General features: G+C 34.7%; 1 protein-coding gene across 1 annotated transcript; it reads right to left on the reverse strand.

Annotated features, from left to right (window-relative positions):
• Positions 1-5,128: 5,128 nt before the first annotated feature.
• Positions 5,129-49,321, reverse strand: Rsod (Related to Sod). The gene is made up of 18 exons (XM_069837285.1): positions 49,146-49,321; positions 44,512-44,731; positions 42,916-43,090; positions 39,061-39,280; positions 37,736-38,033; positions 34,498-34,745; positions 32,682-32,844; positions 27,162-27,513; positions 23,075-23,331; positions 21,335-21,506; positions 18,803-19,186; positions 16,934-17,020; positions 15,236-15,370; positions 14,155-14,287; positions 12,958-13,099; positions 10,130-10,254; positions 7,093-7,251; positions 5,129-5,258 (listed from the first exon to the last, which is right to left on the reverse strand). The coding sequence occupies exons 1-18, from the start codon at positions 49,201-49,203 to the stop codon at positions 5,158-5,160; spliced, it is 3,429 nt and encodes a 1,142-aa protein (XP_069693386.1). The 5' UTR covers positions 49,204-49,321; the 3' UTR covers positions 5,129-5,157.
• Between the last annotated feature and the right edge of the window lie 22,768 nt (positions 49,322-72,089).

Genomic DNA, 72,089 nt, shown 5'->3' on the forward strand with positions numbered 1-72,089 from the left:
TTGAATATATAAATTACAAATAAACTACTCTATTACTTTTTCATTATTCAAAGCATGAAGTACTGTGGAGTGGGGTAAGATTGATCATTTTAATTCCACTCTTGGCTATAACTTTCGCAAAAGTGGAAATGAGCAGATCAATAAAATACATTTATATTAATCTCAAATGATTGTATAAAATATGTTGTAATCAATTCTTTGACCTTACCACAAGTTAAAACAAATTGTGTGTGATCAATGTCACCCTGCAGTGTGGTGTGAGATTGAACACCATACATCAACAGCATAGAGGTATAGAGGAGGCGGTGGAAGATGATCATTCTAACCTCCATTAAGTTTTATCAGGCAGTTTTTTTTTAATTATAGCCGATTGAAGTTGGTGTGGTGAGATTGATCAAATAAGAAAGAATCTGTTTTATCAAAATTCATGTAAATTTTTATTTTATGAAACTCTTTTTACAGAAACATAAGACTTCACAACACATTTTTCAGCTAACGTAAATACACTTTGCTTCCTAAATTTCTTCATCTTGAATCCATGATATTTATTGTAGAGACTAGGCGTACCCATGCACTCCACTGCACCCATTAGAACTAAATATAAAGTAATTACATAATTAAAATAGGACGTTTGATCCAAGGAACATTCTTATTTGATAGAAGTATAAATCCTTCAGTATGTTACTTAATTTAAATTGCATTTATAAAAATTAAAATGCGATCATTTTGATCCAGAGACCACTCATTTGGTGCAATGACAATTCCTTTAACATGTTTCTTAATTGTTATTACATGCAACCATAGTTTAATGAAGATTGATTGTTGTTCAAGGCCCCTTATAGACGAAGTCCTTTGTTTCTGTTTCATTACAGGCCAATAGGTAGCATCATTATTTTAATTTTAAAACTCATTTATCTCATTAAATATCAGTTCTATCAAAATTTTGCTTAGAATAAAACTTTTCGGAAATCATTTTTATAAAGAAACGTTTGTTATGTAATATTTTTCATGAAAATCAATAATAAGGGAGATATTTCGATTTAATTCAAGCCCCCTTATAACCCTCCTTTTAAATAAAGTATTTTGAATGCCATATAGCCTAAAATCTAAGTTACAACGAACTTAATTTATATTCCAATTTTCATATAAATCGGTTCAGCTATTATCGCGTGAAAAGGTAATAAACATCCAGACAGACATTCAAACAGAAATTAAAAAAAAGCGATTTTCGGTTTCAGGATGGTTAATTATACATGTTAGGACCAATTATTTTTGGAAAAGCGAAAATTACCAGAAAAATTTCGGCTACAGATTTATTATTAGTATAGATTACTATAGGATGACCAGATTTTAAACTTAAAAAAACAGGACATTTTACAAAATTTGCTTTAAAAAACAGGGCACTTAAATAACAAGAGCGCAAATGTTCTTTCTAAGTCTTACAGTCCAGTTTAATATTAGACAACTTATTGCTATAATGAGACTTTGTTCTACCATCAAATAACACTATTTAATAGTGACTTATTCATTAAAAGCATGTCTTATTTTTGAAGTGGAACTGCACTATGTCAAAATCTTTTTATGAATGAAATATTAACATTTACAACTACTAACAATTATATTTATTAAATACAAACCAGCATATGAACCTTTTAATCTGTTAAATACGAAGTGGTTCCTTTAACATCAGCAACTTCGTTCTTAACCTTGTATTTTTCAGATGATTTTATCTCTTGCAAAAGTTTAGGATTATTCAATAACATATTGTAAAATTCTTTACAACCGAGATCCTGAAAATAAGTCTTAACAATGATAATAGCTTGTACAGTTTCAGTTGTAAAACGATTCTTTTCATTACTCCACAGACTGTTCATAATTGAAAAGATTCTTTCCACAACAGCATTTGTGCCTGGTACAGCCAATGCAAAGCATATAAACAATTTCTGTATTTTTGAACTGAACAAATGCATTTTTAAGTGCATAAAAAAGTCACACTATGTTTTATCTACTTCAGTATTACTACTTTTCCATTCTTCAAGTTTACAAGTTACAATATTGTTCACATGCACAATTTCATCAAATAGTTCATCTTCATCTATCTGAACTGATTAACCTGAATCTATTGCTTTTAGAACATTAAGAGATTTGGAAATTTCATCCTGATATAACATTTTTCAGTGTCATGTAATTAACTATTTTCATAGGTTCATATGGAGAAACTCACTTTTCAAAATAATCTATTAAGTACAGAGCGTTCGCCTACGGGTGAGGCCAGGAAAGCGGCATGTACTGATACGCCGCTTTGTGCGCGCAGTTGTTGAGACACGCTCGACAATCAAGGACATCAAGATCGACAAGTTATCAGTTTGAGCCAGATGTTGCAGTATTTAACACGTACAGTGCAGTTTCTTGACACAGTTGCTTAAATATTCAGTGTGTGTGTAAAATTTGTTAACAATGCAAAATGCAAAATTCACGCTTGAACAGAATTTTTATGTATGATGCATATGTGAAAACAGAGTCATGTAGAGAGGTGCGTAGGCAATTTGAAGTGAAATATTCGGGTGCTCCAATTCAGGGTAGAGAAACCGTTAGACGTCCTGTTAACAAATTAAGGACAACAGGGTCGATAAATGCTACAATTCCTAAGCGAAAACAAAGAGTATTGGAAGAAAAAATTGATGAAAGCCGTGCATAATTTACACGCTCTCCTAATAAATCTCTAAGACGTGTTTCACAGGAAGTTAGTGTTTCAAAAACATCAGTCTTTACTGCTGCTAAACTTTTAAAATTAAAATCCTACAGAGTATAGTATAGAAAGCGGAAGCTTACGGATAGACGAATCCCGCAAGCGACACCGCAGGCAGGCCGCTTTCCTGGCCCCACCCGTAGGCGAACGCTCTGTATAAAATAAATGTGCTATTTCTTCAAATTTTTATTTTATGAAATTGAAAATTTATCCTTTGAAGAGGTGGAAAAATTCAAATATCTTGGACGTGCATTTTACACTCACTGTTAGGTTCAGGAACTGCCTCAACTGCATAGGGAAGGGGGAAGCCATCTTCCAACAGGATGACTCACTAGGGTGTTATAAATTATCTGGACGGAACATTTCCACATTTCGTGCAACAGACAACAATCGCACTCTTGCACAGTGGCCACCAAGGAGCCCCGATCTCACACCATACGACTTTTTTTTTTTGGGAGGGGGGAATTGGTGAAACAATGTTTACTTCCCCTAGTGATTTAGATGAGTTGAAACAAAGCATCACAATTGCTGTGACTAGAGTCAATGCAGGTATGTTACACTGGATTTGGGATGAACTAGACAGTCTCTCTGATGTGTACCATGTGACACAAGGAGCACATATTGAACATTTGTGAGTTCCCAAAGTAAACTTGGAGAATTATTTTATAAAACATTGTAAATTGATTTGTCATAACTTTATAGTTTTGTATTTATAAAACATTGAAAGTGTCTATTTCTTTTGTACTAACCCTATATTGATTGTTGTTAATTTGATATCATATTAACAGTGTAGACAGCACAGACATGAAGCAGTGTACACTGTTGAAGTTGTGTCTTCTATTATTATACTGGTATGATTAAATATTTTAAATTGAAATTTTTTAAAATATGTGGTAAATTTAAAATATTCAAATCAAGACAACTATGGTTTCGTTGTCGAAATTGGGTGATGTATTCCTATCCCTATTACAGTTCCTTGAAAGTTGTTCGATAGAGAGCTGAAAAGGTGAATAGGCTATTATCCTTTCCGGATGAGAATGCGTGCGCTTCGAACATGGCTTGACGTCTTCGTTAACTCAAAACCTCGCGATTTCTACAGGCGCGGAATCGAAAAACTTCTCCAGCATTTGCAGACTGTTGTAAATAGTGAAGGAGAATATATTGTTGATGATTAAATTCTCTCTTACATAGATCTGATGTGTTTAATAAACTTATGAAAAATTGCTACGAAATTATGCACCAACCTAATACATACACTGGGCAGACAGACAGGAAGGTTAGTAGGTCAGTCAGTTCATTCTGCTAATTTGGCCTTCTTGATGTGGGCATATGTGTCTTGGTAATAGAATAATGACTAGAAGGGTTTACTTTCGAATAAATTTTTATTCAGCTTCTTCCAAGTGAAGGCTGCCTAGAAGACAAAGCTTACCATAAAATTATTGTTATAATGAAAAAAAAAAAAAGAAAACAATGGAGAAGAAAAAGAATAAGAAATAGCACAATTATAAATAATTGGAAAAGACTAAACAAAACATCACTAATTCCAGAAGAAACATAAAATTTCCTAGTATCTATTAGCTATTGGGTGATCCCAGTCATCTATTTAGCACTAGTTGCAAGACCCAACTTAAATGAGCAGATCGCCATAGCAAAGAGATCAGTTTATATAACTGTAGAGTTGGTTTCTTAGAATTTTTATAGATCCCTTCACTGCAGACATAGATACTTCAATGACAAGAGTTTGTCCTAGACCAAACTGCTTACAAAAATGCGCGAATCTTTTTGTGATGGTTCCTCTAGCCCCAATCAGTAATCCAATAACTCCGATCGACGTTAGATGATATTTTTCCTTATAATATGGTATAGTGGGGTCGTATATGTCGCATTTTTCCTGATGTACCTCAGCAGGTTGATTTTCGTATATTTCCATTCTTACAGTTGGATCAATTATGAATGTGATGAAGTAATATTCCTTAGATTTTGTCCAAGACTTCTTTCATTGAGAGACAGGGTTATTTTATGTGTCATAAATCTATGGCATGGGATCCGCTAAGCTTAAGATTTTTGTTACCAGTATCTTTAAAATTTCATCGATCACTGTAGGTTTTGAATATCAACTTTCAGTCAACTAACATTACTTAAAACAATTACAATGTCCTTGCAATAAAATACTACTGAAATTTTGTGTAGTCATTAATATTTTCCAACTTCAGTGTTTAAACTATAATATTGTATGTTCTCATATAGTTTTTACTATGATGTTATACGATTAGGGTGAGTATTTAATGCAACTTATTTTGTAGTCTTCGACATGTAATGTACCACGAGGAAAAATTATTAGAGAATAAGAAACTTATTTATTTAATAAATACAAAATGATAAGTTATCACATAAATATTTATACAGTATTAAAAATATTGTACAATAATTGTTCTTGCTGTTATAAGTATTATTGCAGAATAGATCTCTACATAAGGAAGCACTGAAGCAGCACTACTTGCATTGTTATCTGCAAAACAAAATTAAAAGCATATCAGTAACACATAAAATAGCAATAAAAATCAGTTAACACGAATTTCAGAACTACTGACAAGTTCTTATTAGTAATTTTTAATGTGGAATGTTTAAGGGAACTGGGAACCTCCTATCTTAACACATGTTAAATTAGTGGTATTTACAGCACCTTTTCACTAAAACAGTTAAGAGTAGAGCAATGAAATTTTTACAGCTTATTTCTGACACACTTATAAGTAATCTGATGGAAGGGGTTTCAAAAAAAAAAAAATTATAAATGTATTAATTTTTTTTCTGAATATGTAAATTTTTACCTCATTCTTTGCTATATTTTTCAATAAATCTGCTTTAAAAACCATTATTAAAAAAAAAAAAAAAACGTGCTTCAGTTAATGCTACAATACCAGCTAAATACAGAAAATTTGAAATGTAACCACTAGACGCTGAGATATAGTACACTTTATAGAGAAACATACAAACTTACGGAAAATTGCTACCAAAGTTATCAGAATACCTCAGCTGCGTAATCGTCATCTTAAAAACAAACGTTCTGACGGGGGCAGATAAAAAAAGTTAATTTTTTTTGCCATCATGTTAATAATGTCATAAGAAGTGCTTATACAAATTTTGGCCACTCGAACAGCAATTACGAGGGCCGTAAAAAATTGATTCGCCAGGGGCCGTTAACAGAAAGAAAAAAACACAATTTCATTGGACAAATTCATTAGAACGGACACAACTTGTTGAGCTATTTTCCAACATATTTTCCATCGGAATTGAGACATTTCTCATATCATAGGATCGACAGAGAGAGATGCAGACGCAGTCAAAATCTGGTTCCGGACTGAGGCGGCTGACTTCTACGACACAAAAATTGATCCCATGGTATGACAAATGTCTCAATTCCAGTGGGGGATATGTTGACAAATAGAGCAAAAATTGCTGTATCTGTTTCAATAAATATTTCCATGAAATTGTGATTTTTTCTATAAACGGCCCCAGGGAAAATCACTTTCTGGACGCCCTCGTAATTGCGGTCGAGTGGCCAAAATTTGTATAAGGACTTCTTTTGACATTATTAACATGGTGGAAGAAAAAAATTAACTTTTTTATCTGCCCCCCTCAGAACGTTTGCTTGTTAGATAAAAAATTTTAAAATATATTTTCATAATAATAATAATAGTAATAGTAATGTGCATAAATGATATACCATTGAAAAGAGGATTTCTCAGAGAATATAAATCAATAAAAAAAAACAAAAATGAAAATTTTGAGCATATTATAGGGTCCTAATCCTCGTAAGTGGGTACTTATTCGGGAAAAATGTCAGTTACGATTTTTGAAATACTCTATGCACATGCAACCCTTGGTGTATTAGAAAAAGAGATGATTTGAATGTCATGGAATATGTACTACATTAAAGATGTAACTAGCAGCTTGATCAGGGAATACAGCATTTACTTTCTTAAGCTCAATACGATATTAATTAAATATTCAAGTTGTTTGTTTTATGATTATGCTAAGATGATTCTCATCAAGTGATGACTTACGATTATATTTGAAATCACAGAACCACCAACCATTTAAACGTTCCACGCAATTATAGGAATTCTACGAATCCCCTGTCATCATTTTGAACTTTTTAATATCATCAAATTTACCTACACGATATCTTAAATGAATTTTTAAAATTCTGTTATCTTTGTTAATCTGTTTAAAATAAAAAAAATCCCATTTTACTTTTTACGTTATATGTTTCACAAAAATGATCCAAATTGTGCAACCTTCATTCATTAATTCAAATTGTCAATTTTTTTATGTAGACTAACTTTTTTCATTTGGATCTCTTGTTCCACATGGTCTGTACGACAGTTGCGTCTTTCTCTTGGTACTTGGCACATAGCCTGGATTGTACAAGCTAGGTGCTGCCAGACGACCATTAGCCAGTAACCGGCTGAAGTCCTGCTCTAGCTGATTGGCTAGGGGTCCTATAAAACAAAGAGAAGATACACTGTTTTGGGGAGCAGAATCTTCAATATACAGAAACTTAAATAAGAGCTATCATTTTATTGGAAGTGAGAAGGCGAATGAATAAGCCTGGGCAGTAGACACCACCACCGCCACCAATTCTAGTAGTCATAAGACTACTAGAATTGCTTTTTTGGGGATAAAATTTGGGATAATGATACAAATATATATTATTTAATATACCGAAGTACATATGATATTTCCGTGCAGATATTCTGCGTCATCATACGATGAAAGAGTAATGGAACGGAGAAAAATTCCCTCCAGCATCGGGATTTGAACCCGGGTTTTCAGCTCTACGTGCTGATGCTTTATCCACTAAACCACACCGGATACCACCCCGGCATTGGACAGAATCGTCTCAGTTTTAAGTTCCATTACTCTTTCATCGTATGATGACGCAGAATATCTGCGTGAAAAAATATCATATATACTTCGGTACATTAAATAATATATATGATATGCGTAAATCACTTGTGATTTAAGACGGCGCTTATTCCGTCGGATCCCTGCCAACCAGTCACTCATAATGAGTGCACCTCAGCACATGTGTGTGGACTTCAGTCCTTCGTTCATAGGCATCTATGACGTAGTGCAGAGGGCGGCCACTAGAGGGAACCCAAGAGTTGGAACTTAAAACTGAGACGATTCTGTCCGACATCGGGGTGGTATCCGGTGTGGCTTAGTGGATAAAGCATCAGAACATAGAGCTGAAAACCTGGGTTCAAATCCCGGCGCCGGAGGGAATTTTTCTCCGTTCCATTACTCTTTCATCATATAATGATACAAGCTCAATGAATAAATTTATTTATTTATGCCAATAACAAGGCAAAGCCCCAATTACAATAGACAGTACAGATATTCGTAAAAAAACATGAAAAAAGAGATGAAACAGATACAAGTGTAAATACAAATTAAAATGGAAAATGAGAAAAGGAAAAAAAATAAAATAACACACAAATAGATACTACCTAAATAAAAGACACAGATATAGATATAAATGAAAAATAGTTAAATATAGATATCATAGCCGAAAATGTAAAATGTAGCTATAATTGGCAAATTACAGAGTAACAAATAGCAATATTATATAAAATCAACAACCTTCAGTATATTAAGAAAATGTTTGTATTCCATGTAAGAAATGCAGAAATCTAGATCCCATGTTTTACATATTTCATTGAAATTTGAACACATTTTTAACACTGGCGAATTTTTATGTGATGAAGTGTTTGGTTTTTTATAATATAACAATTGACGATTTCTTAAATGTGATATTCTAGCGTTAAGCTTGATTTGTGATAATATTTCGCTGTTCTCCAGTAGACGTTGAATATTTTATATAATAAAAGTTGCTAAGCAAGTAATCTACGACTTCCAAGAGACATTAAATTAAATTCAGCAAGTAGATTGTTGTACGAAATACTAGGAACTGTTACGAAAGTTCAACTACTTGCAATCAATTTAAGGTTGGAATAAAGGATTTTAACCCTAATGACTTATTAATTATGACTTTTAGGTTCACAATAAGTATAACGGTATATTTAGAAAGCTATCGCTAAAACAGACCTTCCGACACTACATCATCGTGTTAAAATTAACTATTATGTGGACGTGTATCAAAGGAATTTAAAAGAACAACAGAGGAAAGAGAACTGACAAGACAAAGCCTTTAGAATTGATTGATTGTATTAAATTATTTAATTTTCTATTTTTCCGATTTTATTCACAACATTTTACAAGAATGGTATGAATGTTGCAATTGATCCGATTTATTTATAGTCAGTGAAACTGAAAGGATTTCTGACAGAATTCTCTGAGAGTTAATGCCAATAAACAAAACACTAACCCAAAGCGAGGTTCAGTGTTCATTATTTATATTATTTATTTATATACATTAAAAATTTAGGAAAGTTCAGGATAACACAGAGGGTTTGGAATTGAACAGGTTACATCAGCTTCTTGTCTATGCAGATGACGTGAACATGTTAGGAGAAAATCCACAAACGATTAGGGAAAACACAGAAATTCTACTTGAAGCAAGTAAAGAGATAGGGTTGGAAGTAAATCCCGAAAAGACTAAGTATATGATTATGTCTCGTGATCAGAATATTGTACGAAATGGAACTATAAAAGTTGGAGATTTATCCTTCGAAGAGGTGGAAAAATTCAAATATCTAGGAGCAACAGTAACAAATATAAATGACACTCGGGAGGAAATTAAATGCAGAATAAATATTGGAAATGCCTGTTATTATTCGGTTCAGAAGCTTTTGTCATCTAGTCTGCTGTCAAAAATTCAATTATATTACTGGTTGTTCTGTATGGTTGTGAAACTTGGACTCTCACTTTGAGAGAGGAACAGAGATTGAGAGTTTTTGAGAATAAGGTTCTTTGGAAAATATTTGGGGCTAAAAGGGATGAAGTTACAGGAGAATGGAGAAAGGTACACAATGCAGAGCTGCACGCATTGTATCCTTCACCTGACATAATTAGGAACATTAAATCCAGACATTTGAGATGGGCAGGGCATGTAGCACATATGGGCGAATCCAGAAATGCATATAGAGTGTTAGTTGGGAGGCCAGAGGGGAAAAGACCTTTGGGTAGGCCGAGACCTAGATGGGAAGATAATATTAAAATGTATTTAAGGGAGGTGGGATATGATGGTAGAGACTGGATTAATCTTGCTCAAGATAGGGACCAATGGCGGGCTTATGTGAGGGTGGCAATGAACCTCCGGGTTCCTTGAAAGCCAGTAAGTAAGTAAGTATACATTAAAAATACACAAAAAATATATACATAAAACAGAAATATAAATTAAAAAATTACTGATACCTTTGAAATGAAGAAGGAACTGAATACAAGTTGCACTATGCAAAGTTCTAGTTTTTCGACTGTCAACTGTCAACATCCACTCTGGAAGTCCCATTACTTCTCTAACATCTTCGATAAACTGTGCACTGAAAACAGAAAAAGAAGTACGCCAACAGCAGTTAAATATTAGTAAATTTCAAATTTATGCTAGTTTGACATTTGAACACCTTCAATTGATAGTCACGAAATAGAAAGCAGGAACATATCAGTACTGACTTAGAGTAACTGAAGTGATGCTTCTCAAGTGCATTGTATTATGCTATGAAATATTATTTTCTCTGTAAAAATCTCTCGCCCAAATTCTTAAAAATGAACAATCACAGAATGAGGTAATGATTGATATAGTAAGGAATTTCGCTTAACTAGAATCATTTACTAACACAAGCAACAATAATTTTCTTTTCGTACAAATGTTCCATACTAACACCACTATGAAATATGAGTGCTTACGAATAAAAGAAAGTCGTACTTATAAGAAACAGAAATACATTTTTTGAGATCTTAAGTAGGCGTTAAAATGCATCACAGAATAACATAACAAGAAATTCAGGAAACGACTAGGAACAGGGAATATAGCTTCACAAACTGAAGCAAGGGAGGGTGGTAGGAAGGAAGAAAAATAACATAAAAATAAAAGAAAAAGTAATAAATAAACAATCCCTGAAATGAGCTGACAGCTTGAGAAAAAGAAGACTTGAACATTGTTTTACATTTAAATAGCGTTTTATTATTTCTTAAATAATTTTAATCATTTTCACAAGTTTAAATTTGACAAATTATCATAACTTATTTTTAATATTCCAAATATTTAAGCAATTTTCGGGAATTTTGCATTCTTTCAACATGTTTCCATTTCTCTCTGTATTCTACTATTTCTGTTGTTATATTTTTAACTTTTAATTTTGCTTCAATATCTTTATTTCTCTGGTGGTCTAATCTTGTAAGTCCTAAAACCGATCTCAGAAATTTCATTTGATCTGCCTGTATTCTAGATTTCTCTCTTTGCGTTATGACCCATGTTCCACTGCCAAATTTTAGCATTTGTTTCGCTGTAATGTTGTCTAATGTGACTTGAGTTTCTTTTAATATTTGCTTCCTGAAATGTCTTCTTATAATTCCATTTACCGCATTATATTTATGTAGTTTCTGTTCTATGTCTTCATTTCCTGAATCTGATATAATATTCCCTAAATAGTGAAATGATGACACTTGCTCTATTATTTTATTATTCACCACAATTTTGACTCTTTCTTTCTTTTCCTTGAAAGGCCATTGATTTTGTTTTGGATGCGTTTATTCTATTCCATAATCTACTGCAATTTCATTCAATTTTTTAATTGATCTTTGTACATTATCATCACTGTCTGATATTAACAATTGGTCATCTACATACTGTAGAGTGGTAACTTCTAAATGTCTATTTAACTTAGTTTTATTCCATAATTTCGTACAAAGGAAGCCATTTTTCTATTATGTAATTGATATATATGTTAAACAGTATCAGTGCTAGAGGCATCCTTGTTAAAATAATAATAATAATAATAATAATAATAATAATAATAATAATCTGTTATTTCGCACCAGAACTCGTACTGACTCTTCTTTATATGTGGAAGAAGAAATGGAAAAGAGAGGGAAAAAGGAGAATGTTGAAAAAATAAACAGAAAGGAGAAAGAATAAAAAAAGAAAGTTGAAAAGTGAAATGGAGAAGGTACTGGTAAGAAAAAACAGGAAATGAAAATAAATGGGAAAGAAGAGAGAAGGGGAAAACGAAATGGGTAAAAAGAGGAAAAGAAGGAGAAAGGTAAAAGAAAAAGAAAAGGGTAAAAGTAGAATTACAGCTTAAATATTCGTAATTTAATGATTACGTGCGTGCTCGCTGTTTTGATCCACCAAATTTTTCCATTAAAATGCAACTATTAAAATTTACAGTGCATAGAGGAAGAATTTATATTTATTTATGTCCATAACAGGGCAAAGCCCCAATTACAATAGACAGTACAGATAAAAAAAAACATATTGCATACAACACGAAAAAAGAGGTAAAACAGATACAAGTGTAATTACAAATTAAAAAATGGAAAAGAGAAGGGAAAAGGAAGGAAAAAAAAAACAAATAGATACCACCTAAATAAAAAAGACAGATAAAGATATAAATGAAAAACACCAAATAAAAACAAATCAAAAAGAGCCTAGTACAGACATCACAGCCAAAAATGCAAAATGTAGGCGTAGCTATAATTGGCAAATTGCAGAGCAAATACAACACCGTGTTAATAAATTCAATATACAGCACTACACAGCAGGCCCAATAGGCTCAATTCATTTATTTAAAAAACTCACCAACACAGAACATGTGTTTCAAGTAATGCTTTACATAACTCTTTCTTGTACATATTGTACGATAACGAAAAATCTAAATTCTGTTTATTTGATAGATGATTGTAAGTTCGAAGCATTAATAAAAATGGAGACATTTTATGAGATAGTGTTTTTGTTGTCTGTAAATAAAAGAGAGATTGCTTCCTCAAATTTGATTTACCAATATTGAAACTAATTAGCTGTAGAAGATCAGGGTTGTCTATTAAGCCATTTATGGTTTTGAACAAATACATGTGTTGTGCTCTTATCCTGCGACTACTGAGAGATGGTACATTAAATTCAACCAGCATGGATTCATAAGATTGGAATATGTTGTAACATGAATGTTTTTTCATATATAGGAGTTTTATATCACTCTACTTTAGTTAGGCTGCCTTAATATTCAGATAAGTTTAAGAATACTTACACAACAAATCTTGGTGGCTTGCGTATATTTGCATATTTTATTATGTCTTTATCAGGCTCTATGTTTGCACATGCAAACCTCTGTCCTCCGCGTTCTTTATCAAATATAACTATGGATCTTCCCATTGCTGACACATCCCCTTCTGTAAAAGAGAAAAACATTCGTACTTTCACATATGTAATATAAAAATGGCTGAACTGTGTAAAAAATTGTAATGGAACATTAGAAGACAGCTCAAATAGACTAAGAGGCCGAAATGAAACTCTGTGACACTGAAGACAGACAAAGAACGTGGAAGAAAGAGAAGAATGTTTGATATGAGAAGAAGAGGAAAATGTCGTTTACATCAATAGGCACCAAAATTAAACCACCACCTGGAAATGGTTCATACTGTTTTCGAATACACCATTCAGATGCTAGATAACTGTAGCAGTTGATAAAGTGTCGTAAAATAACCTATTGAAAATAGATTAAGTGGAAAGTGTTAGTTGAATGAGAGGGAAATGGGAGTACCCCGAGAAAAAAACCCTGAAATGTCTGCTGCTTTGTTCACAAATTCCATTACGACCTGGCTGGTGATCGAACCTGGGCCACCTGGGTGAAAGACCAGCGTACTAGAACTTAAGCCACAGATGCTTCATATAAATTATACTATAAAAGGATTTGCAATAAGTAAATCAATAAAAGTTGATTTTGTTTGTTGAAACGTAACAAATATTACTTATTGTGAGATTAATAATAAATAAAAGTGTTTGGTTTATATTAGAATGGTTCTCTATTTCGCTTCACTCAACTAAAATAATTCACTTCCCCTAAACACAGAAGCCGCAACCAGAAGGGGTGGGACGTGAGACTTCACATCCAGGCAGCAAGTAAGCTGCAGACGCTCCATATTTCGTTTATTTTGTCTATAATGGGAAAACTTAAATACTGAGTGGAAAGAACACCCGAATAGGAGCATATGAAATCAAATGTCTTAGACGTATAAAAAAAGAAAAACACCCATCTGGTTCTCCCCTCATTATAAACTTTTATCAACCTTAGAAAATTAATAGTTTTCAGTCGAGTTTGAACCTGCAAAGCTCCATGGGTGCAGTGGACAAGCATGGTAACTACTATACTGCCAACAGAAAGGAAGGGAGAGCGGTAGAGATTAAGGGAGAGAGAGAGAACAATCTATATTTTATGTAAACTCACCCAAAGGGAAGTTGCTGTCAGTGAAAACTTGTCTCTTGTCACCAAGATTAATTGTCCCAAGACGTCCAGAAATATCTCCAACATAGCAACGAAGAGGATTATCTGGACCACACTCTTCACGATATAATTCATCCTGCAAACGTGTTGGTAAAAAAATTGATGATCAAATAATTTTTTAGATATTACTGAAAATATACAACATGAAACAGTGAAGTATCAATTAATCTATCGATTTTGCTTAATTATTTACTCAGCTCATTGTCAAAGACATCACAATAGAAATAAGTGCACTACAGAAACAGTCTTTCATAGCCAGCTAAGAGACTATAAAACAATGACTTTCTATTCTTAATGAAGGTGGCAGATTTAAGGGATACTGAAGCTTGAAGTGTGATTCTGGAATTAGTTAATATTGTATTGTATTGTATTTATTAACATTCCATGGTATTCATACATGCTTACAGCTAGAATATGAAACAAGTCAAAAAACTTAATACTATTATAAAATCTTAATTTATAGTCACAGTCTAGATGAAATATATACAGACGAGATTTACAATATAGTCTACTAGTACAACACAAAGTTTTAGTATCAATTTCATGAAGTGTTATTGAATGTCATGAATTCACCTACAGAATGAAAGGCGTGAGAAATTAGGTACTTCTTTAATTTGGCCCTAAATAATTTTATGTTTTGAGTTTCAATTTTTATATCGATAGGGAGGCTATTAAAAATTTTTACTGCCCTATAACGCACTCCTTTTTGATAGCACGATAGACTTGCCGATGGAGTATGAGAGTTAGAGTTTTTTTTTTTTTTTTTTTTTTTTTTTTTTTTTTTTTTTTTTTTAAGCTTTAAAACTCGTATGTTTATCTGAAAATACAAATTTATAACTATCTCTAGGTTTCAGAACACAAAAATGGAAACTATATCACATAGTATAAATATAACTGAAATGTAAACTGTCATTTTACGATATGGATGTGTCTGACATGGAGATTTACATTAATGAAACAGTTCTGGTGCTGCTTAATGTTTATTTGCTTAGTTATAAAACGGATAATATGCCACTTTACTTACATTGAGAGGAGCAGCCAGTTGGGTGTAGTAAGGATTCCAAAGGTAACCACCGGCCACACATCGAGTATCCTGAACTTTCACAGTAGCGTCTACACCCACAGGGTTAACATAAATTGCCCAGTTATGATTTCTTGTCTGCAAAAGAAAACATACGGTATATGCAACAACGACCAGTTTTGAGGATGACCCATAATTGGTCGAAACATGTAAACAAGGTACGTTAGAATTTAACACAAGAAAGTCTTATCATACATATTCCGAAATCAATATTTTTCTTCTTCCATTGTTGATATATTCTTTACAATAATTTCAAAATCATTTCATTGTTGATTAACTTCGTAAGCTACCAACAGTTTCCAACACTTATCGTTTCATACATTGTTGTGACAAATATCTTGGCAGTTGAAATAAATAAGTAGGTAAACAAGTTATGATGTGCTTAAACATGGGCAGTTTGATTACTATAGCCTATTATAAAGTCTTAAGTTATTAATTATTGAGTTAGAATGCGAAAAAAAATTTAATATAGAAACAGTCAAAAATTAAATTAAAAAAGGAACATATGTGATACATAAAATAGAGCATCTTTTCCAAGCTGTTAAAAATGTAGTTTGAGTATTATATTCAGTGTTGTGACACGACTTCTATTACAACTAATTACGATAGTAAAAAGTGAAATTAATGACAATATTGATCTGTGTCCACGTAATGAAAGTAATGACAGCGATGAGTATGGAAATGAAATAAGTAAAATAATTAGTGATGATCCAGTGTTCTGGTTAATAAACGAAGCAAGAGATTTTCTCACTAGTCAACAGGTGAAACAAAATTTGGAAGATTTCAGATCCATCAAAAACAGGACAGTGATTACTGGAGGTAGATCGATAAATCAGTTCTCTGTCTTAGTTTCGATTAAATTTTCGTCAATCAGCATTTATGTTGAAGGTGCAGGGGGAAACCACGAATGTGACACTGTGGGTCTAATTTTATAAAGTTACGAAACGCTGTTCTGGATAAAGAATTTCAGATAATAGTGTGATTTATATCAACTAAAAGCAACTATTGATATTGATATAATTAAAATAGTACATTATGCAACGAGCCTATAATGATAGTAATTAAGACGCGAGTATGTTTGTTTATGAAACGAGCGCAAGCGTCTTAATTACCATTATAGACAAGTTTCATACGACTTTTTATGCTCGACCATATTTCTAACTTGAAATTATTCAGAAGTATTCATTTTATTCTTATCTGACTGAAGATCGGAACTGACCTTGTGCATAGCTCGTAAATTGTGAGATGTGCGCAGACGCGAAAGTATTGATTTTTTTCCGAGGAACAATAATGTCATTGACCTTGATGTAATCTAGAGAATAACATGAACTAATTTTGATATAACCTGGAAATTGATTTAGAATTGAAAAACGAGATGACAAATTGAATTTATTTAAATATTATTTACAATTAACGCTAATTATTATAGTAACAGAACATAACCTTCTGCGACAGTATTGGATTTCCAGCCTCCGTGACTTTTCGCTAATTGTCTTTCTATTGCATATCCGAGAATAATCGAAAACCTGAACTTTAATGAATAGGTGTACTTTAATGACATGCATTAAAGGACTGCTACCAGGTGTATAATTACTACATTTCGACATGGTCGAGCATAAAGGTAATTTATTATATACATACCAAATTACGATCATGTTTTCCAGGATGTCGCAGTTTCACTTCTATCACAGTGTCACTCTTACTGTCGTCATTATAAACCAACTGTGTCTGAAAAAATAATTATTATACATATAGTGTGCTCGCATACATGAGGTTTCACTATACAAAGAAAAAAATATACAAAATATTTCGGTAGGCAGTCTCTCCCCCCTCCCCCTTCCCAGCCAAAGAGCCAACTGTTTTCTTCTTCCCACCCTACATAGAAAGATAATGTTTGATGTACAAGTGACTGGCCAAATTGCAAGTGAGCTGTTTTTGTCCAGAAAGATAATGTTTGATGTACAAGTGACTGGCCAAATTGCAAGTGAGCTGTTTTTGTCCAGTGATAATAACGCACGTATTTCATTGTGTAGTTGAAGGTCGGTCAGGATGGCTATATATACTGTTGCAAAGCAGGTGTTTATTGTGAAACGTTATCATATAACAAAGTCTATAAAAGTAACACAGTGTAAATTCCTGGAAGAAACACAGCAAATGTTACATTGCCAGTTCAGCGAATATTTGAATTAGGCTGCTGGCATCACTAAAAAAGTCACTACGACGTTTGTCACAAGGAATTCGTATTCTGTTTTCACCTACTTAAGAGCCATAATGAAAGCAAAGTTTCATCTATACCATGTGACAACAGTGCAAGAGTTGCAAGAACTGGATCTTGAAAAGCGTGTGTTTTATTAATATCAGAGGAGAAAAATTCGCTCTGGCACCGGGGATCGAACCCGGGTCCTTGGTTCTATGTACAAGCGCTCTAATTATTGAGCTACACCGAAGTTCAACCCACAGCACAAGATCGAATCCCCCCTTCTTCCAGTGTTTTTCCCTTTGTGGCCCGACTCCAAGTTCGACATGTATGTTAACATTTTTATATTAAGTCAACTGTAGGACCAAAAAATTAATCTTTACGTGTGTTTTATTGTCGATAGTTGAATCGTATGCATGAACAAATGTCTATGTTACATTTCCTGTATATTTAGAAAAATAGGAATGAAGTTGATTGTTGTCCGTAGAGGGAACTATGCATTATCAGGTAACATAGACTTTTGTTTCATAAAAGAGAATAAAGAAGAGAGTTAAAGACAGAAAATAAAGATAGGCGTGGAAAAGATGAAGATAAAGAGATAAAAAGACAGAGAGAATGAAAAAAAGAAGAAGCGAGAAAGACAAAGAAAAAAGAAAGAGAATAGAGAAATAAATTAAGAGAAAAACAAGAGAATGACGAAGAGAGAAGGAAAAAAGAAAAACAGAGGATGAATAAAATGAAAAAAAAAGGAAATATAGAAACAGAGAGAAAAGAAAGAGAAAGAAGAAAAACGATATGATGATAATAATAATAATAATAATAATAATAATAATAATAATAATAATTTATTTTAGCTGGCAGAGCTAAGGCCGTAAGGCCTTCTCTTCCACTCAACCAGCAAAAAGTATATATACATATGCATGAACTTACAAAGAATTCAACAATTTGATTTAGATGAGAGTTACATGTAGACAAGAGTTATTTACGAATTAAACAACAAAATACTATGAACTATTAATTAAACCCTGAAATAAACTGTGTAGCAGAATTAAGCTAAAATACATAGAATGTTAATATATTTCAAATAATATTAGATAATAGAAAGAGATTATTATGAGACAATTTTGAAAATACAGCACTATCAGGATGCATGTCTAAAGGAAGGAGTACAGTAACAATGTAGTCAGTGATAGTTTAAATCAGTATGATTGGAGTGAAATGCCATGATAAGGAAAGAGAGAAATAAAAAATGCAGTAAACATGCATATAAATAGGCTTACACAATAAAAAATACGCGGTAATATGTAACAAACCATTCTGATATAGCCATAGGCATATCCAAGTGGATGGTGAAATGATGCAATTGCACGTAGCTCCCGTGCTTCGCCTGGTGCATAACCTCTTTCAATAGAAGAACATGTCCAACGCATGTTCTTTTCTTTCTTGTGGATGACAATGGAGCGGCCCAGAATGGCATGTGTTCCAAATAGTGGGAGCTTGGTGTCATTGTAAACCGCGTCCAAACTGACCAACCCATTCAGCAAACCAAACTTTCCGCTGAGGTCCCCCATTTCGTACTGGTCTGTGGTTCCGTTGCCAGGTGGAGGAGAAAGAGAGGGGTTCACATTTAAAGGGTTCCAATGACCATATAAAGATGAGCCCTCACACGGAAATTCCAGGTCGCCTTCAACAGGTGCCTGAAATAAACAAATCATGCATAAACACTTATTTACTTACTGGCTTTTAAGGAACCAGGAGGTTCATTGCCGCCCTCACATAAGCCCGCCATTGGTCCCTATCCTGAGCTAGATTAATCCATTCTCTATCATCATATCCCACCTCCCTCAAATCCATTTTAATATTATCTTCCCACCTACGTCTCGGCCTCCCCAAAGGTCTTTTTCCCTCCGGCCTCCCAACTAACACTCTATATGCATTTCTGGATTCGCCCGTACATGCTACATGCCCTGCCCATCTCAAACGTCTGGATTTTAAGTTCCTGATTATGTCAGGTGAAGAATACAATGCATGCAGTTCTGTGTTGTGTAACTTTCTCCATTCTCCTGTAACTTCATCCCTCTTAGCCCTAAATATTTTCCTAAGCACCTTATTCTCAAACACCCTTAACCTATGTTCCTCTCTCAAAGTGAGAGTCCAAGTTTCACAACCATAAAGAACAACTGGTAATATAACTGTTTTATAATTTCTAACTTTCAGATTTTTTGACAGCAGACTGGATGATAAAAGCTTCTCAACCGAATAATAACAGGCATTTCCCATATTTATTCTGTGTTTAATTAAAAGTCTGGTCACCCTGCTTAACACGTATAATGGGAATGAATGAATTAATTATACCAAACTTACTCTCTCATTATACGAAATATAAAGGAAAGTATTGTGAGTATGCAAAAGATAGATTGAAAGTGTCTCGTGAAATACGGTTTTCAGCATCCCTATTATCTACCGAAAAAATGGTTCTGTGCATACTATAGTCCCATCGCTCTAATTTCTGGCAGCCAATCACGTTGCAGGTCGGCCACATTTAAACATGTGCGTCTTGTGATTCGCTTATGAAGACGTTATTGATTTCTTAAGGCTCGATAAATGCTTAGTATAATCGCCCGCCATTTTGGCTCTTTCGTTAGCATTCGCAGAAAGCACACGAAGACGTTATTTGCCGCTCAATTATTTACTGAATTACAGTGCGTTTGATTTATTATCATAGGAGCTATGACATGATAATGTTTAACAGTGTGGCAAATAGATTTCTTGTATGGTAGCTCGGCAACGAAAGAACAAAAATGGCGAACGATACTACCTGCCTAGACTTTATAGAGCCTTCACTTCCTAAGACGTAAGCAAAGAGGAGGAGTCACGCTGGAAATAACAGCGTCGCGACTATAGCTAACTGTATTGGGACGGATTTTTTCACATTCAATATGAACTAGTAAATCTACACGAGAATGATGCGCATGAATAAAATAAATTTTAGTAAAAAATTAATGAGATTATATTTGAAATCGAAAAAAACACATTGCCTATTACTATTACATAAACCAGTCTGTACACTTTGTAACTTTTTATATTACGTAATATAAACTGACAAATAAGAATATGAAGTTTTTATAAACCAAAGAAGGTTTTGTTATGAGAAATAAATGCTTAGGTCTAATAATATAGCATTAAGTTCTATTATCATTGCAAAATATTCAGTCCATCATACCAAATAGAATTGTTGACCTATCGCTGTTGTAAACACATTTGTTACATGTTTTTGAATCACTGACGCAAGGTGTAATATACTTTATATCACTTTTGAAAGTCAATTTTGGAATATATATATATATATATATATATATATATATATATATATATATAATTAGAAATTGCTCCAATATAACATATAGCTATTTCATTTAAATTTTGTGCAAACTTAGTTAAATACATCTACTGAAGCATATAATCTATAAATAAAATAAAAAATCTTACTTTTGGGTTTATATAAAATTCCTTTCTTGTACAATCCATAAAACAAAATTCATCCTCTTATTCGGGTGCATAGTAAATGATTATTTTCATTTATGTACGTCTTTCGAATAATGGTCAGAGAAAGTGAACTGTAAATAGAAGTATTATTCACAACACCATAAAGTACCTGTCATCTTCATTAAACTCATTTATTTATCTTGTTTCACTTATCTCTTTCACTAGATTCTGTAATTAACAGACAGTTAAAAAATGAACCCTGAGAAAAACTTCACTTCCTTTAAATTAAGGATGTTCTTAACAAAATCCCATTTAAAGTGAAAAATAGCCGAATATTATAGGAATTAGTTGTGACTTACAACATGAATATGGTATCCACTGTTATCGCTCAGTCCCTGAAGATCGACCTCGATGTCTGTGACATCATATTCTGTCTGTTGGAAAAACTCAATCTTCCCCTTTACAGATGTAATTTGTCCATTACCATACCAGTCTTTCACCACTGCTTTTCTTCTGTAGATGCCATATACTCTGTAAAAAAAAAAATGTGTAAAACTTTGCGCACACAGATATATACTGTAATGAACATAAAAAAATTGTTATATCAGAAAACTTCACCCATTCACCATGGTCTATTGTCATGGCAATATTATAGTAAACCTTGCACTCTATAACAGAATTTTATTTTTTTTTTTTTACATTTCTGAAAAAGCTCGTAAAAAATTCTCCCTTCTAAAAAGACTAGTAGGAAAGAAATGGGGATGCTCTAGGAATACTTTGAACACTACATACAAAATGTTCATACAGCCAGTGCTGACATACTGCGGAGAAATTTTAATTACTTCACCTTTCATAAACGAAATAGAATATGTTCAAAACCAAGCTCTCAGACTCATTACTGGTGGAATCAAAACAACTCCAATAGATTCTATGAGATTCCTCACTAATATTAACAGCATCAAAATGACAATAGAAGAAAAAGCACTGATTCAATATGAAAAACTTATCAGATTACCAGGAAACAATTGGCATTCATACAGTTCTCTCTGTAGATTGGAAACTCAAAAAAGTTTCATATCCATTGTTCAAGAATTAAAACAGAAAATCAATATCCCGAATTTAAAAGAAAACTTACAAATTAAATCAAACCCTTTAACTCTATTAAATATAGAATATAATCTAAATTTAACAGAAGAAATACTGAAATCAGAAGTAAACACTGAAATACTGAAACAATTGTCTTTAGAGACAATTAATATTAGGTACCCTCCACAAAATTGGCTTCATTTATACACTAACGGATCCTTGATCTCCAGAGAACAAGGTGCCGGTGCAGGTGTTACGTGCTGTCTCTTCTCACTTTATAGATCTCTTGGATATGGAACAACAAGTTTTGATGGTGAAATCATTGCAATAAGTGAAAGTCTCAGGAATCTTCTATGCCACATCAATAAATTTAAGAATGCAGTTATATTGTTAGACTCCAAAGCAGCTATTCTATCAATCGTCTCTAAACACACACCTTCATCTCAAACAGCAGAAATAACTAAAATGCTCTCTCAATTAATATCACTCAATAAAAGAATTGTATTCCAATGGATACCATCCCATTGTGGAATCCTGGGAAACGGGAATGCGGATGCCTTAACAAAGAAGGGCAGCACTGCTACTTACAGACCTGTTACTAAATCTACGTATTACTCTGTAAAAAGATTTATTAAATCTACATACTTAGACTTCAACAAACAAAATTTGATAACACAATCGCAAGGGAAAAAATGGAACTCTCTGCATCAAAATCCACAGTTAATTCCCGATTTACCACGAAAATCGTCTGTAGCTGCATTTAGATTGACAACAGGCCATGATTGTTTGGCCAAACACCTGCATAGAATTGGAATATATCAGTCCCCTAACTGCCCATTGTGCAACTCAAACCACGAAATGGATTTGGAACACCTCAAAATCTGTGCTTCAGTGGCTGACCACGATAGTATCTTTGAAAAATATTGGAGTGCAAGAGGTCAAATGACTTTATTGTCAAACACCTGGCATTAGAAAACAACAACAACTTTTAATCAGTTTTAGGCTGTACTTACGTGGAACATGCCAACCTTTCACCTCGAGCTTTTGGTCCATTATCATCATATAATACAAGTGATCGGCCCATTATGCTTGCAGCACCACTTAGAGGAAGCAGTGAATCTGTGAAAAGTCGCCGAGTCAACTTTTCTCCATTCACTCTCCTTCCAGCAATATTAAGTGTTCCATGCCGGGTTGACAAATCTCCAAGTTGACAGTATCCTGGGCGGTGCAAGCTGCACAAGGAGTCTGACTCTTTTGGGTCAACTGTAACCTGTAGCAAAGAGTTAAAAGGTTCCTTGCATGATATCAATCATATCTTTCTCGTTGAAACCAAATTATTCAAGGCTTGTTCAAGAAAAACCTGAACTAAATTTCTTCTTTATAGCAATTGTTACACTGGAAAAACAATGCAGTTCCAAAATACACCGATGTCTCATTTTGGCAACTGTGTGTGAGAATTTTACACTAATGAACATATATTTGCCACTGCCCATTAGCTTAATTTATCTTCGTAAAGATTAATTTTTGGTCCTACAGAATTATCTGTTATGCATTTTGAATCTTGCATACACTACTTTTAACACTTGAATATAATTAATTGGTTAATTAGCGGACTTACTCGTGTTAATTATGTAAGATTTGTGCGGCTTACAGCTGTTTCAGTGCTTCACGAACCATCCCCAGAGCCTACTAGATCATAGTGTCATCTCGAAATTCTCTGCCTGTTATGTGGGTGTGTTTGATTGTTGAAAGGTGTTGAAGATTGGAGTCAAATAGTGTGTGTATGTGTGCCCCGATCAAATTCTCAACACACAGATCAATTTCAGTACACACACACTATTTGACTCCACTCTTCAACACCTTTCAACAATCAAACACACCCACATAACAGGCAGAGAAGTTTGAGATGACCCGTGATTTAGTAGGCTCTGAGGATGGTGTGTGAAGCACTGAAACAGCTGTAAGCCGCACAAATCTTACATAATTAACACGAGTAAGTCCACTAGTTAATCAATTAATTATCTGTTATGATTACCGTTGGTTATTAATGGAGAAAATTTCGTTCCAACGCCAGCGATCGAAACTGGGAAATGAAGAGAAACGAATAGAAGCATTTGAAATGTGGATATGGAGAAGAATGGAGCGTGTGAAGTAGAGAGACAGAATAAGAAATGAAGCTGTGTTGGAAAGAGAGGATGAAGAAAGAATGATGTTGAAACTGATCGGGAAGAGGAAAAGGAATTGGTTGTGTCACTGGCTGAGAAGAAACTGCCTACTGAAGGATGCACTGGAAGGAATGGTGAACAGGAGAAGAGTTCGGGGCAGAAGAAGATATCAGATGATAGACTACATTAAGATATGTGGATCATTTGCAGAGACTAAGAGGAAGGCAGAAAAAAGGAAAGATTGAAGAATGCTGGATTTGCAGTGAAAGATCTGCCCATGGGCAGAACACTTATGTATGTATATGCTGAGAACGACGTATTTTTATGGGTTATTTTACGACGCTTTATCAATTGCTGTGGTTATCTAGCATTTGAATTATATGAGGGTGATAATGTTGGCAAAATGAGTCCAGGGTCCAGCGCCAAAAATTACCCAGCATTTGCTCGTAATGGGTTGAGGGAAAACACCGGAAAAACCTCAACCAGGTAACTTGTCCCAACCAGAATTTGAACCCATGCCTGCTCATTTCACGGTCATGCATGCTAACCATTACTCCACAGTGGTGGATGGAACAATGTAATGTATGCTAAGTTGTTATTCCCAGGAAACGCTTCAATTACACATTGTATGAATATTATAATAAAAATAAAATATAAGTGGATATTTTATGTTGCTTATCTTAATATTATTTTCCAAAGAGTCAGTAACTGCAGAACACGCTTCTGGAACTACTTTCCCAATTGTTTGCTTCCAATTTTGAAAAGATAGCTTAAGGGAAGACTCCACTGAAAATCATGAAAATTTTTCCAAATTTTTTTTTTAGTTATTCACTTATTCAGAATTTATATTTTCATACCCCAAATGGATTCAGCTCAATTCTGATTGCAAATACTCGTATGTTTACACTTTTTAAATCAAGGCTGGAAGGGGGTGTGGAATTTAAAGAGCTGTCAAAATTGTTTTTCATCGAAGAATTCTTTTTTTAAAATTTCTGATTACAAATCTAGTAACTTTTTGTTGGCTCCCTGAAGTTACTAGATGAATGTAGCGGAGGAGAATATTAATTTACATAAATATTCATTTTATTTTCAAATCTATTTTTCTGTGTTCATTTTTGTTGATTCAACACCAACTTTCTTATGCCAAATATTAATCAATCTGGATGAAATTTTTACTGCAAGTATTTATGAGGTAGCTGCATGTTTCTATGCAATTATTTTGTGAGAAATGCTGCTAGTTATTAATAAAATAAACTAGCAGCATTAAGAAAAATATTAATAAAATAAACTAGCAGCATTTCTCACAAAATAAATGCATAGAAACATGCAGCTACCTCATAAATACTTGCAGTAAAAATTTCATCCAGATTGATTAATATTTGGCATAAGAAAGTTGGTGTTGAATCAACAAAAATGAACACAGAAAAATAGATTTGAAAATAAAATTAATATTTATGTAAATTAATATTCTCCTCCGCTACATTCATCTAGTAACTTCAGGGAGCCAACAAAAAGTTACTAGATTTGTAATCAGAAATTTTAAAAAAGAATTCTTCGATGAAAAACAATTTTGACAGCTCTTTAAATTCCACGCCCCCGTCCAGCCTTGATTTAAAAAGTGTAAACATACGAGTATTTGTAATCAGAATTGAGCTGAATCCATTTGGGGTATGAAAATATAAATTCTGAATAAGTGAATAACTAAAAAAAAAAATTTGGAAAAATTTTCATGATTTTCAGTGGAGTCTTCCCTTAAAGTTGCATAATACTAGTGCCTCAAATGAACACAGCAAGTTACAAGGATAAATGATTTGTCAATTGCAACCTGGAATGTAAGGACTATGTTAAGGCCAGGGAAAATGAACTCAGCATGATGTAGCACACATTAGCATATCTCATGCAGCCAATGATATTTTCTGTCTCCTCCACCAAGGGCAACGAACCCTGGACAATCTACGAGACTAGTTTGAAGGATGTTAAGCAGCCTATACGAATCATGTTAACAGGTTGTAAGAAAATAAAATTATTTCAAAAAGTCATGTAGCCATAACCCATGTGGTGTTAACTTAAAAAAGTACATATGCACTCTCAAATGTATACAGTCTGATCCGTTTGGTATGGATAATATTAATTTATTATTATAAAGCTATTATGATAGTAGGAAAAATTTCTTGCTGGTTATATTATGATTAAAAGATGGGAGTTTCCATATATGACAATCAACACTGCATAATCTGAAAGGACAAATGAAAATCGTAGATGTTTAAAATGGCTACTACAAATCAACAGCGGGCACAATGTATTCTTTGGTATGCTAAATTTGAAAGTGTTAAAAGAGTTCAAAGAGAATTTCGATGTGAGTATGGTGTGCTTAATGTACCTAAATACGATTCCATAATGTTGTGGTATCGAACATTTGTAGAAGCAGGTTCTGTGTTAAAAAAACATGCAGAAAGTCGCAGGCGAAACCCAGTACGAGAAGCAGCTATCTCTTGGCTTGGCCCCCAAACTCCCCAGATCTAACCCCTCCTGACTTCTTCGTGTGGGGTTTTGTTAAAGACATTGTCTATTCACAGAAACCCAGGAACATTGATGATGATCTGAGAGTAAAAATTACTCAAGCTTTCCAACAAATCACCCCTCTTATGTTACAACGGACATGGGCTGAATTGCATCATCGTTATGAGTTGTGCAATGGGGGTCATGTCGAGCTCTGAGGATTCTCCCATCTTTCAGTGTTGTATGCACAAAGTTTCAATAAATAAAGTTCAGTAGTAAAGTTTTACGTTGTTTTTATTTTATCCATACTCAAACGGATCACCCTGTATATTAAATTTTCTGCATTGGAGCATTTTCGACAGAAAAAATAAATGCCCTGACTTATTAATCAATCCTAGTATATGTTTTTTTATTTTAAAAGAATTCTAAGTCTAACCTTATATGGATTGTAGATTGGCCCAGCACTAAGACAACGTCCTGTCCAATTGTAGTAATCCATGCCTCGTGGTTCTACATGCACAGCCCATCGATGATCAGCAGTGTTATTCAGGGAAGTTCCGTCGCCATGGACTAATGTTTCCACAATCACTGTTGTGTCAGTCCATGGTTGGTCCCGAGCCTGACGGAAGATTATACGTCCAACTGTTGGATATCGAAACACAATACTTGCAGTGAAGATAGGAATCTTCCATCCACGCTCCACAGCAGTATATCGGGAGAGAGTGCTACAGATCCATGGAGTGTCAGATACATTTACACTGACTGCAGTGTCGGCAGAATTATTTCTCCTGGAAAATAATGTTTTAAAATTTAATTTTACCACGTCATATATTTCTCAGTATTATACTGGATGTGCAGTAATCTACAATCCATATATGCAAACAGAACCAACAGTGTCTCTTTTCTTTTTTTTACATTGGAGAATTTCATTGAAGTGAATTTATTTATGGCTGGCAGAGTAACTATCTCATGCCACCATGTTTTAAATTGCTTCCAGTGCACTTCATTAGAACCAGGTATCCAGCTTCGAAGCCGTTAGCCCTGTGAACTTACAGTATATTTATTTTCCCCTATTATCATATCATAGGATTATTTAAGAAATTAGCAAGTTCTTTGTGATAGTAGAAGAGAAAGAGTGGGGGAAGGGAAGTGGTCCGTGGCCCATTTCTTTTAGGGCTCATCCCGATATTTGTCTTATTACTCGAGGGAAACCACGGAAAAACCTTGAGCAAGATGATATGTCGTACTGACGACAAGCTAATTGGCTTCTGTAGGGACTGTAGATGTTGAGGTGGAAGGTTGTCGTTTAATCATGATTTATAATACAAGTACAATAAAAAATACATAAAAATTATATACAAGAAAATATGTAAAATGCATCTATGCAGCCAATAACGTGATGACCCTGAAACAGAGAAATAACATTATTAGTGCAGTAATAGATTTATGTCTGTCTGTAGAGTCAAGTGGTTGTTAATTTTCAATTTGATTTTCGTCTTGTACGTTGTCATTCCAAGCTAGAGGGTGGAGTGTGCTCTTAGGTCTTTTATGTTTATCTAAAGCAGGGTTGTAGTTACCCAGGGATGAAATTAGTGGGTTTGTGCTGCTGTACGACTTTGTGTACGTGCAGAAGGCTTGATTTCAGATATATTCTTGAATTGTCCAAATTTCTAGATCTTTATGTATTAATCTAACAGGTGTTACTGTAGGCAGACCTGTAACGAATCTTAAAAGTTTGTTTTGGAAAACCTGTAATTTTTTAAGAAATGTAATAGGTGCATGTCCCCAAGCAGGACAAGCATATAATATTACCGACCTAATTAATGCTTTATACAAAATCAATGCTGTATATATGTTTAAATGTCTGCTTTTATTTAATATTGGGTAGAGCTCCACCATTCTAGAATTGGCAAGTCTGAGCTTTTGTAGTATACTCATATGTTCACAAAAAGTGAGCCGTCTGTCTAGTGTTACTCCGAGATATTTAACTGAAGTTTTCCACTCGATTTGTGATCCATTTATAGCTAATTTTGTGTGATTTATGCCCGGTGTATTGAATTTATTTTTCCTGCTAAATAAAATGGCTTGTTTTTTAGATACATTTAATTTGATTCTCCATCTGAGGAGCCATGGTTCAATGTCACGTAGGTGACCTTGTAGCCTATTAATGGCCACAGTTGGCTTCCACGATGCCGTGAGAAATGCTGAATCATCAGCGTATAGCGCTAAAATACTATTGTTGAAATTTTGATTAAAAGGTAGGTCATTAAAGAAACAAACATAAGTCGATTTTCCACAAGGATCTGTCACAAGTACATCCCTCTTTAATACCTATCCAAGCTACTTCAAATATACACTTACGAAAATAAATTAAACAAGATTTGCACTATACATAGATGACATAATAATATGTAATATGGCATATTGCAAGAACATTGGGAAACTAGAACAGTGCCTTACACAAGAACCAAGTGAAGCAGTACCAGAAGTCGAAGAATAAGTAAAATATAAGAATATGATAATAAATACAAAAAAAAAAACATACTACCAGTACTTTTTGTTGAAACATTATTTATGAAAATATCGTATCAAAATCAATAATACAAAATCACTATCACTTTTCAAAATAATACTGAAAATTCTCTGTCTTGTGTATTCCTTATATACTCGTATAAAATTCATTTACACGTTTTTTATGGGTGTCGAAGGAAAAAAAAAACGCATAAGTGAGAAAAACGTATAACTGAAATGGCATTTAATAACATCTGAAATAGCATTTTAAAACTATATGGGAAGAAGTTAAGTCAATTTAGTAAAATCTGTACGAGAGAAATTTAATTTCATAGTTATGCCATCTTTAAATCTATAATATGGTACTCAAAATAATAACACATATTCCTGAAGAACATAAGATTATTTGTAGGGAATCTTAGCTGCTCAGAGCCAAAGCTGGCCGATATATTATATTTCAAACTCCAATACAGAAAATTTTACAACATTGATTTACCTTGTTCTTCTAGTGTGATCATTTAATAACATGTGATTATTTTAGGAAAATAAAGTAGTTCTTTCGGACTCCTTGCTCCTAAGGAATAAATCATGCCCTGATATTGTGAAAATTGTTCCATAATTTGTTCAGTTAGATCAGGCGTCTCAAGGCCAGTGCATGAAAGTTGTTACAGAGAGCAGCGTAGTCAGCTGAAGAGATAAGCGCAATACCCGAAGATAGCCGATCACTGATTCATGTCACACGCATGAGTGAGCTAAGTTATAACTGTCGCGGGAGAAATTTCACGAAGCGGCACTTTTGAGTTGTACTGTCACAATAGACGGTTATTTTCGGAAGGAATAAAATTTCTTAAGTAGTTTGCAATAGTAATAATAATAATAATAATAAATTTATTTTCTAATGATATATCAATGAGTAAAAATAAGACATCCGAAGCATGAAGAACCATACATGTTACGTAATTAATTAAGCACAAGGAACTGGCCACCTTACCCCATTATCTCCTGGCCTAGTAATCTTTAAGTGGTGCCTTGTTGGTATCACTTGTGAATTTCAGACCTGTCTTCGGACAGTTGACTAAACAACAACAACAATTCATTTCTAGTAAATGGTTTTTGGGATCTCTCTTTTTTTTAAGTTTACACTATATTTAATGAAATAAAATTCAATTAAATAATAACAAAATTACAATTAAACTTGTTGGTTGTTAAACTACGTATTTTTATGATATGTCAATATTAATATACAGTAGCATGCAAATTAATCCGAACAACGTAATTACTTATGCAAAAACACTCAAACGGGATAAAAAAAAAGGATCTAAGACATACCTCAGTAATCTATGTGGCCTCCGTTGTTCCTAATAACAGCTCTGAGACGATTTGGCATGGATTCCACTAATTTCCCACAAATATTCTTCATTTCTTCATCGCGAAACCATACACCAATGAGGGTAGAAATCATCTTCTCCTTTGTAGAACAATCCATTTTTTGCATTCTTCTTTTGCAAATTGACCACAAGTTCTCAATGGGGTTGATGTCGGGTGAGTTGCCTGGCCAGGGGAGTACCTGAATATTCTTCTTGTTGAAGAATTCTGTAGTTTTTCGAGACGTATGGCATGGTGCCAGGTCTTGTTGGAACACACCTCTGCCATCCGGAAATGATTTTTGCAGCTGGGGTACGATTCTGGTTTCCAATAAGTGAATATATTGTCAGAATTCATCATTCCCTTGATAGGTATTAATGCTCCAGGCCCTTCATGTGTAAGACAACCCCAAAACATTACTTTAGGGGGGTATTTGTGTGCTTGTTGGAGATGAGCTGCTGTTACTTTTTCGGATCCTTTCCATATGTAAGAAACATGGTGGCCATGGACCTCGAAATGAGACTCATCGGAAAAAAGTACATTCTTCCATTCATTCACTGTCCAGTGTTGATGTAATTTTGTCCACATTAAGCGTTTTTTGCACATAACAGGGGTTAGCAGTTGCTTCTTAATAGGCTTACGAGCCCTTCGTCCAGCTTCCAAAAGCCTACGCCGCACTGTTGTGGCGTGAATATTCGCCCCAGTGGTAGCCATTAACTCGCGGGTTAAGTCGACAGCAGTTAGTCTAGGATTTAATTTACTTTTCCTGACAATTAAACGATCATCTGCAGGTGAAGTCTTCCTTTTTCGGCCACAGTTTCCTTTTTTCTATGGTGTGATGGATCCAGTCTCCCTGTATCGTTTTATGATCGAATTAACAGTAGCCAAACCGATGTGACATTCTGCAGCAATTTGCCTCTGTGTCATAGAAGAATGCTCTGCTAATGTTATAATTTTAGACCGTTTTCGTGGAGTTGTATCCATTTGTGAAGACGACAGAATGTACACAGGATTGCAGTATTAAGTCTTCAACAAAACTCTAATGCTTATAAGTACAAAACGACAGGCAAAATGTCGCATATTATAAAAAAATAGTGACAGACCTTCAACAATGGAATTACACGTACTACAGATGTCAATTAAAGCAGTATGAGCAGCTGTGAGGCCAACAATGACAGAAAATGTAAAAATATGTCGTGTTCGGATTAATTTGCACGCTACTATATTAATTACAATAATAGTTAAATAATATAGTTCGTGATGTTTTCAATAATTAAAAATAACCCAAACATCTTAGAAATCCACAAACAATCTTAAATCTGATCTCAAATTCTTTTCTCAAGTCCTTCAGTACATCATTATATTTGTTACACTGGTCTCGATTCAAATTAGGTAACAATTTTAGATTAATAAAGTGGTAACAGTTACCCACTGAAACTTGCGACTCCCACAATTTCACTTTTCCTATAAAAGCTTTTATTTCTTCATACATTTGCGGTAATAAGGACATTCTTTCCTCGGAGATGGACACAATATCGTAGCGGTTGCAGATGTTTATTCAAACGTCGCGGTCAATGACGTCATCCGGAGATACACGAACTGCTCACGCATCTTGTTCCACTTTTACATAAAAAAATAGAGAGAGGAGGAAGTGCTCCGAGGAGGCCCTATTGAGACGTCTGAGTTAGATCATGGTGTGTTACAAAATGTTTCACTGTTTCTAAAGCAGTAACAGCATCATTAAGGGACACAGATTAGTGGATGAAAGCATGGGCAGCTTTGAAAAAATGGCTCTGCTGGTCTTTGTTTTATGGAGAGAGCAATATAAATTCTATGTTGTTGTTTAATCAACTATCCGAAGATAGGTCTGGACCCCACAAGTGACACCAACACGGCATCACTCATGAGGCAACTAGGCCAGAAGATAATGGGGTAGGGTGGCCAGTTCCTTTCCCCCTCCATTGCATATATCACTGACTAGCTACATATTACACTAATCAGACTTCAGATGCATACAAACAAAAATTCTGTGTAAGAATCTTTGACTTCTATGAAACTTTGTAACCTACTAAAATATTACCTGTAAAATACAAATGATCTATGTGCCACACTATGATGACTGTATAAAGGTAAATATATGTCCCATCGCTGACCATTCAACTCTGCCAAACTTTGCTCTCTTCTCCACTTATTGTGTTTGCCACTGAGATCTCCAATAGCATAAGTATCCTGACTTCCGGATGCTGCAAACAAGACAGACTTTATTGAAATTCTACTAAAAACACACACCAGTATACAGATTATAAAAAAGTATGGGATATTACTTATAACTTTACAACGTTTTACCATAAAATAACCTATATTATATAAAAAATGTTACTGAAAATCAAATAATATCAGTGATATAGAAAAAAGAATTATTCGGGTATATACAGTGTGACAAAACATTTTTTAAATGACACCCTGTATTAATTTTTATATATCTGAAATAGTCTTCAATGTGCTTGGCTATTAAGGTACAGCCATTAAAATTAATTGTGAATACAGATTTGAAAAATTATATATAGGTACATGTATAAATGTAATATATTTTTTTATCGGCCTCTACCATCCGCATTTGGCACTTCAGAGGTAAATTGTATCTTATTCGCCATCTTCATCTATCATTAAGACCTGTATGCTATCTTGTGTCACTTTTTTTGTAGACATAAAATAAGAAATAAAGAATGGAAGTTTGGTGAAATGGAGAGTAAATGGAATGAAATTAGTGTCAGCCATGTCTAAAGAAAAACTAAAGGAAATAGAAATACTCCGGAAAAAAAAAATCCCTCTGTCACAAGCATCACTTCACTCCTGCCAGGCATCCAAATTTGCAGAATGATAAGTCTTTGCTTTAGCATTGCGTTACTATTATTATTACCGGTATTATTGAATTTCCAAGTTTATAGAACCCTATTTTACCCGAAGGTATATTAGGGCTGTAGTTAAATCATACATATCATAGCCCTGTACAAATATTTACATAAAATATATACATATTTATGACATAAAATACACATATTACATTAAATGTGTATGACATAATAAAGATCATAGTTATATTATATACAAATACGTAGATATGAGATAAAATAGATATAATATATAGAAATAGAAGCACAATATATGAAACACAGACATATTACATACCATACTTTCCCAGGACATATCACTCACAGACTTGTTACATAAAAAAAAATAGGTAAGCATTTCGTAGAAACATACATATTACTTTTAAGGACATATATGACATGAAGTCCACACCTGTGGAGTAACTGTCAGCGCATCTGGCCGCGAAACCAGGCGGCCCAGGTTCGAATCCCGGTCAGGACAATTTACCTGGTTGAGGTTTTTTCCGGGGTTTTCCCTCAACCCAATATGAACAAATGCTGGGTAACTTTCAGTGCTGGACCCCGGACTCATTTTACCGGCATTATCACCTTCATTTCATTCAGACGCTAAATAACCTAGATGTTGATACAGCATCGTAAAATAACCCAACAAAATAAAAAATATGACATGAAAATGATATGAAATAGACACATGACATACAGATGCATGTAGAACACATAGACATATTATATAAAATACACACACAAGACAGAAAAAAAAACGATAATTACATAAAACTTATATATGATATAAAACAGTGATATTGTAGCTATTATTATTGTGATTATTAGTATTATTGTTAACAGTAGTAGTATCTCCTTTTATTGCAGCCTGTTTTGTCCTGTGGCATGTTAGATTAATGATAAAAAAAACCTGAAAATATATACACACACAAAATTAAAACAAATTGAGTTACTAATGGAGCACTAAAATAGTATATGAATTAAATATTTTCTACAACAGACCTTGATCTTCTTGTATGTTGTTTGGATTGAAGACAGATCCTGTTTTATAACAATGATTTTCTTTTACATCTGTAGATGGCAGTGGTGTTGGTGGAAGTTCATGAATTTTGTATGACGATATCCTTGCTAAATTTCCAGTGGGTGTATTAAGTGTTGAAGTTAAATTAATTTTAATCCAAGTTGGATCAAAAGGCGATCTTTGGCTTAATGTCAGTTCTCCTTTCACGCCTTCTGACTGTATCAAGGCCCTGTAAAACAATAAAATGTACATTTGAACATGATTTATAACAAACATTCCCAACTGCACTTACTCCTACAAGTATTAAGAATTTGTCATGGCTTAGAAAATTGTGTCCAGCTTTTGGAAATAAACAGCCACGGCTGATATCTCTCAACATAATCTCACAGGTAATCACATGCTGGTCAATTTATAACGTGAGCTGAAAAAATACTTCTTAAAGAATAGCTTGAAAGTTTGGTTGCAAATTTTAAACATCTATATATAAACAGCTGTCTCAGTGAAACGTACAGCAGAGTTCGTATAGGTCAGTTTCTGTCAGATGCGTTTCCAATTCACTGTGGTCTAAAGCAAGGAGATGCACTATCGCCTTTACCTTTTAACTTCGCTCTAGAGTATGCCATTAGGAAAGTCCAGGATAACAGAAAGGGTTTGGAATTGAACGGGTTACATCAGCTGCTTGTCTATGCGGATAACGTGAATATGTTAGGAGAAAATCCACAAGCGATTAAGGAAAACACGGGAATTTTACTGGAGGCAAGTAAAGAGATAGATTTGGAAGTAAATTCCGAAAAGACAAAGTATATGATTATGTCTCGTGACGAGAATATTGTACGCAATGGAAATATAAAAATTATAAATTTATCTTTTCAAGAAGTGGAGAAGTTCAAATACCTTGGAGCAACAGTAACAAATATAAATGATACTCGGGAGGAAATTAAACACAGAATAAATATGGGAAATGCCTGTTATTATTCAGTTGAGAAGCTTTTATCATCCAGTCTGCTGTCAAAAAATCTGAAAGTTAGAATTTATAAAACAGTTATATTACCGGTTGTTCTGTATGGTTGTGAAACTTGGACTCTCATTTTGAGAGAGGAATATAGATTAAGGGTGTTTGAGAATAAGGTGCTTAGGAAAATATTTGGCTCTAAGAGGGATGAAGTTACAGGAGAATGGAGAAAGTTACACAACACAGAACTGCACGCATTGTATTCTTCACCTGACATAATTAGGAACATTAAATCCAGACGTTTGAGATGAGCAGGGCATGTAGCAGGTATGGGCGAATCCAGAAATGCATATAGAGTGTTAGTTGGGAGGCCGGAGGGAAAAAGACCTTTAGGGAGGCCGAGACTTAGATGGGAAGGTAATATTAAAATGGATTTGAGGGAGGTGGGATATGATGATAGAGAATGGATTAATCTTGCTCAGGATAGGGACCAATGGCGGGCTTATGTGAGGGCGGCAATGAACCTCCAGGTTCCTTAAAAGCCAGTAAGTAAGTAAAGTATATATAAACAGCAGACTTAAATTCTCAGCTCATAAACACAAAAATAAAGAACAACTATGACGATGATTGTACACGTAGTTTATATTATAACCATATAAAATTAACAACATAGAGTTTTTATAGCATTAAAAACAATAATTGATATTTCTACTGTAAGTTCTAAGAAAATCCGACATAGTGAAAAGCTTTATCACTGGTGAGGTGTACGTATGACTACTGCAAGCACTGAAGTATTGCTTACACTTTCAAATAACAAGAAAATGTGTTCTCATTTTTTAGAATTAAAAATTTGAGTCATTCATTCATTTATTGTTCTGCCCAAGGGTAGGTCTTTCACTGCAAACCCAGCTTTCTCCAGTCTCCTATTTTCTGCCTTGCTCTTTGTTTTCTCATACGATCCATATATCTTAATGTTGCCTATCATCTGACATCTTCTTCTGCCCCGAAGTACAGAATCTTTATTCACTCGCAGTCTCTGACATAGTTCGTGAGACTGAAGCCGGATGGTCTATGGGGAGTCCTTAGCATCAACCCCTTTGATTTGATTACCCCCCCCCTTTGATTTTATTACCTGGTTGGGTTTTTCCGAGGTTTTCCCCAACCAAAAGGCAAATGCCAGGTACTATTTTGGCGAATCCTCGGATCTTACCTCATCTCACTACATCTCGCCAGAATATTGTAAAAAATTGCACAAAATTGTAAAAATTGTAGAAAATTACTAAACTGTAAAACTATAAAAATTTGTAAAAATTGTGATTGTAATATTGTAAAATATTTGACTTGATCCAAATCTTAAAGCTTCATTGCTCATGTAAGATCTATGGAATAAAATAAATGAATGAATACTTACTTATTTACTGGCTTTTAAGGAACCCGGAGGTTCATTGCCGCCCTCACATAAGCCCGCCATCGGTCCCTATCCTGAGCAAGATTAATCCAGTTTCTACCATCATATCCCACCTCCCTAAAATCCATTTTAATATTATCTTCCCATCTATTTCTCGGCCTCCCCAAAGGTCCTTTTCCCTCCGGCCTCCCAACTAACACTCTATATGCATTTCTGGATTTGTCCATACGTGCTACATGTCCTGCCCATCTCAAATGTCTGGATTTTGTGTTCCTAATTATTTCAGGAGAAGTATAGAATACGTGCAGTTCTGTGTTGTGTAACTTTCTCCATTCTCCTGTAACTTCATCCCTCTTAGCCCCAAATATTTTCCTAGGCACCTTATTCTCAAACACCCTTAACCTATGTTCCTCTCTCAAAGTGAGAGTCCAAGTTTCACAACCATAAAGAACAACCGGTAATATAACTGTTTTATAAATTCTAACTTTCAGATTTTTTGACAGCAGACTGGATGATAAAAGCTTCTCAACCGAATAATAACAGGCATTTCCCATATTTATTGTGTGTTTAATTTCCTCCCGAGTATCATTTATATTTGTTACTGTTGCTTCAAGATATTTGAATTTTTCCACCTCTTCGAAGGATAAATCTCCAATTTTATGAATGAATGAATAGTCCTGAAAAATCTATAGTGACACTTATGGTGGACAAGGTCGCAGTTGGGTTTTTTCTCGGGGTTCTCCCGTTTGCCCATATTAGGCATCTACATCATTCTGTCAACATTTTGTAGCATTCCCCGTGAATATTCAATGGCAAACATGGTAAGCACTAGACAATCGAGAATGACTATAAAACTTACTTGAGCACGGCAGGATGGATTTCTCTTATTTTTGCACATGCCAGGAAACTGTCATCATGTCTCGCATCGAATATCACAAGGTAGAGGCTTCGTTGTCCACTCAGCAGATCAACTGACAGTGATGTAAGCCCTGAGTCATGGTATACGCCAGCAACTGAAGAGTATGGTGATCTTGGGTCACCAGCAACTTTCACTTTGCCTATACGTGAATCAAGATCTCCAACGGCTTGGCCCGGGGTTGTCGAGAATACAGGATCGAATACCAGTTGAAGAAAGTTGCAATTCTCTCGAGATTTGTCTGCATAAGAAAAGAATAGTAATTTCTGATTAATTGAAACATGTATAACTTCTTCATTACTGTACAGAAGGCTGTGAGGCCGCATACACTAGCACTTTCCATTGTACACAGTTATTATTACTGTATTTGTCCTTAATCTTATTCTCAGCTACACATCATAAACTGCATCACCAGAATAGACAGAGTGCTACAAAAATGTGTCTTCAAGCTGGATGTTACCATATAGCAAAATAAAAAAAATATTTGAGAAGTAATTTGATGTGTAGGTCCCTACATTTTCCTTTCACATGACCTTGGGCCTTGTAAAAAATTATTTAGTGATGATTTTCGATACAACCTTCGTATGTTTGTTTGAATTCTTAATTAACATTAGAAATTCACAAATAGAGAGCATTCTTGGTCATGGTTAACAGGCGCAAATAAATCTCTATATCTCTTGACAACACAGAATAAATACGAGAAAATACACATAACCATTCTCTATGAAAGGGAAAGGAGATATATATTTCTATCAGAAATCGAATCTAGGCTACTGTGTTTGTAGTAATAAGCACTTGAAATATTTCATACAGTAGTCAAGAACATTTCATAATTCCTAAAACTGGATCAGATTTGGTACAATAGTTATACATCTTATAGTGAAAAGCATGTAATATCTCTCTGACTTATGTACAGATTGTTTGCTAAGTTCTGAGCTCTGCCTTTTGGTTGCGCAGTGGCACACAGCACATAGTGAAGGGAGGGGGAGAAACCCGTCAGTTATGTCTTAGTAGCGAAGTAGTTAGGATCATACTGTATTCACAATTTAAAAGCATCCATCAAATTAATCACAGTTTCAGAATGGATGAGCAAAATCATTGCTCAAGTTTTGCTGAACAATCTGTATACCATTCTGACACCAGAATTTAAAAAAAATATATAATATAATCTATTTCTTATATTTGCATATTAAATTATTTAGTTTTGCTCCAGTTCCAAAGGAATTTTTATCAGTCTAGTCTATTACTGATCATCATTTATAACATACCAGCCTCAGAATCCAGGATGTCTGTTGTGTAGATTTTCCAGTTATGTTCAGTGTTTGAATATTTATTTCCATTGATATTCACAACGTGGTAAAGGTTAGTATGCAGAAGAGTGTCAGTTGAATCTGAGTGATGGCTGCCTACCCAACGAAAAAATACAGAACCAGCTATAGGGGAAAAGAATCTTGCTTCTGCAACCTTCTCATCAGCATTTCCAGACACCTGAAACAACATAAATCAGAAAATCATTTTTAAAACATACCAAATATTAATAACATGTTTCTAAATGTTTCCATCGTTCTGTGTTGTATTCCATTTTCTTACTTTCAATATAGAATTTCTGTTTCCTCAGAAAATGTTTGTCTAGAGATGTCCAGGTAAAATCTGAAACATGTGTAATGACTTTAGCGCTACTGCATTTACTCAACTGCAGTTGCATGAAACACATACGCATATCTGTGCTCCGCTGTTCTCGATAAATTATATAAACTTGTTGTTAAGGTGATTTAATTTATGGACATCCTATCCATCAGTGCTGGTCTGGATTTCAACATCTTTGTTACCATTTCAAAGTCTTAATTCTTAGTCTATGTCAGATAATGACATTGATATGAGACTCATAATTCCATTGTAAAATTAACTATGTGATTTTTAAGAGTTTTACTAATTTTATATTCTTCATTGTATATGATAGAAATTATATCCCATGTGCCATAGCCGTTTATTTTTATCATTTGTTTCCAGCTTACATTTTGATGCATAAGCATCGAGCATCCTAGGAAGACAAGTTAATATCAACGATTTCATCACACTCACGTAGTGGAGACTCTAGTAATGTAATTTTATTAAAGTATTTTGGAGATAAGACCACATTTTATTTTATTTTATTTTATTAATCAACAATGTTTCCTGTCTACTAACCCTGTGTTTAATGAATCAAGGGGTTTGATAATTCTCATCTTCGCAATGGATCCAGTTTATATTTGAAGCTATAAGGTTTTGCTATAGACGGTGTCGTATATAGTTCCTGGGGTAGCTCAGTCGGTAGAGCATTCGTGCGCTAAGCGAAGGGTCCCGAGATCGATACCTGGCCCCAGAACAATTTTTCCTTGAAATTATTCAAACCTGCTTTACAGGGAGCTACTACCTGAAATCCAGATTTGCATTTTCTATAGATAGTTTAACAGTTTTAATAGGAATCAGTTTCGATGGTTTCTTGGGTAAACAATCCAATGACTCATTTTCCTAGATTCCTTTATGACTGGGTATCCATATAAAGAATGTCACATTCCCGTTGAGTTGTGAATGGTACCTATATGAATTGTTTACAATGCACCATTATCCATGATGTGTTTATTTGAAGCTTTTATAGGAGTAAGAGAGTCAGTAAAAAATAAGATATTCAAAAGTCAAAAGTAACGATCTCAATGGTTGGAGTATTGCCCTAATTCGGCCAAGAATATCGAGGAATTTTTTGTAAAAACAATCAGTTAAGAATCATCAGTAGTAACGTTTTTATAAGCTTCTTTCGCACAATTCAAGGTTTTGGAACCATCTGTAAAGATGACAATCAAATTGTTTTCATACTGAGCTATGTATATGTATTCTTGGTAGAATAATTCAGGCTCGATTTCTCATGCAAAGGAAATAGTATCAATGTGTATACAATAAGTTGAATATCTAGGGAACCTTAGTATTGAAGAATCTTGAAGGTATTGTGAAAAAATAATGAGAAATAATGGAGTCGAAAAATTCATATTTGATTATTTACTTTTCACTAATGAATGGAAAAGTTTTAATTTGAGAATTTTATATATATATATATATATATATATATATATATATATATATATATATATATATATTAATGCTTAGGAAAATGTTTTTCATGAATTTATGACAAAATGCCTTAGTGTTGTTTCAAATTTTAGTAATCTTATTTCCTAGAAAACTCTCGGAACTTAGTCCTAGCATTTTCTTACTAATGTTGTAAATTTGTGAACATAACTTTTTTTTGGCAGCTCTTGGTAGTGTCAGTAGTGTACCTATTCCATATTTTATTACTGCTTGAATCATGTTAGGCCTATTATAAAGAGTTTAGGATGATTTCCCCCATTGTGTTCGTGCTATTTAATTGAAAACTGATGCCTTATATTGTATTTTTTACATTAGAGTGTAGTTGTAATAGACCTTTCCTGTTGATTTGAAGTCCACAATGATTCTAAAAATTTTCACCTATAACTAGGTATGAAATATATTTTTATTTATAATTATACGGTTAATTTCCCAGCTTTTGTTTTACTTCTGCTGAATATAAGATGACTTTTGTTATAATTCATATCCAATCCTAGAGATTGTAGCTCTTGATAAATTACTTGCAAGTCTTGAATATAATGAGCCAAGGACTTATTCTGGCTTATTTTAACTGGTATTTTGTATACACAGCTATGTCATCTGCAAATGACAACACTTTTGTTGCGTGCTTGAAGAAGTAGGTAACTGATTTCAAGAATCCATATACAGATTGAAGAGAATCATACTTAGTGATGAACCTTGTGGTATGCCACAACTAGTCACTCTCTTGCATACATTACTATAACAAGAATGAAAACTAATATGTGTATTGCTTAATAGTTTATCGATAATTGTAACGAGTCGATTAGGTAAAAAAACGGACAGCATAGTGTTATAACACAGCCTCAACAATGCCTTAACTTAATTAAACATAAAATAAAAAAGATCACTTTGATACCACCTGTATAATAAATGAAAAAAGCGACTATACCAGTATGTTTTTAAATACTGTAACCTATACAATTGCTTTACTTTTTAGCTTTGCTCTAGAGTATGCCATTAGGAAAGTCCAGGATAACAGAGAAGGCTTGGAATTGAATGGGTTACATCAGCTGCTTGTCTATGCGGATGGCATGAATATGTTAGGAGAAAATCCACAAACGATTAGGGAAAAGACGGGAATTTTACTGGAAGCAAGTAAAGAGATAGGTTTGGAAGTAAATCCCGAAAAGACAAAGTATATGATTATGTCTCGTGACGAGAATATTGTACGAAATGGAAATATAAAAATTGGAAATTTATCTTTTGAAGAGGTGGAGAAGTTCAAATATCTTGGAGCAACAGTAACAAATATAAATGATACTCGGGAGGAAATTAAACACAGAATAAATATGGGAAATGCCTGTTATTATTCGGGTGAGAAGCTTTTATCATCCAGTCTGCTGTCGAAAAATCTGAAAGTTAGAATTTATAAAACAGTTTAAGGGTGTTTGAGAATAAGGTGCTTAGGAAAATATTTGGGGCTAAGAGGGATGAAGTTACAGGAGAATGGAGAAAGTTACACAACACAGAACTGCATGCGTTGTATTCTTTATCTCACATAATTAGGAACATTAAATCCAGACGTTTGAGATGGGCAGGACATGTAGCACGTATGGGCGAATCCAGAAATGCATATAGAGTGTTAGTTGGGAGGCCGGAGGGAAAAAGACCTTTAGGGAGGCCGAGACGTAGATGGAAAGATAATATTAAAATGGATTTGAGGGAGGTGGGATATGATGATAGAGAATGGATTAATCTTGCTCAGGATAGAGACCGATGGCGGGCTTATGTGAGGGTGGCAATGAACCTCCGGGTTCCTTAAAAGCCAGTAAGTAGTAACCTATACAATTATATTTCAAGTAGTTGGCAAGATCAGTTATACAGCACTGGCTTTGTCCCATAGTTACTAGATACGAGGGATAGTCTCTGGGCACACGAATGCACGTACGAACTTGCACACGTGTGTCAGTACACACACACACACACACTCACATGCGCTCATATAAACAAATATTACTTACTGTAATAGTAGCACAAGCCATTCGAGAGCTGTCTTCAACCATCTGTAAAAGAAGGGACTTCCCCCACAAGCCTTTAGCACCTGTTAGCACTATCTTATCATTTGATGTTGTCATCTCTGTTGACCCATTGGCAGGCAGATCCAAAGGCCCAAAAATATCATCAAAATTCAAAGTACTGAAATGAACAGTAAGAAAGGCATTACAATTATCATATTTATTAATAAGTCCACAAAATTACAATATTCTCACATATAATAATAATAATAATAATAATAATAATAATAATAATAATAATGGTTTATTTTATCTGGCAGAGGTAAGGCCATTCGGCCTTCTCTTCCACTCAACCAGTATGATAGAAAATTACTACAATGCTATGAATATAACATAATTAATACAATACAATTCAAAGCAATACAATACTACAATACAAGACAATATAATACATAATTAATATAATACAATGACAATTCTTTTCATCTTCACAACACCAATAAGATAATTATGTAATAATAATAATAATAATAATAATAATAATAATAATAATAATAATAATAATATCTATGTAAATGAAATTATTTTAAAATGGAACCAAATCTACACATCAGGAATCAAAATAACCAGTGCTCTAACATTAAATACCTTACTCTATGCCGATGATCAAGTCATAATTTCCAATTCAGAGGATAATTTACAAAGAGGATTGTATACATTAAATAAAATATTAAAAGATTTTGGGATGGAAATTTCAGCACAAAAATCAAAAGTAATGGCATTTTTAGGACAAGACCCAGTCAGAAGTAAGATAATACACAATAACCAATGCCTCGAACAAGTGCAAAATTTCAATTATCTGGGTTGTGAAATATCTTATCAAAATGAAAAAGATGTGAACAAGAAAATTACCAAATTTACACAAATTCTAGGAATAATAAACAATGCATTAAAAGCTAAATTAGTACAAAAATCTACAAGAATAAAAATATATAATACACTAGCATTACCCTCCCTTATATACGGAAGCGAGATTTGGACATTAAAGAAAAAAGATATGAACAGAATCAAAGCAACGGAAATGAAATTTTTCAGGAGGACAGCAGGATATACTCTTTTAGACCGAAAAAGGAATGAAGAAATTTGAGAACAATTAAAAGTAGAGTCAGTAGAAGAAAAAATCAGCAGATACAAATTCAATTGGCTAGATCATGTAAGAAGAATGGAAAATTCAAGAATCCCAAAAATTATGATACAGTATAAACCTAGAGGACATCATCGACCAGGAAGACCTTTAAGAAGAATGCTAGATGGGGCCGAAACAGGTCTACAGATGCCTAAATCGTGAAGGATGAATAATAATAATAATAATAATAATAATAATAATAATAATAATAACAGTAATAGTAATGATAGTCATACCTGGGCTATTGTTATGACTCAAAATAACACTAAATATCTTGAGAAGAGTTAGTCCCATGGACTCTTCAAATACAAACAGTCAAAATATATATTGCACATAAGTCACTTATTGACATTAATTCAAATTTCAGTTGTAAAATTTAGATTATACAGTATATGAGTTAATTAAAAAAAACTTACATGGAGCCCAAATGATTATCCCCACAGCGATCGTCAATGCTGCTGTAGGAAACAGGCAATTCCCTGACACTCCATGACCATTGTGACTGCCCATCAATTGCTTGAAGGGATGTCCGCACTGTAACCCCATCTCCAGACTGTTGCTGAAATATGACTTCTCCGTGAAGACCAGACTGTGATATATAGGCTGTTAGCTGGATTCCAGAACATGTCCTCAACCCTAAATTAAATACAGATTGTGTAGACCTAATGTATAAATTCTGTAATCATTTGTGACATGTGATGATGATGATGGTGACACCAATATAATACTAAATATATATAACAGTGGCGGTTCCTCGGGGGAAGGAAGGGAGGAACGTCCTCCTCACATTTTTCTTCTTTTGAAAGTAAATACCAAAATGAAATATATGCGTTGAAATTCGAGGAAGATTCGATAATTTTTAAGTTCACAGCTATAAGAAAACCTCGGTTGATCGGGTTTTAAACCACGCGCACTCATGTGCTGCTGGAAAACTGTGAGAAGGATGCGAGATTGTTTGTGTAGAGGAAAGCCAATCCATTCCTCCTTTACTGCAGTTAACACACGTAGACAACAGCGCGCTATTGGCCAGAGAAAGAAGCAGAGTTTTAAAGCAAGTAAATGAGCGGATAGGGAGGAGATCATCCTCTGAATCAGCGCATGGGCGGGAAATAGAAACCGACTGGTCGTGCAGCAAGCTCGCTACCACTGCCATCTAACGATGCTGCATTCAACCAGACTAGTCATCTAGGAGGAGACACAATAAAAACAGTTTCAATGCAAAGCTATGAAAGACACCATATAAATTTGTTTTTAAATTATGAATCAAAATATATTATTCATTGCACCTTATATAAGCTACTATTCGTGATTTGAAACTTTCGAGGATATCTGAAAGTTGAAGTTGGATTTATATAAAACAAAGAGGAAGTAGTTCTAAGTTAGTATCGCATATCTTTTTGGCCCCTGAAATTCACTTCCATTCATTGTCTACTAGACAGGACAACAGCCAAGTTGTCACTTTTGTACAAATATATTTGAAATTGAAGGTACTGCAAACTACATTATTTTTAACATAAAAAAATTAATCGGCCACCAGCAGCTTTAAACAATAATGGTAATATGACTTTACAAGAACTGATATTCTTCAAAAGCATGTGATACTGAACTTGTAAACAGACCACGTGGGTGGGCGCAGTGTTCTCCCTTTCCTAACAGATTATTTCTCATTTCCATTTCCGTAAAACGGTTCCAGTTACGAGTTAGTAGCTAGTCTCTTCCAACACGTGTGATGCTGTAGTGTGCATGAAAAATGCTGCGAGGTTGTGAATTTCCTTGTAATTGTTAATTTGTGCAGTTATTCAACAATGAATGGAAGTGAAAACATATTATATTTTGGACAATTTAGGAAACTCAGTTTACAAAAACAGATTATTGCTATACAGAAGGGAAGGCCAACCCTAACACTACCTGGTCTTACATGTATGCATGTAGGCTAATTTGTAGCTTGTTTCTCTCAAGAAGGTGTCATTTTGCGCTGTTAACTTCTTTCCTCCTCTTAAGAAATATGCAGGAGCCGCCACTGATATATAATATACATACATACATATTCATTGTTCTGCCAAAGGGCAGGTCTTTCACTGAAAATCCACCATTCTCCAATCTTCCCTATTTTCTGCCTTCCTCTTAGTCTTCTCTGCATATGATCCATATATCTTAATGTCGTCTATCATCTGATAACTTCTTCTGTTCCGAACCCTTCTCCCATTCACCATTCCTTCCAATGCATCCTTCAGTAGGCAGTTTTTTTTTCAGCCAGTGACCCAACCAATTCTTTCTCTCTTCCTAATCAGTTTCAGCATCATTCTTTCTTCACCCACTCTTTCCAACACAGCTTAATTTCTTATTCTGTCTGTCCATTTCACATGCTTCATTCTTCTCCATATCCACATTTCAAATGCTTCTAGTCGCTTCTTTTCACTTCGTCGTAATGTCCAAGTTTCTGCCTCATACAATGCTACACTTCACACAAGTCTCTTCCTTAATTCTCTTTTCCAGAATATGCTCCTTTTTGTATATATACATACACAGAAAGTTCCTATGCAGATTGGTCCCAGGTAGCAATGTTCTCCTTCGGCTTAATGATCATAGTGTAGAGTGCCTGTCCTGAGGAAGCTAAGTGGTAAAGGATAGATTGAGACCCCTATGTGTAGGGCAGTACACAGACTTGTCCATATGCCAACATATGGCCACTCGCTGCTCACCAACAGATTTTGTTTGGAGTTCTGCATAGGAACTCTTTGTACATGACAGGTTATACAACTAATGCCGCCTTTCTGTGCCAAATCTCCAAAACTGCCTAATAATTGCACCCTCGATTGCGAGATTTCTGTTCTTCAGTTCCCCTTTCCATAGATGTAGTTGTTTTGGCCATCTTGTCTCCTCCATTCGTAATAGGTGGCCAAACCATCAGACTCATTTGTCATCAATTCCCTGAAGAACAGTAGGCCTATCTGTAGCGTTCATTCTTTTCCAGACTTCCTCATTTGTACTCTGCTGCAATCTTGAAATTCTGGCACTTCTTCTTTGGCAGTCCATTTCCACTGATATGTCTTTTTCTAAAATATTCCTTTAAATTCTAAATTTCACGTTCATAAGTTAAAATTGATTCTACTAATATTTTTCCAATGGAGTTTTTTATATATATTTCCGAATATTTTTGTCCTACCAGGAAATAATAATCTTTTTACTTTGTTCTATTCTATTCTACTCTTAATTTCATATTTGCAAGTTCTATCTGATGTAATAATTACAGCTCCAAAATATTTAAATTAACTAATCTGATTAATTTGTATTCCTTCATCCAAACCCAAATTGTCTTCCATTATAGTTAACCGCCAAATGTTCGTTTTATCATAATTTACGAGACCCCAATTCGTAACATTTTCGTAATCTCTGTGTCATAAATTTCAAATCAAATAGTCTCGTATATTACTATTTGATTATCCGCAGAATTAAATGTGAATATATGCTTCTTATTAATTTCTATACCCATGCCTTGACAACTTCATTTCCAATTTTTATAACCTGCTCTAAATATACTGTACATTGAAAAGCAGAGGTGATATACTGCATCCTTTTCTCAAGCCTTTGGTTGTTAAAACTGATCTTGAAAAATTGTGGTACATATTTTTCTCTTATACAATAAATTCTGTTACATTATTATTCTACCACGTACGACCAGGGTGTCTTGTTTCACCTTTTTTCGCTAATATTTTGTTAACAGCTTTCAGCATAGCTTTTTATGTGTTCATATACATGTAATGCAAAGTGCACTGGAGGGGAATAGGAACTGGCCACCCTTTCCCATTATGTATTGGCTTAGTTGCCTCATGAGTGATGTCTTATTAGTGTCACTTATGAGGTTCAAACCTGTCTTCGGACAGTTGACTAAACAAAAGGGCTGAAAGAACTATAAGGTCCATAGGAGGATCCAAGAAAAGGCTGGGGGCTAGCACCCCCTCCCCTTGAGCCAATATGACAACAGTTATATTTAAGTTTATGGAGTTATTTTATTTTAATGAAGTTAAGTCAACAGTTTTATTTCTGCTAGGTCACCAAAGCGTTGGTAGGGGTGAGTATACATCCCTTGAATACTAGAAGCGGCAGGGACTGGCGAGAGGCAATAATAGGGAAAAAAAAGTTTGCCCCCCCCCCCTTAAGGAATCCTGGATTCGCCACTGATAGGGCCTACAACACCTTAGTAGACTTTATAAACTTAAACGTTAAGGCATATTCATGCCTTTTAATTTATTCGTATTATGGAACTCAATATAATATAATCGTTCTGCTTTGACATTTAACACACAATTTGCAGTTACTCCTCTCAAAATGAAGAGAGTTGAATGAATGAAAGATGTATTAAAAAATTAGCAGTGTTTTGTCAAACATTACAGAAATAATATAAAAAATGGAATAAGTGCTGATTACTTAGTGTTTAGTATTCTTTTTTTAACATTACGGAAATTATGTTTAAAATAACGACATACAACATATCACTTGTAGGCTATTAGTATAAATAATATATAAAATGTATTCCTGTTTATTTTTTATAAAATTGTGGCTATCCTTTTGCAAGGAAGCATTGTCATCATGGGTTATTATTCACCCTTAAATTTAATCGTAGGCTATTCTAGACCACTATAGTGAAATTCTATAACCTCACTTTGGAATACATATTCGTATTATGCCAATAATTGTTTCATTTTAATTTTTTAATTAACGTCTACGATATGATTCACACTTGAGTTAATCATATGCAAGCAAAAAGAGAAAAAGAGACTTCAACATGTGGTCGAGCGTGAAACCGTAATCATACTAACATCTTTTGTCGCTGTTATTTCGATTGTTTACAAATTATATGTATCAGAAACATTGAGAAGAAATAATGAGCTTCTATCTCCATTTCTCTGTACCTACAATCATAACAATGGTTCAATTCTATTCAGACATACGTTACATAAATATATAACTAAAACCCACTGGTGACGGAATGAGATCACGATTTTATTATATATTTAAGTTGTACTTGAAATATTTTTTATAGACTTACCACATAATATGATTGTTAAAGAATACAGAAGATGAATGTCTACTTTTCTGACGCCCATGGCATCAAAAAACTTACAATATGCCAATTTCACACCAACATGTTGCTCACGCCACACTCTTTCACAGCTGATCTATGTCACTAGAGTGGACCCAGCGCGTAACGTAACGGGATCACAGGATGGAGGAAGCTACGTATATAGTAACTCCACTACCCCAGTTGTCTGTGAATGGCACTTACTTTCTATTACGTTATTTCTACGGCAAGCGTAATTTTTTCTTAATATTTTTTTTTTCGATCCGGTGCTGTGGATTGAATTCGGCGTAGCTCAGTGGTCAGAGCGCTTGGTACGTAGAACCAAGGACCCGGGTTCGATCTCCGGCGCCGGAGCGAATTTTTCTCCTAAAATATTAAGTGTCAATATTACAGATAAATTCTGTAGGACAAATTAATATATCTATAATATATTTTTTTCTGTCACAGAGTGTGAGGTGTAAATAAACACGCGCACGAAAGATAAACAATGCAATGACAGTAAAGTCATTTTACTGAAAATGTTACAGTACGTTTACATTTTGACAGTTATGTCGCGACATTTGGACGGAGTTGCGCAACAATAGACCAACTGATCATTTGAAAAAAAAAAATTGAGATATTTGCACAAATTAGTTGTTGGCTAGATTAGCCTATTTAACTCAGAAAAAATCAAGAATGCGATATCTACACTCTGATGTCATTTATAAGCAAAATTCGTACAACTTTTAACACTATATGGGTATCACTTTGGAGAACGTATTATATAAAATTTAACACGTGAAAGGCATAAAATATATTTATTTATTTGTTTTACATTATTAAATCAACTGCTCGTCTGGTATTGAAAATCAGTTAGCGGTTTTTTTATTTATTTTTTTTTTTTTGTAATACAGTAGAACCTCTATTATCCGTGGTAATGAAGGGGATGGACTGAACGGTTAATCGAAAAAATCGGATAATCCGTACCATGAAAGATTTTGTTATTTCCTCCATGGTCTTGTATTTAACTCGCTAGGTAGTGGACCAGAAGTTCATCAATTTAAGTCTGGTTGTAAATGACGGGTTTTTAAGGGACAAGGAAGCCTTTGTAATGCCTGTCTCAGGAAGATAGGAATAAAGGAGGTGTCATGTTGTAGATTTACATACTTTTTTTTACACTTTATCCTTGTTTTTTTTTTATTAAATCGCGCAGTTATAACTCCAGTCTCGTATTATGATGCGAGATGAGTCAATTTCTCCTTCTCAAAACATTCAGTTGTTTCCATTTTTTTTTTCGATACTTAGCACAACACATTTTCTGTTATCCGTGGAAGACATTTTATATATAGAAGTTATATTATAGAACGGCAATTGGAACAGTAGACAATGCTGTGTAACGATAAAGGCTTGTAATAACTCTCTCTAGCAAAAACATATGTAGAACTTACTAATATGATGTACAAAACAGTACTTGATATAAGTTATTTATTTCTGAAGAAAAAAGAGCTTGAAATGGACAGTCGGATAATCCGCCAATCGGTTAATAGGGTGACGGATAATCGGGGTTCTACTGTAGTATAAATGTTACAATACTTCTAGCATAAAATATTTAATAAATAACCAGATTTACTTCAATGGTCAATATCTCGACAAAAGGTTTTTGTCGGTTGGTCTCTTATTGCCTAACTTCGTCTATTTTTGTCTTCTGTGTGACAGTTGCAAGAACTGTAACTGTGAATTTGTATATATTTGTCTTTGATAGAAGAGGACAAAAATTTCGCGTCTTATAATAAGTGTATGGAGGTTTTTATCTACACGTCTAAGTCCATTGCTGTTGAGAAACGGTTAGCATATCTGATCGTGAAAGGAGCGGGTAGGGGTTCAAATCCTGGTTGAGTTAAGTTACCCGGTTGAGATTTTTCCGATGTTTTCCCTCAACCCATTAGGAGCAAATGCTGGGTAACTTTCGGCGCTCCACCCTGGACTCATTTCGCTAAATTCCATCTTACTCAGACGCTAGATAACCATAGCAGCAAAATAAACCAGTTAAAAATTAATCTATATCATCTACTACTTTCGTGTATTTATCTTCCGTCTTGCCCTTAATCTTCTTCATGAGTTCAAAGAAGAAAGTTACTGAAAGTGTCATTATTTTGAGTCGTTTAGCAAAAAGGAAAATAAAGAAATTTTCTATATTATGGGTGCGCGAATGGATCGAACGACGAGAAAACTTGGTGCTTTTTCATAGTTAATGCCAAATTTAAGAAGAGAAGATCCAATTCAGTTAATAAATGCACCCAGAATATTTTGAACATTTCACGTGTAAAGTTGGACCATTTGCTAAGAAACATGCAGTGGTTGCGGGCTATACCAGCGAATAGGGATTATAAAGAACGGACACTTCGCGTCGGTACCGTTGATGTAGCCGGACTGATTTCAATGACCTTCAAGCCAGCTAGAGCGTGAGATTCTGCTTTCTCCCTAGAGTTGGAGCTGACATCACACCAGCTAGCAGTCGACACAGCGGAAATATAACCCATATAATTAATACATCTAGGTACATTATGTACTCAAATAAAATAAATTGGATCCATAAAATAATAAATCCGTCATTAACTGTAATGTCTAGACTCTAGAGTTCCTTTATAATGAGAATTGAGACGTTGACCCTAACAACAATTAAAATATGTAATGATTTGATAGCGCTGAAAATGGAAAACAAAACTCTTATGAGAAGTAAAACCATATACCTATATTATATTATATACAAATATTAAACGAATTTGATACATAATTTTATAATGTATTATATTATTTTATAATACAATTTATTATATATAAAATATAAAAAAATATTACAGCTAGTTTGTCACTGAAAAATAAGGAAAAGCTGTTAACTTGAATTTATTTGAAGCAAAGCGTTACTGGATTATGCAATAAGGTAGGCGATGTTTGAATCCTGTGTCTCAACTCTATTCTCACTTATTATCTTAGCCTATGCTCGATTACACTAACCTCTAGCGCTTGAAAGTAGAACTAAACGCTGGCGCACAGAGAAACAAAACATAGGAAAATTCGCTCAGTGTCCATTCTTTATAATCCCTATTCGCTGGCTATACACACTGTCGCATATGCCAGTAATTAATTGTTTTCTTGTCGTTTTGTATGTGTTTCTTATTACTTAATTCGTCAATATTTTCCTTCTTCAAACTTGCGTTTTTCGCATGGTCGCTTAAGTTCCCGCACACTGTACTTCAGCTATGTAGCCTACTTCAGTTTATTTTCCTATAGGCCTGTAGCTTCGCATCTGCGCAAGGACCACAGATCAAGAGGACTATAATAACATGCAACAACTTTAAGTTATTAAGGTACTCTTGCCACCGATCACACACAGACATAATTATATGGACATAGAGATAGACGAGTGAGAGGTCACTGTGTGAATGGGCGAGTGAGAGGTGGTGGTGTGAAGGGATGCGGTCTTCCAGGAGTATAATCTCAGAGCTCCTACTGCGCTCACACATCATTTCAATGTTGCCAACAGTTGTTCGTATAATCCCGCTAGATGACTTTCGAAAACCCGCGATTTTCTAGTAAATATCTTTAGAGTTTAATGTATACTTATTATTCAATTATAATAATAACAATAATAATAATAATAATAATAATAATAATAATAATAATAATAATAATAATAATGGCCAAGATAGAGCATCCACCCGCCAATGTAACGAATATTGCACACTATTATCATTGCCAATGTGGCGCTATAAAGCTATTTTGAACACTTTTATCACAGACACAAAATATTTAAATTCTTATTGCACTATATATGTTACCGTTAAAACCCAAAATTCGACAAAACCAGTTTCAACTAGTAAAAAGCAATTTTAAAATATAGATAGCTAGAAAGCGAATTTTCGTAAGATCTAGAATCAATGACAGGTTAGGTTTGGTTTGTATAGGTTTTTTTAGGCTTTTACCAAACAAAAACCGAAACAAACCAAACCTAACCTGACATTGATTCTAGATTATACGAAAACTTTCTATCTTTATTTGCTTAAACTAGTTTTTACTAGCTGAAACTGGTTTTGACGGATTTCGGGTTTTAACGGTAACATATATAATATGGAATTATCACTACATTAACACATCCATTTTTTTTCATAGAACACAACTGAACGAATTAAACGTAATTATGATAGCCGCATATAATGCTAATATGAATTTCATTTCAGAAATTTTAAAGATTAAATACCGCTAGTATTCCCGCTAAGCGGGATAATATAATTTTACCCGCGAGATGGTTATCCAAAAAAAGCTAGATTTAACGGGAAAACCGCTGAATTGGCAACACTGCATCATTTCTTGTTCGTTTGTCAACACAGGTCAAAACATCGGCGAGCTTGCTGGCCAACACTCTTTAACATGAACAAGATGCTCCCATCTATTGACTGTGATACAATTCAGTACAAAAAACATGCCATCGTCTTAAAAACTCAATCCAGAAATAAAATAGGCTAATACTATTTATTATTGGTACAACTTGCATTTATTTAGATCTTTATTTTAGATTTTATGTATGATTTTATTTCATGAAATCTTTGCATGTTATTTTATGAAAGTTACCAATCCTGTTGACTGTCTTGAGGGGAGTGTTAAGTTTATTACTTAGCACCACATTGGGATGTGCAGATCAGTGTTGCCATATTTAGCGGTAAGTCGCTAAATCTAGGGAATTTTGAATCAGTCTCGCCGATAAATTTTGTAAAATACGATTAGCGACTTTTCTGCTGATTTTTATATTCTTCCACTTTTCCTTTCTTTTAAGTTAAAACATTCAACTGAAGTCATGCACTTCTTAGTTTTAGAAGAGCCATGACTGAGTCGTCTAATGATTCATACGTGAAAGCCCTGATCACATATATTTGTGATCAGTGATCAGGGGTGGAAGATTATGTTTCAATGATTCTCACGGTTAAGTCTCTCTCAATGCTAGATTTCACAAAAAAAACTTGTAGTCAAACGCTTGGGTGAAAATTTCCACACTTACAATTTGCCAGAAAGTGTAGTGTCAATGGATCAAGTGCAGTATATTCACAACCAGATGTTCCCACACCTTCCACCTCAAATCACAGCCGTCAACAATACAACCAGAAGTTCATTCATTCATTCATTCATTCATTCATTCATTCATTCATTCATTCATTCATTCATTCATTCATTCATTCATTCGTTCGTTCGTTCGTTCGTTCAGATGCTGCAGTTAGGTATCGTCAAAAGCAACAGATCATGAAACTACAATCATTATAGCTTGAGAGTGTTTTTATTTTTGTTACTAACTTTTATCTCTTAAAAAATGATTTATTAATGAAATAATAATACATCCACTTAGAATAATTTATTAAACGGCATAGGCTATATTAACATTTATTTATGGCGCAAGCTACGAGTATATCATAGAAGTGCGGATATTTTTCGCGGATCTTAGTGAAAATTCTGAATTTTTTCTAACTCTTCTCAACGAGTTCAAGTTTTGGATGGAAACGTAAGCAAAATAATTCCAGGCGTTTCTAATGTAAGGGTCCTTTAGCTCTTTGCTGATTCCAAAATCAAACATTTGAAAACATTTACGCAAATCAAAGTAAGAATTTCAACATTAGTTTTCGAAGTAAACATCAGTTAGGGAAATTATTGATTTTTACATTATGAAATAAAGTTTGCTTAAAATATTGGACTTTTGCGCGTCCCAACAAAAAATACGGTGACGCCGGACACCTAGGCCAAAAAAGAGAATTGTCACGTTTTTTATGGGACGTATGGTAACCTTAGTCCCGCGCCGTGGCGTCGTGGTCTAAGGCATCCTGCCTAGGACTCGCGTTACGGAATGCGCGCTGGTTCGAGTCCTCATGGGGAAAGAAATTTTCTCATGAAATTTCGGCCAGTGTATGGGACCGGTGCCCACCCAGCATCGTGATGTACTTGGGGAGCTACGATAGGTAGCGAAATCCGGTTGCGAATGCCAGCTATAACGGCTGGGGGAATCATCGTGCTAACCACACGATACCTCCATTCTGGTTGATAATCGTCCACCTCTGCTTCGACATGCGGGCGTGAGGTCAGCAGCCGGCTGGTCGGTCTAGGCCCTTCACGGGCTTTAGCGCCACGGATTATTATTATTATTATTATTATTATTATTATTATATTATTATTATTATTATTATTATTATCGTGTCCCGCGCCGTGGCGTCGTGGTCTAAGGCATCCTGCCTAGGACTCGCGTTATGAAATGAGCGCTGGTTCGAGTCCTCATGGGGAAAGAAATTTTCTCATGAAATTTCGGCCAGTGTATGGGACCGGTGCCCACCCAGCATCGTGAGGCACTTGGGGAGCTACGATAGGTAGCGAAATCCGGTTGCGAATGCCAGCTATAAAGGCTGGGGGAATCATTGTGCTAACCACACGATACCTCCATTCTGGTTGGATGATCGTCCACCTCTGCTTCGGCATGTGGGCGTCAGGCCAGCAGCCGGCTGGTCGGTCTAGGCCCTTCACGGGCTGTAGCGCCACGGATTATTATTATTATTATTATTATTATTATTATTATTATTATTATTATTATTATTATTATTATTATTACTATTACTATTATTATTATGGTAAGCTTAACTAATGGACAGATCAGGACAGTTGTCCCGAGACGGCAGAATTTATGTGGCTGTATTTTTTGCATTCGAAAATTTCGTTATGAGTGATGAAAAAGAGAAACTTATAAAAATTGGTACCTGTGCTTGAATTTTTATCGTGTTATAAATTATTTCAGAGAATATATCTTGATACGACATTCGAACACGCTCAAAGCACATAAAAGAATACTTCTGCCACAACTACAAACAGCCGTTACCAATTATGTGTGATAAGGCGCGTTGTGCCGTTCTCATTCTCGAAGGAACAATAAACATGTAGCATTTATTAAAACAGCCAGTGATATTTGTATGGCACTACGTCGCAAAAATAGCGACAGCAATGACATTTAATACCTATTCTAAAAAATAATGGAAAGTAGTAGACAGATTAACAGTTAACTGGCCTTGCCTTTAAGGCACAGAGTGATTTATATAGAACTAACACATTTCTCACTGTTGCCAACATATCGCCATACAATCTCGCTAACTTTTCAACAAAAAGTAACTAAATCTCTCCAAAGTTTGTTAAAAATTCCCCAGAAATGTCGCTGAAAATTAATAATAAATATCACTAAATAAAAATAAGAAAAAGATATATATGCGGAGAAAAATATAATTTCCTCGTCGTCACCCTCTTCTGCGGAATCTGGTTGTGTTGTTGACGGCTGTGATGTTGAGGTGGAAGATGTGGGAACAGCTGATTGTGAATACACTGCACTTGATCCAGTCATTGACACTACACTTTCTGGCAAATTGTAAGTGTGGAAATTTTCACCCAAGCGTTTGACCACATTTTTTTTTTTTTTTTTTTTGTGAAACCTAACATTTTTTAAACCTTACATATTAAAATATATTAAAACCAGCAAAAAACACAGTCTCATTTGCTTCACACGAACTGTCGGCACAAAATTCCAAAACTCAATTGCCTCGGGTCGGTTCGGAGTGGAAAATCTCCGCGTTGCGGGGAAGAACCAAGAATTAGTTGGAGCTCACGACTCGTCACGTGACAATCAAAGTTACCGCCGTTTATGGGTGTTGGAGCAGTAGCATTGAGAGAGAGAGAGAGAGAGAGAGAGAGAGAGAGAGAGAGACCTAACCCGTGAGAATCATTAAATCAGCATCTTTCACCTTGATTACTGATCACAAATATATGAGATCAGGGCTTTCACGTATGAATCATTAGACGACTCAGTCATGGCTCTTCTAAAACTAAGAAGTGCATGACTTCAGTTGAATGTTTTAACTTATAAGAAAGGAAAATGTGGAGGAATATAAAAATCAGCAGAAAAGTCGCTAATCGTATTTTACAAAATTTGTCGCCGAGACTGATTCAAAATTCCCTATATTTAGCGACTTATCGCTTAATATGGCAACACTGACATTTCTTTCTTTCAAAACGAATGATGCTTGCCAGTGTTGCCAATTCAGCGGTTTTCCCGCTAAATCTAGCTTTTTTCGATAACCGTCTTGAGGGTAAAATTATATTATCCCGCTTATTTCTTCACTCCTATATTTGACCATTTATTTAAACATTTGTTTCATGCCTGCAAGGCATTCTTCGTTTATTCAATGACGCTTTATTTTGTGATCACCAGTTACTCTACTAACAAGTACCGGTATTATTCCAAATAAATGAATCTGGAAACGTGATCAATCGGTATCCTATTCCTTCTAGTCTAATCCTGAGATTCTCATCTATATACATTGATGTTATGTTATCTAGAAATAAAGAACTGATCCCATTTTCTCCATTTTATATTAAAGTTTCAATTTATTGAATAAATTGCTTTTTCAAAATCAACAGAATGTCTGTACGCCTACATACAATCCCTTTTAGAATATAGATACTTGTCAATAATAATTTTAATAATAAAACTACATATTTCTACTCGTTCTATTTTCTCTCAACTTGCTCTGGAATTCGGAGACAATGTTACAGGACATCTCTCCAACCATGATCTTAACATTCTTGTTAAAATCCCTGTATAAAATTTCCTAAACACAATAAGAGTGAGCTGCCCCTGTAGTCATTACTCATTAGAATCTTTCTTTCCTCCCTTTCCTTTTATAAGTTGGCAGTAGAATCGCTGAAGCCCAAGTAACTGGGGTCCTGAACTTGTTTCTTAATCTGTCGAAAATCTTAACCAGAATCAACTAACTGTCATTCTTAACACATTCCTTCCAACATAGTATGGAAATTCCATCAATACTCGCTGATGTTTTGTTTTTCATTTTCCGCGTTAAATCTCTAAGGTCCTCTAATCTAAAATCATCATTTAGTAACTCACCTATTTTCAACTCAATCCTGAACAGTAGATAGAGGACTACAGCATGAAATTGATGTGAAATTTATACAGAAAACATAAAGAACTTAAAACGATAATTGACACATTGTCTTCTAGCTGGCCATCAGATTTTTCATTCTCCACGTCACTTTCTGTTTCATTTTCACTGTCACGTGATGTAAAATAATCAGTATAAAAAGTTTGAAATTCGTCACTTAAACCTTCTATATTAATTTCCTTCTCCATGACATAAAATCACTGACAATTCCAACAGCCGATTATACCCTAGTATAAAATGAAGGGGACGTAAAATCAGTAATGTTATAATCCCATAAACGACTTTGGGTCCCTTCTCTGCGTCGGCATTTAGTCAAAACTCATTTTGCGCGATTTGGTGGCAAATAGCCTAATAAAACGACGTCCTAGTTAATATGTAAAGAAAGCTTACAGGTAGCCCAAGATGTCAAAACATAGAAATGCAGTTTTTACACCTCAAACTTGTTATTTTGTTCTCCTGTATAATTTCCTTTCACGACTTTAAGTCCCTTTCGGCTCAACGGACAGATTGATGGACAGATAGACGGACAGACAAATGTGCAGACAGACATATATAGATGAAATAGATAGATATGCAGGTAGGCACATGATCAGGTAGGGAGATGAATAGATAGATGGGCATATCTTATCTATATATATATATATATATATATATATATATATATATATATATATATATATATATATATATAATTTTAACTGGTAATGGAAATTACGTGAAAACGGCTGAACGGATTTTAATAAATGAACCCTCATTTTGAAGCTTGGAACTCAAAGTTTTTCAGAAAAATAGTAGTTTTCAGTGAAATGTCAATTTTACAACATAATTTTCCTATTTTCCAAAATCCATCTGTCCTCAGTTTTGAGAACTAGCTAATTGCATTTCAGAATAAAACAAAACACACATTACAGTAAACAATATTACACGAAGGCCATGATCTCCAAGAATGCTGACATATTTAGAGCTCAAATTAAATTGGTTATTAAAAACTTAATTTACTAAAAATAATTTACAGGTTCGATTCTGTGGTGTAATTTTCTGGGTACAGCTGTGTATTGGATATTAAAAACTACAAAACTTGAGGTGGTTTTATGACATTATTACCATTAGAAATGAAATATTATTGTAGTTAATGCCATGATGTGACTATTTTTCATTAATTATACATATTAATGCTATATTGATGATATGAAAGTGAAAAGTTTTGGGGTTATATACGTAGATGTAGAGAGTAACTTAAATTAGATTTTGATTTCTATATTTTACTGAGTGGCGGCTATATAGTATATATAGCATATGTTACTGAAAGCTATAAAACTTACGTAAGATAATAATATTATTAAAAATCAAATATTTTTGTAGTTATTAATGAAGTGGGGTTGGGTCTTTTTCATGTATTTAATGGCGGTGTGGTGTAGATATTTATATGTGTGGCTCTCTTCAGTATTGGCTCGAGAGAGAGAGTATCTTTCATTGTTATGGAAGCAAATAACTTTCAGAATGTCTGGTATTCTTCATTGAAAATAAATCTGAAAAATGTTTATTTGAACGTCTAATGAACTTAGTTTGCAGCATTTGCTGCACAAGCCACCAGTTGATTAGATTTGTTAGTCTGAACAAAAGTCAAAGAAAGAGAATTGGAAAAGAGTAAGGAATAAAGAAAGAACGAAAAAATGTGAATGAAAGAAAGAAGAAAAGAAAGAAAGAAGGGGAAAATACTAATGTTTGAAGGTGTATAAATGTTCTCAAACACGTAGGCCTACTATGTACGGATTCTGTGTTCAGAGATACAGCAGGCCATCTCGCCTGGCGCTTGTCTTGAGGTGATGCTGGAAATGAGAGCAGTTGATATTTTTAGAGCCTTCTTAGTCAGTTTCATCTCTACACCATCTCCTTTCGTTGCCCTAGTTCTCTTCACACATCACATGGCCTATTGCCAGGGATGTCCCAGGAGATTCCTGTCAGGGATATACATCCAAGTCCTGTCCTTGAAATTAAGTGATTCATACATATCGTGGCCAGGTATTTCTCATATCGGTGAAACAGGAATCTGGTTTTTACGAAACATTGTTCTTGTGTGTTCCACTCTATTGTTAATGTATTTGTGGATAAAGGACATGGAAAGATGTTTTTACTTTCTTCTCCACTTTCTGGAACAGAGTTTAGCCTATATCGCCTGGACTCATAATTTAATATTGTGAATGGCAAGCTTTAACTAAATATGCCAAAGTTATTTTGTTGATATATCTGACATAAGAAGAAACTACAGTATATTGATGTTACTAAAATTATATTAACTAAATATAGACGAGATCGGATATAAATAGTAATCTTGGTTGTTGTTGTGTAGTCAACTGTCCGAAAACAGGTTTGAACCTCATAAGTGACACCAATAAGGCATCACTCATGAGTCAACTAAGCCAGGAGATGATGGGGTAGGGTGACCAGTTCCTTTAACCTTCCGTTGCCCACATCGCTGATAAGTAATCAGTAATCAGACTTCAGATGTATACGGGCTATTCCATCTCAAATCGACCGAAATATATAGAAAATTGACCTTGCAATTTTTAAATACAATGAAACTTTTTCTGTCCGTAGACAACTATGATATAATGCTTTGTGCAAAGTTTGAGGCATCAGAACTTCAATAGTGTTTAAATTAATAATATTTAAATTTATCGTATTTTCATAAAATTAGCAACTTTAAACTGTTGTGGCTCCGAAACCCTTTCACCCAATGATCAAAATCACGGTTTATTTTGATGCTGAGAAATTAAAGTTTATATTGACATGTGAACTGTTTTTCTTACTTTTTATGGAAATGGAGAAATTTAGATTTTTCTTCATTAAGACACCTTTGGCCACGAAAAAATATTTTAAAAATATATAGTTAGATTCCGCATTGAAAGTACAAATAAACACATATTTTTTACTGATGGCACGTTGATAAGAAAGTATTGAAAATATCGAATAAAGAAAATAAATAGTACGCGCGTGAACTAACCAGCTGACTGTGAGGCGGGAGATAGCCGAGGTAAGCAAGGCCAGGAGACATAAACACGTGATGTGTCGTCTAGCAGTCATGGCTGTGCTAGCTTTATCGCAAGTTTTCATAAACACAGGAGTAAAATGACGCCCAACGCTCGCTTATCTTCAGCTCTCGGCTAGTGCATGCGGTACTGCGCCGTTCAAGTCTAGGCGTGTGAAAATAATCTATTTAATACCCTCTAAACTTATTGCCGAGCCACTAAGCAAACAATGCCGAATCCCTCTTAATAATGCAAGGTTTTTTTCTCAATATTTTTTTTACATTTTTACAAATGGCCAAAAAGCCTAAAAGCAAGTAAAATCAGATTATCTGTCTCTCTGTGTACAATAAAAATAAGGATTACTTCTTAACATAACCTACCAAATGTCAGCTTCAAAATGAGCTCTCGTTCAATGTTCTGCAGTAAATGGTTCCAGAGTTCTGAGCGCTGAAAGAGGCTTGTTTTTATAAAATACGCTAAATTTGTCGCTCAATTATACGAAAACCGTTTGACTTTCGATAGTATATTTTTGAAAATGCACTCCCCTCAGCACCTTGTATAAGTAGGGAAAAAATTAGAGTATAAAAAATGCGAGGAGTCCATTTCAATTTCCATTTCTACAAGCGCTTCTAACATGATGGCCTACTTATACTATAACGATGATGTTTTTAATAAAATGCCTAGAAAATGAATTATATTGTGCATCTCGAAAACCCGAACTGATTGAACATTTTGCTTGTTATTTTTTTAATTCAGGAAGTCGAAATTAGTAAGGATTTGTTAGTTTTATGTCTGGCGCAAAATGGCTGTTGACCAATTAGAGCGAGTAAAGATATGGAATTTCATATTCAAAAATAGTAAGAAGAAGTAACTGGGAACCCGAAATATTTACTTTTTAGACAATGGTGAATCTAAACCAGTTGAACAAATTTTTCACATTTCTTAATATGGTAAACTAGGGTCTGTTGGACAGTCGGGCATGTTGGACACTCCGTACTTTAACGTGTTACCACGCCAGTTGTGGGCACCACATTCAGCTAGAAGTCAATGACGGAAGTAGACACGAGTGGGGCTACTTCCGTCATTGACTTCTAGCTGAATGTGGTGCCCACAAGTGGCCTGGTAACACGTTAAAGTACGGAGTGTCCAACATGCCCGACTGTCCAACAGACCCTAGTTTACTCTGTAGATATTTAGACAAAGTCATATTTTACGACAGTTTTCATGTTTGTTTCAAATTTTTAAATATTCAAATGATAGTTTATATTGTCATTCGATTGTAACAAAATAATCGACAGGGTTGTGTTTACCAGCCTTCACTTCAATACAGAAAGCGCCCTCTCTTCATGCTCACTTTACAGTTGATTTTTACGTTATTCGATGCTACATTCTAGGGGCTACGCTGTTTTTATTATTAGTCTTGGGGATAATGCAGTGATTTCTTTAATGGAATGATTATTCGATTGTAGGATTAAATCGTTTGAATATATTATGAATGAATTTTTCAATAAATGCAATATGTTGTGTGGCTTTTTTGGAATTGAACGCATTAAGAGTAATATAACCTATATCCAAGCTCAATTTTTCTATCAAATTTCATATTTTCACATTCTCTTTTTAGTATTTTAACAAATAATTCTTCACATTTTTAATCGCTCTATTCATTATACAGTACTAGCCACATCTGCTTTACCGGTATGTAATTCCACCCTGTGGATTACTTACTTACTTGTTTTTAAGGAACCTGGAGGTTCATTGCCGCCCTAACATAAGCCCGCCATTGGTCCCTGTCCTGAGCAAGATTAATCCATTCTCTATCATCATATCCCACCTCCCTCAAATCCATTTTAATATTATCTTCCCATCTACGTCTCGGCCTTCCTAATGGTCTTTTCGCCTCCGGCCTCTCAACTAACACTCTATCTTCTGTAGGGGCGTGAGCATTTATAACTACGATATCGCACCATCTACCCTTAAGTACTAAATACGATAACCTATCACTGATAAATTCGACCTTTTTTACTGCTGATTTTATTCTTTTATGAATAAAGAATCCTGTTCCTAATTGATGATTATCGTTTCCTTCCCCATAATACAACAAATAATCTCCTATTTGTGTTATGCCATTCCCATCTAACCTAACCTCTTGTACTCCTACGAAGTCTATTCTATATCTAGCTAGTTCTTTTGCTACTAATGTTACCCCTCCTGTTCTATATAGGCTTGTAACATTCCAAGTACCAAATCTCAAAACTTATTCCTTTGCTGTGGTCGTGCCAGTGAATCAGTTCCATTCCGAGGCTTATTTGAAGGATTCGTAACAAGCTGTTTTTTACGGTGATGGGTTGTTAGCCCTTCGCCTAACCCCCAAGCTGGAGGACCACCCCTCATCGGCTGTCCGCGACTGCTTAGTCAATATATTCACAGCCGTCTCCTCGATCCGCAACCTGAGTACGCGCCATGCCGTGGTAATAGGGACCCACCTCCTGTGGATTTGCTGAAAAAAAAGTGAATAAACTTCAGATTCTACAAAATAAAGTGACTTATATTGTTACAAAAAGGAGCATCTTCTGCGTAATTCTGGAGAAAGAACTAAGGAAGAGACTAGTGAAGTGCTTTGTGTGGAGTGTAGCATTTATGGGGCAGAAACATGGACATTACGACGAAGTGAAGAGAAGAGACTTAGAAGCATTTTAAATAATTATGGATATGGAGAACGATGGAGCGTATGAAATGGACAGACAGAATAAGAAATGAAGGCTTGTTGGAAAGAGTGGATGAAGAAAGAATGATGCTGAAACTGATCAGGAAGAGGAAAAGAAGTTGGTTGGGTCACTGGCTGAAAACAAACTGCCTTCTGAAAGATGCACTAGAAGGAATGGTGAGCGGAGAAGAGTTCGGAGCAGAAGAAGATATCAGATGATAGACGACATTAAGATAAATGGATCACATGCGGAGATTAAGAGAAAGGCAATCATGATGCACGTGGGGAGCTACGATAGTTGTGAAATCAGGTTACAAAAGCCAGTTATAACGGTTGGGGGAATCATCGTTCTAACAACACGATACCTTCATTCTGGTTGGATGATCGTCCACCTCTGCTTCGGCATGTAGACGTGAGGCCAGTAGCCGGTTGTTCGGTCTGGGCCCTTAGAGGACAGTAGTGCCACGGATTATTATTATTATTATTATTATTATTATTATTATTATTATTATTATTATTATTATTATTATTATTATTATTTATAACCATGCAATAAGAATGTTAGGAATAATTCGGTCAATTACTTATTCTTTTTCAACACCTGACTCTCTTTTAATACTATACTATACATTAGTGAGATCGAAACTCGAATATGCATCTGTAGTTTGGAACTCTATTACTAGTTCTGATTCGGCAAAACTGGAAAATATTCAAAAGAAATTTATTTCATTATGTTCTTACCGATTCCTGCCTAATAACTCTGAGTATAACTATAATCAAAAATGCGAGCACTTTAAATGTCGAAGCCTGTATGCCAGACGTCATGATCTCGATTACTTATTCTTACGTAAGGTCCTTAAAGGTGACATTAATTGTCAATCTTTCTTAAACAGTGTCAGCCTTCGTATTCCTATGAAGGACATGAGACATCACAAACTCTTCTTATTAGAAATTCTAAATCTTCCTCGCCGGTCTCCAGATGTATTAAACATGCTAACTTACATGTAGGCGATTTCGATCCGTTCAATGTATAGAAGTATTAGAACATGGCAATATCTTTGCTGATATTAATTGCATTATCTTTCTACACATTTTGGTAATACTTTTGTATGAATCATCTCCTTTCCATAAAATATAATAGTATTAATTCTTGTAAACTAATCATTGTAATCTATGTTTTTTATTTTGTTGTTATCTCTATTATGTAATGTGTACCATAGTTGTTCACTTTATTGCATTAATTGTACCACTGCGCTGGACTTCTATTGGCCTATGGCTGTTCTCCAGCACATAAATATAAATAAATAAATAAATAATTGTTGGATTCATTAATCTATACTAATAATAAATCAATAGCCGAAATTTTTCTGGTAATTTTCGATTTTTCAAAAATAATTGGTCCTAACATATATAATTAACCACCCTGAAACCGAAAATCGCTTTTTTGAAATTTTTGTTTGCATGTCTGTCTGTCTGTCTGTCTGTCTGTCTGTATGTTTGTTACCTTTTCACACGATAATGGCTGAACGGATTTCGATGAAAATTGGAATATAAATTAAGTTCGCCGTAACTTAGATTATAGGCTATATGGCATTCAAAATACATTATTTAAAAGGGCTATTATAAGGGGGCCTGAATTAAATAAATCGAAATATCTCGCTTATTATTGATTTTTATGAAAAATGTTACATAATAAAAATTTCTTTAAAAATCATTTCCGATAAGTTGTATTCTTTGAAAAATTTTGATAGGACTGATATTTATTGAGATAAATGAGTTTTAGAATTAAAATAACTGCCATCTAAGGTCGTGTAATGAATTAAAAAACAAATGACTTCGTCTATAAGGGGCCTTGGACAGCAACAATCGAAAGCTATGAAAGATAGCCTACAGATAATGTTTCTGCGTTTCTATGAAGTAATATCAGAAACTTAATTAACCGATTTGTATAATTAATTATTAATTCACCATTGGAAAGTGTAGTTTCTCTAGATGGACATAATGCTATAATGTTATCACAGTAACTCCTGAGTGAATCGAGGACAGGTAAGATTAAAATAGATTCTTATGCACAGAAAACTTGATAGGCTATTCTGTATATTCGTTTCCTGTATTTCCTAAACTAATTTTTATGACCAAATGAGTGGTCTCTGGATCAAAATGATCGCATTTTAATTCTTTAATTAAATTTAAATTAAGTAACATAATAAACGATTTATCCTTCTATCAAACACGAATGTTCCCTGGATCAAATGTCCTATTTTAATTATATAATTACTTTATATTTATTTCTAACGGGTGCAGCGGAGCGCACGGGTACGGCTAGTCTTATAATAAAGTAACATTTGTAATATTTTGACATAGGGCACAGTTACATATTAAGGTGGTGTAATGTTTATTGAAATAAACTTTGAAACGTTCATAATTTGGAGTTTTGTAAACAATTTTAAATATTACGATGAGCGAATGTGCAAGGTAGAGATTTACTGCAAGAGAGACAAGGACAACACTTGGCTAGAAAGAGATCGCACTCCGGTCAGCCATTGCTCTTCGACGTCACAGATTTAAAGTATCGCGTGTTGTCTTCTGTCTACGTAAGGTCCTTCTCACGTTGCGTTCTGCCACGGCTTCCTTGAAATTCCTGTAGGTCGGCACCTCCGTCTCCTTTCTCGTGGTTCCCATTTAAAACTTCTATTGTTAATCGTAGCCTACACTTCTCTCACCTCATCACGTGACCATACCATTTTAATTCCTCTGTTCTATATCCTCCACTATGATGAGTTGATGACTTTTTTTTCGCAGCCCCCATTACCTGTCTGACTTCCTCGTTAGTTTTTCTTTGTAGGCTAGGTTCCTAGGTATTGTGAATTTTATTAGTAACAACAATGTAATTTATTCGCCACAACAATAATTCCTTTCTACAATTCACCTTAAACGCTCTCGTCAACAATTGGATCTTCACTCAACACAGTATTCATTATAGCACTCCACTGACGACAATGACAATTTACTTGGACTAGTACGAACAACAATGAACTGTTAATCTTAACTAATATTTACAAAGCACTATTTACAAATCAGAACTGTCAGTTCTCAGTTCACAGTTCTTCTAGCTCAGTCACTCGCGTTCACAGTATCTCGAACCACAGACCTTCAGAGACAGTTCACTGTACTCGAACTCAGGTCCCTCCAACTGCGGTCCACTGCACTCGAACTCAGGTCCCTCCAACTGCGGTCCACTGTACTCGAACTCAGGTCCCTCCAACTGCGGTCCACTGCACTCGAACTCAGGCCTTCGGATGCTGATACAGTTGCGGACGCACACTCGAGTCGATCTCCGGTACACAAGACTGGCTTGCTTGCTCTGGCTTTCTCACTGACTGGCTGACTAATCAACTGAAAAACTGCTGTCGTTCTTTCGCGTCCTTAATTTATAACCACAGCGACGTAGCCTCGAAAGTTCGAATTCGCGAGTCTTCCATTTCGACGGATTTCTCGGCCTCTCTAGGCAAGCAGAAGATGCGCGCGCAAACTCTCTCTACTCTCTCGCCGCGTTGGCCCTTTCCCCTCTCAGCCGCGCGCCATTCCAAAGTGCTCCGCGCGATCTTCTCTCTTGCGGGACGCTGGTCGTGAGTTCGAATCTCACGTCGCTGTCACAGTATTTTGGCTGACTTTCTTAGGAAGTTCATTTCTGTGCCTGTCATTCTTTTCATAAAACGATCGTTCAATTGCCACACTTCCTAACCAGTGATAAATCGAGGGATGACCCAGGGAGAATCTCCCACCGGATTCCAGCTTGTTTCCCCCGGAGATTTCAGATATTTTTTAAAGTTACTAATTAATATAATTTACACAAAAGAACACATACCTGTAACACCAGCTTTCTGTGAGAACTTTACACAGAAGGATACTTAGGCCTATCTATTCATATTCACCATGTTTTACGTAGCAGTATTAACAGTTTTAAGTTAAGGGGTTATATACTGTACACCTTCGAGGGAAAAAAATATTTTTCGTTTCTCTTATATTAATTTAATATTAACTATTAGCTTCATATCTGTGAAAGAGATTTTATCTATAAAATTGACTAACTTATGCATTGAAATATTCTTCATGCAAACAAAATATCAGACAGCAATCTGTATTACTCATTTTTTCAAATATACACCTTCGAGAATAAAAGAAAAAAAAATTCATTTGCCTTATAGCAATTTATTATGAACTCGTAAATTTATTTATGCTCGACCATGCCGAAATGTAGTAATTATACACCTGGTAGCAGCACTTTAATGGACCTCATTAAAGTTCAGGTGTTCCACCAATCAGAAAACATCATTGTAGCAATATGAAAGCGCAAGTATCGATTATTCTCGGATATGCAATCGAAAGACAAGTAGCGAAACGTCACGGAGGCTGGAAGTCCAATACTGTCGCAGAAAGTTATGTTCTGTTACTATAATAATTAGCATTAATTGTAAATAATATTCAGATAAATTCAATTTGTCATCTCATTTTTCAATGTCTAAATAAATTCCAAGGTTATATCAAGATTAATGTTTATTTTACTCTCTATATTATATCAAGGTCAATTACATTTGTGTCTCGGAAAAAATCCATACTTTCGCGTCTGCGCACATCTCACAATTTACGAGATATTGCACAAGGTCAGTTCCGCTCCCCAGTCAGATAAGAATAACATGAATACTTATGAATAATTTCAAGTTAGAAATATGGTCGAGCATAAAAAAACGTATGAAACTTGACTATAATGGTAATTAAGACGCTCATATGAAAATTATGAAACGAGCGCAAGCGAGTTTCATAAACATACTAGCGTGTTAATTACTACCATTATAGGCTCGTTGCATAATGTACTATTATCTCACCGAGATGTGCATTGAAATGTCCTGCCAATCAAACACAGTATCAGTTAGCAATATGTAATTTTATCGCTCATTTTCTCAAAAATGTTTAAATCATATCTTCAACAATATTTTAGATAATTATATGACATTTTGCATGGGCCTTTTTCTTAGTAATTTCACAAACTGTAGCTCAATCCTTGATTTATCTTTAAAAGAAATTAAGAACAAAAAAATAGATCAGTAAACAATTTCTAAAAAATTTAAACATATAAAGAAATTATTCTTTTTCCTCTTGTTTGAGCTTTGGCTTGTTAATATGAATGTTACTTTTCAGGCAAACAAAACGAATTACTAAAATATATTAAAAATCGTGGGAATAACTTATTAAATAGCAATTTGGTACAAATCGCAAAATGAAAATTCGTAATTTCAAAACATTTTATGTATTGAAATATATATATTGTTTTAGATCGAAGAGTGATTTTCAGACAATCACATTATAAAATTTCATTAAAAAATGGGGCTTAAGGTTATGGAAGAATAAAATTTTTAAGAATGAAGGGTGTATATAACCCCTTTTTATGCCTATATCAACATTTAATAGTATTTAAAAGAATTATAAGCGAATGTATTTGTAGTATTTCGAATAGTGTTTTTATTTATTTAATTTCTTCCTGTAACCACTACAGGTTGCTATCGACAAAGAGTACCATGATACAATAGAGTAAATGTCTTGAGGCTTAGCGATACATTGTTGTTAGAGTGAAAAATAACAATTTGAATTATATTGAAACACATGATATTAATCGAAGTAACGTCAAGGAGATGCGAATTAGTCATGGTCCATATGTATGATGCCTGAAAATAGCTATTGAGCCTTTGAGTGCTGCAATTGTTAGATCTCTTAAAATATTTTTATGCAGGCCAAAAGATTTACAGAAGTCGACTAGGAACCGGGGTATGGTCCCACGGGCTCCTATCATTAGTCCCGTAATGACGATGGATTCCAGATGGTATTTGTCCTTACAAAAACTGATGGAAGGTTCATATATATTCCTTTTTTCCTCGTGTACTTCTTCTGGATGGTGTTCGTGCGATTCGAATCTCACAGTAGGGTCTATGATGTAACCTTCAAGAGAGGGAGGTTTAAATGCAATTATGTCGATTCTTCGATTACTGCCCTCACTGGATATGCCGTGTACTTCTTCATATACTGAATAACCTTTGTTCCTTAAGGCAGTTGCTATTATAGATCTTACTGTATGATGCCGCATATTTCGTAGAAGTTCACTGTGTGGACAGGCCCCCAGGACATGGGCAAGGGTTTCAACCTCCCTGTCGCAACGTCGACAGAGGTTACAGCCCGAAGACCTGCCAGGTACACTACGCACAGCTGATACGTTCGCATTCATCTTGATTGCTTCCCTCCACTCACTACAGGAAAGACCCTTGTGATTCCGATTCCACTTATTGGCCGGGGTATATTGTTGGTATAAAAGCACGCCTTTGCCTTTATGTTTTTTCTGGATCCAGTTCTCAAACGCTTTTTCTCTTAATACTTGCCGTACCTTTCGCGTATCTACAGTGCCGTATTTATTTAAAATATTTGCTGATTCGATTATATTGAGCGCTGTGAGACTGGATGTAATTTCTTGGGATAATTGCCTTGTATCATGTAGGAAGGAATTATTGGATTTAAGCAATAGATCAGGAGATCGCAATATACAAGAAACTGTCTCTGTGATATTTGTCATGTACTAACAACGGACTAGGACAGAGCTTGTATAAGAGGGGAAAGAGCAAAGACTTTGCCACAGTGTGACGTTCGTGACGCCGATGACGTGCAAGTCGACGACATTGCTGTTAATTTTGGCAATTGTTTTCCGGAATTCCTTGTGCTGTTGAACCAGGTGAACGCTAACCTACTTGATACAATGCACTGCGACAATTTGAGACACGTCTGGCCTACCTGGTCAGTTACTATGTTTACAAGATCCATCCACTGCGACGATTCAGTCCACGAAACCCAACACACATCCCGGCACGGCATACATAATGCATCGAGCCTTGCGTCTACTGTACGTCGTGCTTGACTTGAAAAATATGGCACATAATAATGTATGTCCCTCTGTCTACCTATCTACCCACCGACCGACCTCTCTGTGTGCTAGGGCTTTTCAAATTTATTTAAAGTTTTAGCATTAGTCCATATTGAGTTTTTCGGCCTAATATACATGGAGGGTAGCTGCGAATATATTTAAAATGTATATATATATATATATATATATATATATATATATATATATATATATATACAGGAACATCATTTTATTTTTACTTCAATTTTTATTGTACCTGAGTTTTTGAATGTACTTCACTCCCACCCCTTCTACTAGTAAACTTCCAACCGTTCACGACAAAGAGCCGAGGGCGCGTAAGCAGTACTGAATTAGTGAGTACAGTACGTTCCAGAAATATGTTCGCATTTTCCAGTGACGAAAGAGCTTTCAATATTGAATCATATTTTCGCACAGGTACTGTCGTCCGTTTGCCTACGTCATATCCCGTTTTCCCCCACCTGCTTCTGTTCGCTCCTCTGTAAAGTCTAGTAGCTGGGCTATCTAGCTCCTTTCTGAAAACATTAATTTCTGTTAGGAATTGGACGTCTACGTAATATTACACAGGCGTTTAAAATAACTTAAATGAAAGGGTCTCGTTAAGTAATTAACTGTCACGTGATTCTCCCCCCTTTCTACGACCCTGCGACAAAACCACTTGAACGGAGAGTAGATAGCATTTCTGTGTAATTTTATCTTTTCGGATCGGGCAGAAGTGAAGATTGAATTTACATTACGTAAGGTACTCTTTTATAGACTAGGTACAGAATTATTTCAACATGAGTTACTCGTACGAAGGACGAAACTGGTAATTGTAATTAGGTACAATAGTCTATAGTGTGATAATATGCACAAAAGAACTAAAGCCTGTATCGAAATGAACTGCCACCATTTTCAAAAATGTGTTTAAATATCCATATTATGATAATTTTCAATTTAACTTCATTCTCTATATTGTACGCTAATGTGCTGTAACAGTACAATTTACAATGCATAATTAATACGTCCGAATGAATAGCTTAATTCGTGAGTAAAAACACTAAGTGTTAATACAGTACAGTATTTTGATTAAACAAAAACCTAATGAAAATTATCAAACTCAAAATTGCGATATTTCCTAGTTTACATAAATGAACTACTTTTCTTCTCTCATATACCTACTCCAGTCGTGGAAGGGGTAGCAAACGA

Source organism: Periplaneta americana, chromosome 1 (assembly GCF_040183065.1).
Source record: "Periplaneta americana isolate PAMFEO1 chromosome 1, P.americana_PAMFEO1_priV1, whole genome shotgun sequence".
Taxonomy (NCBI): Eukaryota; Metazoa; Arthropoda; class Insecta; order Blattodea; family Blattidae; genus Periplaneta; species Periplaneta americana.

What these genes read in the sequence shown, in the direction of transcription:
- Rsod (XM_069837285.1), bottom strand. Translation starts at nt 49,203, where the DNA reads ATGGGCGTCAGAAAAGTAGACATTCATCTTCTGTATTCTTTAACAATC. An exon ending in TGACAGCAACTTCCCTTTGG is followed by an intron (nt 13,100 to 14,154) that starts GTGAGTTTACAT and finishes TCTCTTTTACAG; the next exon opens with AAGGGGATGTGTCAGCAATG. An exon ending in GTTCCTTCTTCATTTCAAAG is followed by an intron (nt 7,252 to 10,129) that starts GTATCAGTAATT and finishes TTTGTTTTATAG; the next exon opens with GACCCCTAGCCAATCAGCTA.